We start from the raw sequence: 69,463 nt of genomic DNA on the forward strand, positions 1-69,463 counted from the left end.
CACAAATGAGTGGAAGAGCTGAAAAACAGACCTCACGGAGCTGAGGCCATATCAAAAGACAGTTTCTTCCTCGATGTTGACAAGTACAGGCGGGGGGGGGGGGTTTGATCATTTTAGCAAAATGATCAAAACGCATCCAACAAATCACCTCCTGGTTGTGCTGATTTTAAACCCTAGAATCAGCAGATATGGTGAGGTAGGGTGTTTACAACTGGGAGAGGGAAGGCGTGCGAATATCTGTGCAATTTGTAGTTAAATAACATAATATAGAAACATTAAAATCCATCTTAAAAATTAAGACGCAATCAAGTGCCATGATGTAGCAGAAACTGGTGCTTAACTAATTAACGCCGTAGAGTCTTATTAAGTGCATTTACATAACAGTAGTTCTTGGACAAATGCACTCATTACCATTTTTACTTTGCAGCATTTTTCTGTATTTTTCTTACAATGAAATATCACTAATTACTCAAAACACAGCATGTGTTCTGATGCGATACATTATGCTCCGTAGAGGGGGAAGAAATGAGTATCTCTGGCTCTTCTGAGATTATGTTTATTCACTGGGAACACACTCGGAAGAAGGCTTCGCTCTTACATTCATTTATTTACAACTCGTATCTACTTTACAGAAGATTCCCTCCTTTCTAAATACAGTTATAGCTATAAATATACACCACAAACAACATCCGACTAACAGCTGGATGTGTTTGTAACTGTGTCAAAGCATTTTAGGGATCAAGTGTTTGAGTGTTTCCCGGCGCACACGTACAAACAGTCACCATGTGCAGTGATGGTCATCTGTAAGAGAATATGACCCATTAAACAGCAATGAGATCATCCAGTATTGATTTTCCACTTTGCACGTGTCTGTGTGTGTGTGTGTCTGTGTGTGTGTGTGTACTGCTCCACACCCTGAAACTGCAGCATTACAGCCAGAGGACCATCTTCTCTAACGTCCTGTGCTCACACACACGTGTGTTTCTGTGTCCGTGTTAATGTCCCACTTGGCGGTTTCAGTGCGATTCCTTTCGGCGCACAGAGGAACCTCATGACTTAGGAATGCTACGAATGGCTCAGAGGCCTTAAGATGGGAAAGTATGCATTGATTCCCGGAGATAATTCCCATGACGTTGGCCTGCGCGCACGCCTCCGCCGTGACCCTCTCTGCTGACTCACTCATCTGACTAAAAAAGTACAATAGATCTCTATGAGGGGGGCACGTCACACAACCAGGTCACTCGCAGACACGCGTGAAAGCACACAAACAGATGTGCAGACAGAGTTTTTACAGACACCTCCTCATGTGCCGGTGTCTCCAATAAAAGCCGAATGCGTTTTCCACAGTAGACATAACTCGCTGACAATAAAAACACAGGTTTTTCCGCCCGTAATGCGTCCTCAAATTCACTCAACTGTGCTACTTGAACTACAGTTTACAGCGATCCAAAAGCTGCGCCTATTCCAACACTTTCCCACGTCCTTCTTTTTAAATCTCCAAATTAATTCAGCGTTGTGTAAATAATCGCTGTCCTCCAATAAATTAAATCAAATCCCAATTTGCAAAGCAAACACACCAAACAGCGATGTTTACAGTGTTCTGGATGCGCAGATGAGATGCATACAGTCACATGTTGGGTGTCAGTCCCTCTTATCAACGCAAATCCGCGCCGTGAAGGACAAACAAACATCATCGGGACAAAAGTTGCATAACACGGATTAATTCTGATCCGGTTTTGAAAGTGTTCACACGAGAAAAGACAGCAAAGTAGAAGACATATTTCTATTAATCCCCTTCAGGAAATTAGATTTTTTTTCTGTCTGTTGTTATTTTACACACACATGCACACACACAGGATATGGAGACATCTCAAAGCGAGAGGCTGCCACGTAGTCAGGTGTAGCAGTTAGGTGAAATGATGATTCTCCAGCTAGCAATCGCGATTCTTACTGACTGGTTCATGCTGGTCTTGAACCACTTCCCAAGCCAAGTCTCAAGCAACTGCAGTTTCAAGGAAGAAGAACAAGCAAGATAAAGAGTCTACAGCCACAAAAAATGCTTTGAGCTAAATGCTAGCACGCTCACGATGACACTGCTAACACACTGATGTTTAGCAGGTGATGTTTACCATGTTCACCATTGTAGTTTAGGGTGTTAGCATGCTAACATTTGCTCACTAACGCAAAATATGAGGTACACCTGAGGTTGATGGGGATGGGGAGAAACAAGTTGGCATTTTGCACTTCCTGTTCCCACGTCTCACAGTCAAAGTCAAAGGCCTGTCGTTACCAAAAGTTTCTACCGCATCAAATACATCAGTAAATATCCTGCATTTGATTTATAAAGTGTTTTCATGCCTTAAATACTTCATTTACTGGCCTAATGAGACCACAGAAGTTGTCTGGGACATTAACCGTCATCACGCCGAACACAGAGACTCATCTACTCACTGGTCCGTCGTTAATGGAGGACTTTAGATAGTAGACTGATTGATTTACAGTGTGTGTGTAGTCTAGTTTGGTTCGATGCTCAGTGGTGGCGACGTAGAAGTCAGTCGTTAAGGGAAACCGGGCGATGGGCTAGCCTACACTTTGCACACTATTCTAACGCAAACAAAAGTGGTGGACAAATTAACATTTTGATCTGATGGAGGTGCTGAAGGACAAATCATGGAGGCACCAAAGTTGTTACAATTCATTTTTATCAAAGTGGCGGACCACCAACATTACCATCCCCAAAGCTGCCAGCGTGTCCAATAAAACAGCAGGGACCGTCATACGAGTATATAATACCGTATACGATCAGTTTGTAGTGTGAAATTGGGACACAGCAGTTATGTGGCAAGCCTACTTCTCTTATTACAAAAGATTGCGTGGGAACCAACAAAAAAAGCTCCAGCATGCAGGCAGCTCCAGTGATTCCTTCCCACCTAAACAATTTATTATGCGAGAGAGGAAATTATGAGCAGAAAAAGAAGAACAGAAACAAACTGACATCAATATAATAACAGCATGTCACATGCAGGTGCCGTGAACAACAGACTCTTGACCACTTGTTGCAAGTGAACTTTGTACTTTTCCTCTTTTTCTATTTGATGTGTTCCTCTGTAGGATTACATAGCCTGCAGATAGGATCAGCGGCTGTTATGTCACACAACAGGACTCGGGTTTTTCTCTGATGCTGTACCTTTTTTCTCAAATATCTCCCGTCGGTTCAGAAACTGCATTTTAATACTCGTGGAGCCGACTTCCCATGAATGAATGTTTAAATTAAAGGTGCACCATGTACAGAAAGATCTTCATCGACAGATTTATCTTTTTATTTTTTTCATGCCTGAACAAACCACCTTTCTAGCTTCTCACTGTGTTCTCGGGGCCTTATTTTCCTCTGAGGACAGCTTGTTTCTTAAGTTATGGATGCAAATGTTTGTATTATTGTCTCATTAATATTGTAAATATTAAAATTCTGAGTTTGGATTCCTACTCCAAAATTACAAGATGTCGTTATCCTTGAGGAGTTCTGCTCTTGCCCTTTAAAGCCCAACAAGACCCCAGTTCATGAAGCCCTTAGATGCCACGTTTCCACCCAGAACTTTAAGCCCCAGGAACTACTTTTAAAGGAACTGGTTTTACACGCCTTGACAACAACGACGGCGCCACATTCGTCATCGGTCCATCCATCTTGTGCTTTTTTCTTTAACTCTAAATACTTAAAAATGGTAAGTTCTACACACCAACAAAGAACTTTTCGGCCCGGAACTTAATTAAACTCTTGTCACTGCGGTGAAAAGGCGATGAGTCCCTCCAAAGGTCCCTAATCCCTGGGTAAAGCTTCCTGTAGCCTAAAGTCTGCGTGGTTGGCATCCTACTCTGCCAGTCTGCAACCTCATCCCGGTCGTGAGACGCTCTGCTTGAAAGGCCTGAGGCGGTACTCCACCCGTACCTAACCCCCATCCTTTGATCTCCTAATCACCTGGCTCAGCCTGGGCTTCAGCGAGGAGAGGGTGAGGCTGCAGGGGCGGGAGGAGGGGGACAATAATAATAACCTCAGCAGTTGTTTCTCGCGGCCAGACTGAAGCCCTCGTGGTTAGAAAAGAATGCTTCGAGTGGGTTGTGCAAAGGATTTCCGACGTTTTTGCTCACAATGTTAAGTTTGTTTTGTCAAAAAAAGGTACCACGCAGACGCATCACTAGATACTGGAAATACCGGGTCAGGGGTTCAAGAATGAATGAACAGACTTGCCACCTGTTGACACAAACAAATGATGTTCCCTCGCTTGCTCACATCCTCTTTCTTCAAAAGAGGCAATGGAGCAAGTGATTTCAGGAAATGCAATGTCTGTCGACTGTCCCCAGCGTCATGTGCACAGACGTTGGGACACGAACACCACAACGAGGTCCCCGGAGGATCAATGCAGTGACTCTATCGCAGCACCAGAACAGGAGCGTGGTGATGCTTTTTTTTTTTCATCCACACAAACGTCCACGCAGAATCGGCGTGAAGACACTCTGGGACGAACTCGCCTCGTCACAGAAGCGTCCATCACACTATCGTCCAAGGAATCAACATTTTTGACAGCTGTCAGCGCCGCGGGGCTGAAAGGTACTGTCTGTTCTTTCTGTGCCCTCCGAGCACGAAGAGATACCAGCAACCCAGATAGGACAGGGGACGACTAACCCCTAGTCACATATTGATAGATGGCTGTCACAGATACAGGATTTGGCCTGCAGCCGCTCCACTTTGCTTCGCACCACACTGTCTTTGCTTTGCATCGCAGACCTTTTTTCTCAATAAGCATTTTGCAAGAAGCTCTTAAGACACAACGTCTGATCATATGGGGAGAACCCTGCTGCTGAGTATACAGTGCACACTCTCTGCTGCAGCTGGGAGGAGTGAAGCTAAGACTCATTTTCTAGTGTACTGACCTATGATGGAGATTAATTATGCCTAATTTTGCAGCATGGGATCCCCCCCAGGAATCCCCCCCTCCAGCCTCCCAGAGGATGGGGGGGCTCCCTGGTCATGAGAAGGTAGATGAGAGACTTCTTACCTCAGGAGGTTGGGCAGAGGGATGGAGCCGGAGCCTGACCCCAGGATCCCCTTCTTCCCACTCAACAATTTCTCCACCAGGGCGACGTTCCCGGTCCGGGCGGCTTCCAGCAGCTCCTGCTCCTTCCCCATCCCGGACACAAGTTTGCAACGACGGGGTGATGAAAATCCAACAAATCTCCCATAAATCCTCCTCCCCTGCGACCCCTTTCCCTCACCGCCTGGTGCTGGAGAGCATCAGAAAGGATTCCTCTCACTGCATGCTGCTGCTGCTGCTGCACGGTGATCGAGGTGTTATTGATGCTGCAGAGCAGGTTTGACGTGCGCTGCTCCCCTGGGTGCCTTCTCACCTCAAGTCCATTCACACGGTTCCGTAATCACTACTCTCCCCGGTGCAAGCCTCAGTGCAAACAAGCGCAGCAGGGGGGCGGGAGAGGAAACCTGGAGGCTCCGAGGCGAAACCCTCAGTGAGAAGTAAAGAGTAAACCTGGTTCGAACAAGAAACAAACTAACTCCGTCTCTGTCCGGACAAAGAATGCAGCTCCGGGCCGCTCCGAAGCTCCAGCTGCTAACACGCGGGATGTGAAACCCTCCACAAGAAGCTCTCCCGGTCCCGCTACACTCTCCACCTCTTTACCCCGAACCTACCGCACTGACTGGCCGGTGCCTGTCGGTGTAGCCCGAGACACACGTGTCAAGCTAACCGGAATAAAACTACGCACTTCCTGCTGCGGCTTTCAAAATAAAACCTCCACGCGCTGATACGTTACAAGCTTTTGTTTGTAACAGACGTCACCAACTGCCATAAGACGTGAAAAAAATGTCATATATCGATGAAACAAATATTTCATAGTGCATTTTGTTGCTGTTTTATATTATATATGCATATGTATATGAATATTAGAGGCTATGTATTTAAGTTCAAACAAACTGCCTCAAAACGGCCATTAGCTAACTAGCTAACAATGTAGATGATGAACAATAAAGCAAAACATAATTTTCAACCTTGTTTGAAAAGTTACTTATAAAACAAGCAAATTGACAAGATTAATGCTATTTTGACCAAAGCTGTGTTTTATACAGCTATAAATGTTTTTGGTTTTTTTTAAATGTGCAGTTGTACACTGAACTAGCAAGTTAGCTAAATATTGGGGGGTATTCTGTTATTAGCTAAATTAAGTCAGATAGCAAGCTTTCGTGCTATAACGTCTGTGTTCGTTTTTTTATATTTCCTTTATTAATTTTTTTATATTATCTCAGTGCCTTTTTATGTCCTATATGAGTTCTTATTTGCCATTCCAACAAACAACCTTACCTAAACACACCACATCAGCCAATTAGATAGTTAGCAATCTAATTAAGTAAACTGTAGCTATCATAGATAAATACATCATCAACAGACCAGTTTGATAAATTAAAACGAATAATAATATCTGCAAAAAGATAACAAAATGAAAATTGGTTTTAATAGTCTAGCAATTTTTTTCCTTCTTCTTTTTTCTTTTTTTCTTTTTTTGTTTGGGGGGGATATTCTGCAGTTTCAGTGGTTGCTATCAAGCTAACATCAGCAAGCTAGCTAAGTTTACTAGCAAGCAATTATGCTCCATAGCAAACTAGCTAACTACTAGCCAACTTGATAGATTAGCCTAATGCACACACACACTTGTTTGATTTTTCAAGTATTCTTCTCTTAGAAAGGGAACACAATTAGCTGTTGGATATTTAAGTCAAGTAAAACCAGTGAAAACAGTCAAATATGTTACTATGTTTTGAAAATTGAGTTGCCCCTTTGTGTCATTATCATGGGTGGAATAACTGTTACTATTATCTGTATTTCTGGAAATAAATATAAAGACCTACTGTGCCATAACGTTGCAAGTGTGAGTATATGTTTTAGATATTCATCACTAATTTAAGAAATTGTCCTGATCCTAGAAGCACCGTGTGCATACCTAGGTTTTATTTTGAAAGCGCAGCCGCCCCTTTCCGCTGTCACTGTGCCTGCCTTGCCTGATAGACTTACTGTACAGTCTGGGGCGTGGATGACGATGCTACACCACCAACAGGAGGCAATGCCTTTGTTAGTCGCTTCCAAAAGTCACACTCGAACCAACCAGCTGTGCCAGTTGTTGCCACTTTCAGACCACTCATTTGTTCTATCAATCCACGCACATGCGCAGTCCCCCTGCCCACTGGAGTAGTATCCCTTCACAATGGGCTCTGCTGCTGCTACTTCTGCAGCTGAATGGATCTGGAAACAGGTGAGATCCTGAAATAGCCTCCCTGTCATGTCGGAGCAGGGTCTGCATGAATGGAGACTGAAATCAGAGGACGGATTTTGTTAATGTGCTCCGATTTGTCCACTGACACACCCCCTCCTCCTCACTCTGCGGCCGGTGCATGCTGGGACCTGCCCGGTGGCTTCATTCTGCTGCTTAATTGGAATCTGGAGACGTGTTGCCTTCAAGTGCCTCACCTACAGCCTCTTCTGAGCTCGTAGAAACGAGTAGTGACTGATTTAATAGATTTTTGGCCCGCAGCGACACACATATTTCCAGTACTGATCAATCTGGTGATTATTCCCCTGAATTGTTTAAATAAAATATAAGAAAATATTTAACATATTACTGTTTTCTGGGGCCTGACTTATTTAAATGTCTTGCTTTGTCAGTCCAACAATCCAAAGAAATTCACTTTACAAAAATATAAAACATAGAAAAGTGGCAAATATTCACATTTTAGAAGATGGATCAAAATATTATTTGGCATCTGTGTGCCTTCAAAAACAGAATAAATGATTAACTAATTATCTGAAGTGAACACATGAATCAACTTATTTTTGCAGGAGAAGTTATTGTAACAACTTTGGAGCCACATCATAATAAAATGGCTTATAAATCTTGCAGCATAGTGAAGAACCGATAAGAAGGAAAGCACGCATTTAATGAACATAGTGCTGCAATTAATCGTTACTGTCATTATCGTTTAAAATGGTGATTATTTTTACAATAAGTCAAATAATCAGTTAATCTGAAAAAAAAAAGTCAAAAATGTGACAATATCTTGATAATATTTACAATCAAACTTCTTCATCTTGTTTTATGGTGAAAATCTAGGACAGAAACGTTGCCACAAACACTCGGCTGTACATTTAATTTGCAAGTACTTAATAAAAAGACCTGAGCGGAGCAGAACCATCGTTAGTGTTATTAGTAGCACCTGTGCTTTTCCTGCTATGACAAGTCAAAATGTCTGCTGTGGAAAGAAAAAAAAAAGTTCCACAGCAAGACTCTCACACCGAAGCAGCTAAATGGAACTCAGCCTTCATTAATTTCATTACAGCAGTATCACAGGGTCACTATACTTGCAGCAAGGCTCCAGTAGAGGAATAAAAAACCAGAGAACGGGGCAGTGAACCGGCAGTTGCAGCCCCGCTGGGTGTTTGGACGCAGACTCCAGACTCTGAGCCAACACACAACCTGATGCCTTTCTCTTTCATCATATTACCCATAATCCAGCTGCTTGTGATGCTGGCACACACACAGACACACTCACATGCATGCACACACTGTATATAAATGAATGTGTGCATGCTTTGCTTACATAAACGGACCGGCGCTGTGACGTAGCCATCATCACAGAAACATTAAGCTTCAGTATGTAAACAGGCTTTCAAGTCAGCAGCAGCAGCAGCAGCAGAGCTTTTCTCTCTTTCTCCCTCACACACACACACACTCAAACATTTAATGCCCTTCTATGACTCACTGCACTACTCCAGCCGTTAAATGTCATGACCATTTATGTGCACAAAGTCCAAACGCTTCTCCTGCAGTGGTTCAGTGCAGCTCATTTGAGCCCACAGAGGCTGTGCACTTCAGAGTTTAGTTTGCGGCCTCCGCTCATCACAGAACAAACGCCGGCTTTGTTTCTAATTAAGGCATCACATTAAGTTGTCCTATGAACTTTAAACAAGTCAGAAAACCCTGTGCTGCAAATCACGGAAAGTTCCAGTTGAAGCCCGTGCCGAATTCTTGAGTTTTTCGCGTCCGCTGGAACATAATTTGTGCAATTTTCCCACAGATTTGAAGCCAGACAATCACTTGAAATAGTCATAAAAGCCTTAAGCCTTTAATAATTATTCATTATCAGTGGCTTAAACTGTGACTTTCCCGTTCAAGATATGCGTCCTTCGTGCTACAGGGAGCAGATGTGGTGCCTTTCACTTAAAACGGCACATAAAAATCTGTGTCTACTCAACTGAAACTCCTCATGGGACCACTTTTGGGGAACCTGTTTATTGTTGAGTGTGTGTTTAGTATTTTCCAGGCCATGTTTTGTGGTAATGTGTGTACTTGTGCAATCTTGGAATGGTACGGTGAGGGGAAACTCCACAGGGTCTGTTTACGATTGTCCGGGATATCTACTCCATGGAAAATCTGACGTATCAACGAAGAACTGAAGGAGATTTCTTCAAGAAAACTGGGGAAAATGCAACCATCTCATGAAAAATGATGCAGACGAGCAACTCAACCGTTCAGATATGAATGGGATAACTCAGACTGAGAATATACATACATCTGGCAACTTCTTTTCTATGTTTAAATGTAGTTTTGATTGCAGATGTATGGACTCTCACGGTGTCCTGTCCACAATACAAACTAGAACAAAAACTCAGTAGAGCGCATACCTCCGCCAAGGCCCTACAGTCCCCTTTATCGGCCTGATTTTTTTCACCAAGATCCATCCATTATTCTCTGAGAAATCGACAGAATTGTGTTTAAAAAAAGTTTATTTTTTAGCTGTCTGTAAACAAACAGGGAGCTTTTCATTCAAGGAAAAGCAGCTCCATTAGCGAGACCCAAGAAGGGGATCGGACTACAGGAGTTTAAGCCCTATTTAATTCTAATTCTCCCCAATAGGACTTTGGCTGGTACCATTGTTTGATCCAAATTACCCGGTAATGTGAAGGCTTTGAAATTCTTCTATATTCTAGTTTCAAGATGTACCTGAAAGTGATATTTTTAAATGCGTATGTTTAAATATTAAAAGAAACTGGCGTGGATTTTGAGTTTTAGCGGGGAGAGACCAAAAAGAACCAATTGCCTGTCGAGAGTTCCGCAAGTTCAAGGATATAGGTAGAAACAAAAAGATGCATAGTGCCTCCATCTATTCCAAGCCGAGACCGATCCTCCATCCAAGTTTTTTGGAAATCCGTTCAGTAGTTTTTGTGTAATCCTGCTGACAAACCGACCAACAAAACGATCGGACTCCCAACTGAAGAAGGAACCTGGTCTGGGACCTCGACTGGTACCATTGTTCGGCCCAGATTATCTTGTAATGTTAAGTGTTGACAGATCAAGCCTTTTACCCTCTGAACGCTGGTTTCTAGATGTACTGATTTTTTTCACATTTGTATGTTAATATATAAAAGAAAAATAGGCATGTGTCTTGAGTTTTAGTGGGGTGAGATCAGAAAGAGCCGGTTGCTTGTCGGGAGGTCCTGCAGCTCCAAAAATTGTTACGCAGTGTCCCTTTAAAGAATGTGAGAAAAAACATCCCGGATTCGTCTCTTATTTCCAGATCGGCACCAAAAGTTAAGGGTCTATTCTTCTACATCAAAGTTTTGTGGAATTCCGACAAGTATTTTTTTTTTGTTATCCCGTTGAAAAACAGAAACAAAGGATGCAGGTGAAGACATATCCTCCATAAACCTCCGTACCTTGGTGGGGGTATTAAAGTCATGAAGAGGCGGAACTGAAATCACGGATGGAACAAGAAAAAACAAAATCTGATAAATTGCCTCAAGTGACGTCACTCGAGGTCGGACACCCTTTTATTTTTCATCAGTATTTCAGCAGCTTTGACAGACAAAATACAACTCATTATTACTTTGTGTCTTTTTCTTCCTCGACAGAGTTTCGCTCAGAGGGGAGGAGGAGGAGGTGGAGGAGGTGGAGGATGAGGAGGAGGGCTGTGGTGAATGGATGAAACAGAGAAACTCTTCGCATACAATCGTGTTAAAGTCCCAACTCTGTCTTTCGCAGAGCACCCGGTGTGTTCAACCACCGATACAGAAACCAGAACGACTTCTTTTTTTCGGAGGACACAAACTGAAATGAAACGGGCCGAGCTGAGGTTGCATAATGTGGACCGACGGATGACCTTTACGTGGGGGTTTCGAACTGTCCTTATTTTTAGTCTTCTTGTGCTGTGCCAAAGAATGTGCTGTTAGAAAAAAAAGTCTTAGTCACTTTTAACGTCTGCTCGGGGGTCTTTGCCCCCGAAGTCGTCGTCGTCGTCGTCGTTGTCGTCGTCACACGGGCATGAAGCATGGGAAAGCAGCAGATAGGCTCGACGCTTGTTCATGAAAACAAAAAAAAAACAAAAAACACTACAAATGGCAGGTTAGAAATTTACACGTAGACAAACACGTATATGTAGTCAGGCAGCTTCAATGTGCCTTTATATTCCTACGCCTCTTCTTTCCTAAATCTCTCTGCTCTCTCACAGTTCTAATTGTATTTACAGTGCCTCATTTTTTAAAAGTGCTGCACATGTTACGTAGATATTTACACATAGAAAAATAAGAGGGAGGGAAGGAGGGAGGGAGGGAGGCGATACAGATGATGCTTGTGGGGGCATTTTGCTGACAAAGCTGTGGAACTGACGGATATAAATGTTTGTCTGTAATGAAATGCTTGTTCTTGCCGAGACAAACACACACACACACATTCAACTGAAACACTGCAAAGTTCTGAAGAAAATAGTCATGTGTTCACATTCTTATACAATATACACTGTACACACTCGAGAGGACGGGCGAGAGAGTGATTTTTTCCCGTCCCCTCTGAATATGAAAGCACGAAATTACAAGTTTCAGTGCAGTGCAAAATAAGTCGTCTTTTTTTTGTTTGTTTGTTTGTATTTTTTTTTTTTTAGACATTCCTCCGAAGATGCGACATTCAGTGTTCCTTCATACCTACAGGGGACTGAATGAAGCTCATGTAAGATTAGCTGGGATTCTTTTTTGTTTTTCAACTTACACAACAAGGAATAGTGTGGGAAGGGTTTCGTGTAGGCACAACTATGGATATAGATCCTCGTCCTCGTTCTTCGCACGCACAAACAAACACACGCTAAATGTCGTTCCCTCCCCTTTTTTCCGACTCTCTCCCGGCCTCCACGGTCCGGAGTGGAGAACACAAAACAGACGACAAGCGTGTAAAAACATGTATTTTTTTCTTTTTTTGAGTCTTCACGCAGACTCTGCATTGCTTTATGAGGGAATTATTTTGAAGGTCTAAAGTCACGCGGCGGCTCACTCAACAACAAAAAAAGCGCGTAAACGGAGCCGTTTTAGTCACGAAATCCCCCTTTTTTCCTTTAATTTTGCTGCTGACCCCTCGACCCTTCAGTTCTTCTGAGCAGGGGGGGGTGGATGAGTGACTTGAAAGGCTGAGGGTGAAGAGAGAGAGAGAGCCGGGTCTAGCTGGTGTTGACTTTGAGGCTCTTCATGCGGTGCAGCAGCGAGTCCTTCTCCATCTGAGCCTCGGCCAGAGCCATCTTGGCTCGGGAGAGCTCCACCTTCAAACATTCGTTCTCCTCCAGCAGCATCTGCAAAAAGACACCGACAAGGGTCACAGGGAGGCGTCGGTGTGCTTGGATTGTTTTTGCATCATAGAGTGTTCAAATAAAATGACAGAATTATGTCACTTTCTGGAATTATTCCATGAGGAAGCTGATTAAAAGTGGACCTTTCTTTGCCCAAGCCGGCGGCTGCATCCCATCTCCTTCTGACGGTACAACACTGATTTTGTTTCATTCTAACCAAGTCGTTTCAGCTGCCTAAACCTAACTGAGCCTCAACTATAGAGGTGGCAGAAAAGCAAACATGCTCATGTTTTTTCAATTAAATGAGAAAGAACCTGTTTTGTTGTTTACATCAGAGGACACGTTGGTCTTAAAAACGGCAGCATATAACTTTTCCCTCTCAGCGTTCCATCTGAATATGTCATTCCTGTATTCTGTATAATCTAATAAATATCCCTCCCACTGTAAATGAAATGGAAGCCAAGCAGCGAACGGGAATAGCTCAAAAATCAAAATTTGGCACTCCAGAAAATGTGTCTTTTGTTCAGCAATTTAAATTTGTGGGAGGAAAACACAAGAAGGAGAGAGAGAGAGGGAAAAACGTGTTTCTACATGCAATCTTTCACTTCAAGATATAACTTTTACTCCCATGTGCCCCCAACACCGCATCCTCTCAGGTGCAGCTCACCTTTTCTTTGCTCGATGGAGGGGGGGCTTGGGTCTGCGTAGCCTTTGGTACACAGCAGACGGCGGCCACAACCTCGGGGACCGGACTCAGAGTGCTGTCAGTCAACGCGCCTTCTTTCCTCGGCTTGGCCTCCGCTGCCGTGTCCACTGTGAGGACGAGCAGAGAGAACAGGAGTTAATTTGGAGGTGTGGATTTGCCGAGTGTGGACTTAAAAGCATTTAGTAGGACACGTTATATAACCGCAGTGAATCAGCGCTGGAGTGGAGGTGGAAATATCTGGCCGATAAAAAAAATGTATGCGCGCGTCACCTCCTATAGAGAAGGAGCCGTCGTCTTTCCTGTGTATGATGAGGCTGTCCACATGCAGGGTGATCGGCGAAGGCTCGGGGTCGGAGGGATTGTCCCGGGGGCCGTCGTCCTGGAGAAAGAAGAGGACAATGTTGAAATTATCAGGAATCCTCCACATCCAAAACAGACCTGCCTTTTTATGATATTGAACTTTCCGTTTAAATCAAAATCAAAATCAGGCCACAGTTCAAAATGTTTAACTTGGTGATGGAAGCTGCTGCACCGTGTGGCAGTGAGTTATGGGGTCTATTACTGAAACAAGACTGGAAAAACTAGGACAAATATCCTGCAGGTAAACAGCAGTTCTGCAACAATCACCTCAGGGTAAAACAAAAAAATATACCTTTAAACTCTGGATTAAAAAGGAGCTGGAAACTGGAATTCTCACCTTCATGTTGATGTGTGTGTCCCTGACGCTGATCTCCATGGGCAGCACCTGCGGCGCGGTGTCGTCCTCCAGGAAGTGGGCCAGGTTACGCATCGTGGACATCAAGAAGCTGGCTCGGTATCCGTGGAGACGCAGCTGCAGGAAACCGTTGCGCTCGGCCAGCGGGGAGTGAGCCGCGGCGCAGGGCCCGCTCTCCAGGCGAGCCCGCACCTCCGGACTGTGGACGCCCTTGTGGGACGCGGAGTTGATGTCGCCACCTGAGGGGAGAGAAAAGCTGCCGTTAGCTTTGGCTTCCGCTTCACGTCTGTGGAGTGCATGTAGAGATGCTTCATCTGAAACACACTAAGACCTGACATTAAAATACACCCAGTGTGAGAGAAGATTCCTCCGTTAATGATTTACGTCGTTTGAGTCCGACAGTGAGAACTCCATCCTGTTCGATATCTAATATGTTATTTGAGTGAAACTTTTAAAGACACAGTGAGATTAAAAAGACGAGTTCCAGAAGAAGTGATGTAATTTTCGCAACTTCTTAAGACTGTTCAACTTTCTCTTATACTCGTCAAACTACCAATAGTTTGGGCGCCCCAGTAGCTCAGTTGGCAGAGCGTGCGTCCAGTGAACAGAAGCTGTGCCCTCACTGCAGCGACCGGGATTTCTGTCCGACCTGTGGCCCATGACTGCGTGAAACGGGATGAGAGAGAGGGGATCCGCTCAAAGCTGTCGAGTCTAAAAAAGGACCCCAAAACAAAGTACAATATTGTTGCAATATCGATACTGTAGACATATCTTGTACCACGATATAGCCTCAAATTATTGCAATCTCATTTTAAGTCTGTATCACACTGCACCTACATGCCAGTAATGGCCTCAAAAATCTGGTACTGGTTGGCTCGGTATTTTGGCGAATGTAAAAAAAAAAAAATCAATTTTGAGCACAATGGAGTCCAAATCCCTCTTTTATTCTATTTCATCCTCTCCTCTCAGCTCTTAAGTATTTTTGATGGCTTATAATCACTTGAGGGCGTGTGCACAAATGGATTTAATCAAATGTGATTCAGGGCGATTAGCTTCCCACCCATCATTTAAAACCACTTGAAATCAGGCAGGTTTGTAAGGCAAAACTTGTTGAGCGTGGATGGATGGTTGGATGGTTGAATGGTTGGATGGATGGACGGATATCCTTGACTAGTTATCGGAGGTGTGGGTGGAGGTCAACAGTCCTGCACACCTCTGTGTAGCCTTACAAATGTTCCCTTTCAGTTGGAAATGCCTCACATTATGGAAGCTATGGATTTTCTTTCTTTCACTGTGACTTCAAAATGTTCACTCTAGAATAAAAAAAGGGGTGGGTGCATGTTAAGGCCAGGTTTAAACAAGGGTGAAGTAAGAGGCGGGATGGATGAAAAGACAGAGGAAGCAGAATTTTGGAAAGGGGAGCTGGAGAGACAGTTGGAAACAAAAGAGGAAGAAGACTGAGAAGCGGGAGGGAATTAGGGAAAAGGTGGGCTGAAGGAGACTTCAGATTCTACACAATCCCACAGGCTCTTCGCTGCAGTAATGTTTAATTATTTCCGAGGACTAGGGATTAGAGGCTGCGGTGGAAACTCCCACCAAAGCGGTGAGGAATCAAAGTGAAATTTTAACCATTGAATCCGTTTTTTTCTCCTTCCTTTTATGAATCAGACACTCTGGGGTGCTGAAAACCGTGAAAGCGAGAGTTTTCTACCTCTGAATGACCTGAATTCAACTCAAAATTTGATGATGCGATTTCCTCAAAAAAGAGAGATAAAGGAAGCGAAAAAAAGTGAGGAACGAGAGAGAGAGAGAGAGAGAGAGAGAGAGAGAGAGAGAGAGAGAGAGAGAGGGAGAGAGAGAGAGAGAGAGACATACAAACTGATGAACGTCGAGCGGAGAATTAAAAACCCTCCTTTACACACTAATTCAGCTGGCGACCACACACAAGCACAAGTTTTTAACCAGGCGAGAGACACCACGGGTTTGAATTAAAAAAAACACTCAGCAAGGCATGGAAATGGCCACTTAAAAGGAAATCTTTTAATTATGACAGCGAGAAGAGCGCCACAACCCTTCAATAAAGCTCTATGAAGGAAAGTCAAGGGAGGGTTAATACCATGGAGCATTCACACACACACACACGCGCACGCAAATCGCTGTCAGCTTTTCTCTGATAAAAACGACATATCCTTTCTCAATCCTGGGCGGCTAAGGTCGAGGCAAATGGAGAGAGAGAGAGGGAGGGGGAAAAAAGAAGATGAGATTGGAGGCGGTGAGTAGAGAGAAAAGAGAAAAGAGAGGGAGGCAGCCAGCAGCCAAGGACTGAGTGACTGTGATAAGACGGGGACGGAAAGAGAAAAGATGGCCTAGAGAGGGAGGGAAGATGAAGGGGAAGAAAAAGGTAGAGAGAAGGGGGGGGGGGGAGTTAAATTACAGAGGATTAGTAGGAAGACGTAGTGGGAGCTGGAGGGAAGAGTAAGAGGAGGAAAGGTGGAGGAAGTAAAAGAGAGAAAGAGGAGAGGAAGGATGCTGAGGAGGAGGAGGATTTGCTCTTGTGAGATAGGAGGAGGAGGAGGAGGAGGAGGAGAGGTAGCGAGGGGTAAAGCTGGCGTTTCTCTCATTGCCTGAATCACTGGACTGAAACTGCAAAGTCTGCTGCAGTGGAGAGACGAGGGGGAGAAAGGAGATGGAGAGAGCGAGAGAAAGAGAGAGAGAGAGCGCAAATTAGGCGGAGAGGAGAGCGGGAGGACGAGGGGTTAACACCAGTCTGTACAAATTGTTGCAGTTAATTTGAATCAGTCACACACACACACACACACACACACACACACGCACGTTTAAGTATCTGGGCCTAATGTTGCAAATAATGGGAGCACTCACTCCATTACTGTCAAATTTAACCTCTCACACACACTCCGGAGGAAAGAGATCTCAATGTCACATAAACACCCACTGCCGCTGTGAAAAACGAGACACTTCATGCGTTGCAACACACAGTATCTATGTGCATCTGCAGTGCATGCTGTCGAGCAAGTCCTGGGTCTGGAAATGAGATTTGACAGAAGACAAACTGGAAGAAAAGACACACACGCACGCACGCGCGCACACACACACAGACACACACACTTGCTGAGCTGAGGCAAACATGCACATTAGGTTACAGATGGTGAATTAACACACAGCAGTTACCTTGGCTGCTTTGAGCAGGTATTGGTACTGAACACACCATACCTGTGGGGAGTTACGGCAAGGTAAATAAAGAGGAGGGGGTGGTGGCTGTGCTTGTTAGTGTGTAAATGTGTGTGTGTGTGTGTGTGTGGGCACTTGAAATGATGGACAGCCTGCTGGAGGACATCGGGGGGTTTATAAATATATGTGCTGGTTATTTTCTCCAGTAGTTTCATAACGGTTTGGTCTACTAAGATACTTATTTTTTAGATTTCAAGTTCTCTGATATTTTCTTGTGTTTAAATTAAGAGTCTCATATTTGACAGTTATTATAATTTTGTTAGAGTACCTCACTGCTGCTGACTGTAGCTGCCGTGAGCTAGTTAGCTCAGACTGAAGTGCAGCTAGCGGTCCAGACTGGTAGCTTGGAGCACCAGGGCTAGCTGGTTAGCATGCTAACTTCAGTATATATATATCTCACAGACACAATACATAGACGTCAACACGTTGGAACTGTTGTTTCTTCACATTCATTTGATAAACTTTGTCGATTTTTTAGTTTTCACTGAAAAGTCTTACATACCGCAGCTTTAAACTTTTGTCTTCTTTTATTAGTTTTCATTTTTCATTTCATTTTCTTATTTTTGTTTTCAATTCAGTTAGCTTCAGAGTGGGTTTGCTCAGTTCACTATTTAAGTATTTATTGTTATCAGAATATAAAATTGTGGATATTTGTCAGGCAATGTTTATGAAGTTCAGATTAGGTATTAGCGATGCCTCCTCATGCTTGGTGTGTTTACAAAATTTGTGTTCACAACGAAAGACATTCCCTGAATACTTTCCGAGTATACAATATTGTTTCAGTTAGGTTCTGTTGTTTTGGATCTAGCTTCTATTCTTATTTCAGTTCGCTGATGCTAGTTTTAGATTTTGTTTAGTTTTTGTTACCTATAATCTTCTTGATTTGAGAACCTGGAACCATTTTCTTTGGTGTTCCTTTTGCATGACAACTGCCTTAAATTATAGCTTGATGGTCACAACAGTCAGTTTTCTCTGCGTTACATCCACACTGTTTACAATCTTTCTCATCCTGCTGCTGCCTGTTGTGGCTGAAACAGGAATAGTTTGCTGTCTGTTTCGCTGCCTGTGTGTTAAAATGCGAACAGGCAGAACACAAGGGGGGAGGGGGGGTTGGGCAGGGTCAGTTATGGGGCATCCTGGTGGTTTAAACCTAACAGCACATTTACAAATCAGCTCTAAGACCTTCGTCACATGTGCTTCCTCTCTGTCCATGTGTTTCCTACTCTACTGTCATTTAAGGCAAAATACCAGGAAAGATCATCTTATTACAATCTACAAAAGAAACTAGAAGTTGGTTACGTGGCCGGCTTTAGGCTTAATCCAACAAAGACACACACACACACACACACACAGTGTGTAGTCATTCTCCTGCTGTTCTTCCTTGTTTTATAGCTGCCGTACTTGTTTGCTTAAATCCTGACAAATGCTCCTTCACTTTCATCTTCAGCATTAATTTGAACCTCAGAAACAGGCTGCAGCCTACTTTGACAGAAGACGATTGTGGATGGTGGATTTGGTTTATGTAATCAACCGGCTCGTAATTCAAAACAAGAGCGGCTTGTTCTTCACTTCAGTATTTTGCCAATTTGCGGTTCGCAAAGAAAAAGAGATAATGATGCATCATTACATCTTCAACAATAATCATATGGCAGGAATATCAAACACAATTACGAGTCAGTCAGTCAAGACTATTTCTGCTACTGAAAAGAAAGACAATTCTCTCCTGTATCACCAACTACATCCAAAACTGTCATTGAATTTGCCTGGCTTGTTCGCTAACCAGCAACCACAGCTGATGATAACGAGAACGACGACACGGAGCGAGACGCCGACATCCGTGGCGACCTAACGCAACTTTAAACTTCTATTAATATCAGAGTCTCACATTGTCTTACACTAAATGTATCAAACAAATGCACACTGTTGGAACTTTATCAGTAGACTGCTGTGTGTGACCATTTTCCCATCACCCTAAAACGCCTCGTTTACCAATTTTACACCTTTTTAAACATAATTTCCTTCTGAGACTTTGACAGACTTGTGGGAACCCTGTACGTCTTACACGGCTTTTAGTCTTTATTATATATCTCTAAAATATTTGTTCATATTGTTGTAGGGGATACTTGTGTGGTGCTTTATCAAAGGTTTGTGTTAGATCCTACAAATGGCAGCTGTTATGTTTGAAATGTGAGTCCAAACTAGAAATCATACAGAAAAATGCCTGTTATAACTGCAATGCATTACATCACAGCTCAGTGAAAAGCATCATATATCCCGCTGTAAAGACACGTGCTCAGACTTCTTCTTACCCAGGCTGCGGTTGCTGAGGTACTGTCTGAGGCAGACGTTGCCCAGCTGGCTGGGTGTGACCTGGCCCACCTCTAGAGCCACTGCCGTGCTCTCGCCCTCCGCCTCCATGCCCACACACACCGACTGCACCTTCAGCACCAGCACCGACACCTGGAGGGGAGGAGTGCACGAAAACAGTGAGGAAGATTATGGACGGCATCATCAATTGTGAGAATTTATGACTCTAACAATGAGCAGGATTTATTTTTTAAGCCTGCCAATTATTTCTTCTTTTCCAGATATTTCCAACTTTGTTCCAGTATTTCCAAAGTTTTTGGCAACTCACTATATCTTTTGTGGGATCATCGGTGCTCTGGGAGGTAGCGCTGACGGTGTCGGGAGACACGCCCCCCTCCTGCTCATGACCAGTCGCTGCCTCCGCGGCGCTCTCCGTGGCACTCTGTTCGCTGATGGCGTCCTTGAAGCCTGAGATGGACACGTCATCTGTACAGTAATGAAAGACACAGAAATATTGCTTACACTGAGGAGACACACACTTGACTTTGCCTTTTATACACTGCAAACATTACCCTGCAACACTGTGCAGTGCGAACATAGCGGAACAATGCTGCCACCTTCTGGTCAATGCAGTTTCCTACCACTACATGTGCAGTTATCATATTTTTAAGATTCTTCATCCCTGTAGGGGAATGATTTTTTGTTTTGATGGAATGTTAAATGTAAAAAAAAATTGCTGCACCTCTCTCCAGCAGACTGTATGTGTCTCCGTCCTCCATCAGGTAGCTGTCGATGGAGATGTTGTCCAGCGACTGCAGCGACGGGCTCTTCTTCATGTTCTTATAGGACACTGAGAAACTGGACTGGGAGCGGTCCCGCATCAAACGACCACTACAACAGACAAGACATGGAGTCACGTGGAGAAAGACTGTGTGACAGACAAATGAGTGACATCTCTACGTGTAGTTTGAAATCTGTTTTTTGTAACCCTGTCAATACATGTCATTGATTTACGACAAATTTAAAAGGACCGGAAGAGAGGAGAAAACCAGGTCCAGTGCCTTTATTTCACTAAATCTGAAAGGAATTTTTTCTTATGCTGACACTGAGCTGAGACCACTGCGAGCTGACAAGGCTTTACTCCACAAGTCATGAATTAAATATCGCTGCACTCCTTTGTGTGTGGTGCTGTTTAAGGTCATGTAAGAATCAAGTGTGCTATCCTCCAAAGCGCCAGAAACGATCTAAAGAAAAATCACAAAGGACAGAATCAAAGTGGCTCCCACAAAGACAGAGAACACAAGGCTGGAAAAAAGGAAAAAAAAAAAGAAAGGAAAGAAGGTACTGTCACAAAGAAGGAGCTTCGTTTATCATCTCTAACATCAACCACGAGTCAACATGTAGGAGAAAGAGCTAATTTAACACCCACAGACAAGGACCAGCGTGTCATGCACACATGCAAATGCATGCCCACAGGGGAGTCACATACACACATTTGCACTGATTTGTATTCATCACAACTCAGAGTACATATACACACACACACTCATTAACACAGCTAGTCACAGATCCAGTGTCTTACATGTTGGACATGGAATAAAGGGAGGTGGATCTGCTGGAGTTTGAGGAGCTCAGGAGATCAGAAACCACAGACAAACTTCCTTTCCTTGGTAGAGAGAAAACACACACACACACACACACACAAACACACACACCTCGCATGGGTCAAAGCAAAGGTCAAGAGGTCGAAAAGGAAGTGACTGAGTGAAGAAACGATAAGAAAACGATGAGCAGACAGACAGGAGATGAGGACACAGAGAGACATGGCAACTTGAGGCCGACCAACATTCACAGTGTCAGACGAGTGAACGTTTATACTGACATACACTCATGAGGGAGTCCAACACACAGCTCTTGTGTTCGGGAACAGACAGACTCAATTAGAGAGAGAAAGACTCGTTCATTTGATGCATCATCCACAGTGAAGCACAGGAGGATTCAGTCAGGAAATCTCAAAGCTGACATAATTAACGGTTACTTGCTAAGTCTGTAAAATGTCAGAAATGGTGAGAAATATCAGCCACAGTGGAGCTGAGAAGGTCAATCAATAGAAAACAAAAGTGGAAACAATTTGTTTTAATTTAGCAAAACACTTGATATTTGCCAGTCAGAGGCTGCTGAATCATTTTTCACCATTTTCTGACATTTCACTGACCGAAAAGCACATTGATTAATAGAGAAAAGAATACGGAAGTCCTGAGGGGCGTATGGGGAATTAATTTTTTTCTGGTGATCAATTGAAATATCAAAACATGGGATTTTTTTTCCTGGAGATTTTTTTAAATGTTTGAAATCAAGTGAGAAAGTTAGCAGGAGAGAAAACTATTTAGATCAGACTTAGAAGATGAAACAGCAGCAATTTCCCTTGAGATATGACTAAAATAAATTAATCGATTCTGGGAATAATTGTCAACTAATATTTTACCGATTGCTTAATCGGTTAATTAACTCATTGTTTCAGCTCTAGTTTAATGTAAACGGTGCAAAAAAACGTTTAAAAACAGAGGAAAGCAGCAATGCATTTGTGAGGATGGAGCCAGCAAATACTCATATAAATGGTTGTCGATTCATTTTCTGTCAAGAGACTGAATAATTTTTTGCCTCAAGTACAAAAAGGATCAGCCTGAAAGGTGCTGAAAGCAAAAGAACAGCCTTGTTTCATTAAAAGCCTTTCTGTGTCATAAAGTGACTACCTGGATACTGACTGAGACATCTTGGAGGCTGCAGCAGAGTCTTTGTCGCTCCAGTCTTTGCTCCCGAGTTGGTCCGACAGGGGGTCACTCGCCTGGGTTCTAGAGTCCAGCCCAGCTCCATCAACCCCGCCCAACCCGTCCACGACCGCCTCGCCTCCTTCATCTGAAGAGTTCTTAGCTGAAGTCCTCTCCTCCAGTGAGGCTTTGTGATTCGTGGTGGGGACGAGAGGTGTCGGACCGTCCGAGCCTTCACCACATAACAGCTGGTCTACAGAGCAGCCCCCTTTGGCTGCTCCTCCTTCAAACCCAGATCCAGCTCCTTCAGTCCCCTTCTCCGGCCCGTCTCCCGTTTCACTCCCAGGCTCCAGAGTTCCTCGGCTCTCTGAGGGGGAGAGCTCGGACCCCAGAGGAGATCCCGAGCCCTCGGGCTGGGCCACGGGCTTCAGGAGCATGGATACCTCCGCGCTCTTCAGCAAGAGGCCCAGGCAGACAGTGAAGGGCTGGTGGTCCGCTGGGTGCTGAGAGGGATCCTTGCGGTCTTTCTTCAAGCCCATCTTCTCCAGGTCCTGCTGTAGTGTCTGCTGCAGGGCTTTTATGCTGCGCTGGAGATGCATCAGGAACACATACTGCCGGTGGCTCACCTGGACACACAGAACAAAGTAGTTATTTTGCCATTTTAAGCCACGCTGCTGTCCAGTCTGTCGGTTCAGCCTGAAATATCTAAACAACTCTTAAAACATGTTCGGTTCGATTTATTCAAGTTTGGTTTTTGTTGTTGTGTGTCCGCAGTCACTTAGAATTTTACCAGTTAAAAAGTAAATAACAATCCAACTTTATTTAATAGCATTAAAAAATACATACCTGAGCACTTAAATGCTTCTGCACGTGCACCAGTACATGCACACCTGCATCTTTACTCGATGACGACAAAGAAGAGGAGGAGGAGGGCAGACTGTCCAATGAGAGGCGTTTATGGAGTCCGTTGCTGGGTGGAGGTGTTGCATCGTTGCTGTGAGATGACGCTGGTGCGCTATCGGTGCTGTAATACTCCTTCAGTAATCGTTTCCTCTGCAGGCGCGCAACAGCCTCTCCAGACGTGCTCCTGGTTAAACCGGATTCAGCAGCACCTCTGAGCCTCTCCTGGAGCTGGACGATCTTCGCAGGCTGACAGGCCCACATGGTGAGAGGGAAGGAGTCCACAAAGGGCTGCGGTCGCCCTTTGCCTCCACGGGTGCCTTCGTAGTCCACCCAGAACTGGGCAAAGTGCAGCGCCCAAAAGTCGGTAGCAGCTGGCATTTTGAGGGCGTCTGTGCCCATCGTCGGCACCACCAGGCCCCGGTAGATGTCGTGGAGCTTGGTGTCTTGCTCGTGAGCGTGTCGCTGGAAGACGGGATGGAGGAGGGGTAAGGAGGAGGAGGAGCGAGGGAACGAGAAGAAAGAAGGAGAGAAGAAGGGCTCCGCCTCGAAGGCCTGCAGCAGGGCTTCAAGGTGGGATCGGGTGCAGTTCGCAGGGTGTCGGGTGTTCGTGGCGACCATTTCTGAGGTCTGCACTGAGATGGAGCGAGGCAGGTCCGCCGGGCAGGAGGCATCCTGATCGGTGGGAATCACCAGCTAATGGAGAGAAGGAACAGAAAATCAGCGTTAATAACAGAAAATACATGCAATAATAGCTTTATTTACACAGCGCCTTTGAAACAGAGTTACAACATTTATTTAACAGACAAAGAAAGAGCAGGATACTCTGGGAAAAAGTCACACCAAAATTAAGCTAGACCTGAGAGGAAAAGTTAGAATAATGTTACAGCAAAATATGCGTCCATCTTCTACCTCACCTTGAGCATGAGGCCGTCAACCTTGATGTCAACGTGCTCTTCTGGTTTCTGCGAGTCGCTGAGCTTGTAGATCTCCATGAACTGCTCGAGGCTCTGCCTGAGGTCGAGGGCGAAAAGGTTGATCCACACCAGGCTGCGAGGGTCCAGGACGAGCTGCAGGGCGTTCAGCTGGGCGTACAGGTTAGGACACGGGACTAGAGGAGCGGGAGGAAGTCGGGAAGAGATGCGACGTCACGAGGTTGAACATAAATTCCTACATAAACCTCTAACTGTTCGGTTCCTAATGGAGGGAATTCGTGAGAAATCCATAACATGAATTTATTGGGTGATTCCTCATTCAGAGCACTGGGCGTAATTCAGAAAATCAATGTCCACTCAGCCACACTGCAGTCAATGTCTACCACGCAGCCGAGCGAATGGGCTGAATGGATGCAAGAGGGAGGTGAGAGATGGAAGGTCGCTGCCAAAACAGTGGGCCTGGAGTATAAGAACAGCTACTTGCGCAACATGACCTGCTAGATGAAGATTTTCTAAAATCAGATGCTACTTTATTAAGTCCAAGTCTTACTTGGGTAGTCCTTTCCATCAGGAAAGTAGTACTCGGTGAACTCCACATGAATGGCTGGCATCTCTGGGGGAAGGTACAAGGACTTCTTATTGCAGGAGATCATGGCCTTGGGGCTGGAGCGAACCTGGTCCGCCGTTGACACCTTCAACACGAAACCAACACCGAAATGATCACTCAGAGTTAGCAGAGAAGACATGCTTAGACTATGTGATTCTATATATTAAGGTGTGTGAGCCAGAGTGTTTTTGTAGTGACCTGGTAGATGCTGAAGTCAGCCATCCTGAGAACAACAGAGCTGGACATGAGCTGCGTCTTGGGGCTTTGAGTGGGTGGAGGGCTGAAGGTAATGCTGGAGGAGGTGTTAATCTTACCTGCAGATGAAGAAAGAAGAGATGGAAGGATAGAGGGAGAGGAAACAATAATGAAAACAGAATGAAAAAGAGGGGGGAAAAACTCAGTTCTGCGACAGGAAACGCTACGCTTTGCAAAAGGTGTGTATCACCGCACCTGGCTGTGCGCACACACACCTAGATACCTGGCTCTAGACACCAGCAGCACTGGGCCGGACGCTGTGAGTGTGAGCTCCACTCTAGGAGTCCTCCATCTGCCTCCCTAAGCCCTACTCCTCCTTCTCCTGATCTCTCCTGACTTCCTAGAGGCCCATACACATCGTCCCTAAGGGACACTGGAGGACAGAAAACCCAACAGGGATGATGTGCTGTGTTGTGTGTGTGCCAGGAGATACAACAAAATATACACCCTGATAGTTATAATCAGTTACACTAAACACAAGTCTAAGTGTGTGTGTTTACCATGTTGGGGGGAACTTTGTGCAGGGGCCGGGCCTTGCTGGTCTCGAACTGCATTCTTTAACATTTCCACGTTGGACTTGGACTCATCGAGCAGATTCCTTGCCCAGCCATCTCTGGTCTTGGTGGCCTCGCTGTAGTGCATCCAGTGGACACAACTGTCACCTGGAGAGGTTGGAGAGGAAGAGAATAAGTATAAGTAGCTGTATCTCAGACTGTGTGCCCGGACTGAGACAAAAAGCCTAAAAATAAGACAAAGTGTTGGGGAAATAATCTGTGCTGCAGGATTCATACCTGCTCTGTGGAAAGGGTAGTAATCCAGAGTGATGGAGCTGAAGGAAAGCTGCATTGCTCCACCCGTTATCCTCTTATTGATCACTGCACAGAGGGGAGAGAGACAGAAAAATAATCATAGCTCTTTATTATACAATGTTAAAAAAAATAAAAACTGCTTGGTGGCAAAGAAATATATAAATGAAAGACTATTAAAGTACAGTGCATGTAGATCTAGACGTGCTACCTTTGTCCTGAGCGTGGATGTCGTCACATATGTGCAGGTCCAAGTGTGTGATCTGGAGGTGGTGGGACGTCTCGCATACATCGTAGGCGCTGAACAGCTTGGCCATGGTTGCGCTCTGGTCAGCTGCGGTGGACGCCTGCTGGGTGCGCACCTGCTGGGCCGAGGGGGGCGCCGACGACACCTGGAGGATACAGACGCACATGCACAAAGATCTGGTGATTAGCACTGATGTTTTAGATGCTGGTGTGTTGTTGATACTAGTGATAGTGGTCCTTGTGTGTCATTATATTGAGCCAGGTAATACTGCTGCAAGACTCAAATCTTCCAGCAGATGGCGCTTCACACCACACTACAGAAAACACATTGGCCACTGTGTGTTCCATGGGACTTGCAGAGGTGAGAATTTGTGTGGGCGATTAACGTGCATCTTGTAAGTGTTTTGCGTTGGAGAAGCCAAAAATAGGGCAGACTGACAGACAGTGACAGAGAGGGGCGAAGATGTTGTAGGCAGATAGACGCCATACGGCATCAGGGGAGAGACACAGACAGGGGCAGACATGATTTCCGTGGACACAAGGACAAAACTATCAGACCATGACGTGGCTCATCCCCAGAGGGTGGAATTAGGGCATGGACGGGGGGAAAGGGAGGGGGAAATGTTTAAAAGGTGAAAAAGGTGAAGGGAAACAGACAGAGGGATTAAAAATAATCTCTGTGTTTGTGGATATCTGTGTGAGACAGTCGTGTGTGCGCACCTGGTCTTCCGTGGCCATGCTCTTCCTCTGCTGTGCGGACTTCTCCATGGCCTCGCTCAGCGACTTGGCATACTGCACCATGGCTTTGAGCTGGGAGTCGGTCAGCACCCAGAGCAGGTCGTCCAGGACCAGAATCAGCTTGGAGGCCACCACGTTACAGTCCTTGATCTGCGTCAGGTAGAGCCGGTTGGTATAAACATGCATTATGCAGGTGGAGGTAGCCTGAGAGCTCCGATTAGTGTAACATGACACTCGGAGGGAAATTATCTTATTGTGCGGGGTCTTCATTTAGAACTCAATGGAACTGCTCGTTACGGACTCTGAGTACAACACCTTAAGCGCAACACATTACATATTCTTTATCAGGTAAATCCCAAACAGAAGATCCCCTTTTACAATATGAACTACAACTGCACTGACAGCAGATTTGGGCTAGTTAATACATTTTAGTTTTAAGTGCTTCATATAGCAGTTCAGTAAAAGCAAATGGGGTTAATTACTTTCACAGCCTTCTTTGTGCAATTTATTCTGCATTACAATAAATCTCCATGTCTCCATAACAGAGATTAATAGTGTTTTCTGTTTGAATGCACACTGGCCGTTTGATGAAACGCTGGTGTCAGCCCTGCAGCCTGCGAGCCCTTACAGAGGGAATATTGTTCAGGGTGTTGCTCAGAGCAGTCGGCGTTAAAAGACTGGTCCATCAAATTTCTTAAAATGGATCTCTTGTGGTTGTGCTTGTGTGTGTGTGTGTGTGTGTGTGTGTGTGTGTGTGTGTGTGTGTGTGTGTGTGTGTGTGTGTGTGTGTGTGTGTGTGTTTGTGTTTGTGTTTGTGTGTTTGAGGCTGACCCGTCTCTTGAGTGTGACTCGGATCTTGGACTGGTTGGTGATGAGGCGAATTGGGGCGCTCGACATGTCGTGCTCGGCGCTCTGGATGGCGTCTGCCTCGATGCGGATCATCTGCCAGCTGATCTCCTTGAAGGTCAGGATCTGGGCCGGACGGACATGTCAGCACGACAAAGACGCGACTGGTCTTTGGTATGAAAAGAATGACTGAATACTGACCTCTCCCCTCTGAGGGTCCTGGATGCGGGTGAATCGCAGGTCACTGATGCTCCAGCTGGTGTTGACGCTGTAGACCTGCAGCTGGGAGAGCTCGAAGGAGGCGTTAAAGGCCTTGGCACTGATCCTGATGACAATGGAGTTGATCGACAGTGACATCCCTTCTACCACCTTCTCCGCAAAGCCATATTCGCTACACGGGGGACCGACAGATGGACAAGTGTTGAGAGAAAGTAAGGTAAACAAGGTGATTTTCGAGCAACTGATTTCGATCCAGGCAAGGAAAGGAGGCTGTGAATGCACATAATGGAGCTACAAGAAGCACAACAGAAACGACCGCAGTGCTCACCTTTGTCCTGACGCCGTTGCTATGGGAGATGGGCCATTAGGGGGGCGGGGCTCATCACAGGTACTCATCTCCATCTCCACTTTATCCAGGGTCTGCAAGCAAGTAATGGGCTTAACTTCACGTAGCTCTATCTTTTACATAATCTTTCACAGGAATATTGTCCCGCTGCAGCAGCCTTTTCCATAAAACATATTTACAGGATACACCAATCCATTTTCGGAGATACTTAATATAATTTGTAGTATTGCACGGTGTAGAATGACTTGTTATCTTTGTTGCGCAGTACCAAATCAGGCAGCTGGCAGTAGCCTGGCAGTAGCCACGTCTGGCAGTAGCAGTGCTGCACATTGCCAGGCAGCAGTAATATGTGGACACACCCTTGGAAGTGCATCAGCCACCTCGCACTGCAGACGCAGGATGTGCGTTCCAGCCGTTCTAGCGTGAAAGTTCAGCCTGGGACCATTTCCTTCAGCTTTCACGCCTCCTTCATAGACTAAACAAATGAAATAACTCACGGTTTGTCCTGTGTTGTTAGCTGTTACGAGCAGGAAGAGTTTTCAGTTTCCACTAAAATAATCCATAAAGATACTAGATTGTGGAATCTTGATGGGTATGTGGGTCGGTTATGTCAGTCTGTTTTCTGATGCTTGAAATGTGCCAATATCTGCACCGAAAACAGACAACAGATCAGTAGGTAATAACTCTAGTACTCACTACGTGTTTATGTCTTAATGTCCATGTACTTTGTACTTCCTTCCAGTGTTTTTTCTCGCTGTAAGATAAGTATGCCAATTGGCTAAACACACTGTTGGCATCTTTGCAAGCTCGAAACCTGCGGTACACTTCAGTTGTGCAGAATGAAGATGTGGAAGCCGCCTCCATTTTGTTCACTTTCGCAGGAGTAGTTAGTTGTCTAGTAAGGTAAAACACCTTGAAACTGAGTTATACAATCTGCTAGGCAACCAGCATTCAGTTTGGTGAATAACAACAGATTAAATAACGTGATACTCTGCTGGCTTTTAATAGAATGCCTTGCAGTGTATAATCCTGATTATAATGTCAAATGATTAACAACTAGTTTTTAGTTCCCCTTCAGTGTTTGTTGTATTAAGTAACCAGGGCAGTCTGTCAATGTTGCATAGCATTACGGGTTGTACGTATAAATAAGGACTGAGGACTACGGACCGCACTCAGTAAGCAGGTTTCGTGAAGACAAGTGTAAAATGGAGCGTGTAGTCCTCCTGCTGTTGTTGGTTTCAGGCAGCCTGTGCAATGGGAATTACAGCCACCTGGGGACTGGGACCAGCCTGGCAGTGTGTCAACCTGACACCTGCGCCCTGCTCAGCGAGGTGGCAGCCATGAGGGAGAAGATGGCAGCCACGACACAGACGCAGAGCAGGCTTGAACAAACCCTCAGCACCGTGATGCAGAAAATGGCCACGGTCGAAGCCAACATGCAGTCCTACAAGAGCCAGGTCGAGGAGCTCTCTAAGGTAAACCAGGCTCAGGAGGAGCAGCTGAAGGCACTCAAGGACATCACATCTGCAGACACGACAAAGATGGCTTTCACCGCGGCTTTAGGAAGCCCCATTGGTCCATTTCAACAAAGCACACCGGTGAAATACCCAAAAATCCTCTCCAACATCGGCAGTGGCTACAATCCAAACACTGGCATCTTCACCGCCAGGGTCCGGGGGGTGTACTACTTCAGATACACCATGTACAACAACAACTCCGGACAGCCCAACTCGGTGGTGGCACTGATGATGAACAGCCAGAGGTTGGTGCATACGTGGGACACTACGGGCTCGGACAACCACGACAGCGCGTCGAACGCAGCAGTGGTGCAACTAGAGGCTGGAGAAAGCGTGTTTGTGCAGCTCGAAGCAACCAGAGTGCTCTACGACGACACCAATAACTACAACACCTTCAGTGGTTTCCTGCTCTTCACCTTGTGATGAACCGCTTCATTTGAATGTGTAATATGAAACACTTACACATGAAATTGTCTAATAACAACAAGAGGTTTGTTTTGTGCGTTGAGATGTGTGCTGATATTATCCAAAATGTTTCCAACAATGTTTAAATCTGTAATTTTACTAAAAGTAAAGCTGTGTTTCATTCGGTCACCTGTCGCTGTAACTCCCGGGGAAACATCAGATGATACGTCAGAGAGTGAGCAGGAAGTTGTCGAGCATGACTAAACACAATGTAAATTAAACTTAAATACATTTCCTCATTTTGGAACACTTCTGCCTGACTCATGTCGGACAGATTTTGATCGACACTGGTCGTTGTTTAACAATGAAGGCAACAACTCCCATGATCCCACGCTTGTTCATCACATCAACAAACTATGTCTGTTGTCTTCATTGTTTTGATGGAGAGACAGTTTTACTTTTTTGTTCAATTATCATACAAGAAGCTTTACTTAAATGACAATAAATGAAATACTTAAAAAAATACTGATGTCCTGTTTTGATTATGTGAGCAACAGGTGTGGTCGGGTGAAACTTACCAAAGAGATCGGGTGAGTCTTCAACTTTGTCCATGGTATCTGTGAACAATAACAGAAACAGCTGCTTAGCTTTTTTAAGCCTCAGCCAATGGGAGCTGCAAAATTAAATTAAATGCAACCGAACTGCCCAGTATTAAATCAAGCCAAAATGGCGGGCGAGGTACCTCGAAAAAAAGGAAAAGAAATCAATGAGTGTAGCCTGAGTGGCAGTTTGCTCCATTCAGCACCGGAGCTCCATTAATCCTCAACACGCAGCCTCTCGATTCATGTCCGTGTCACATTTTACAGCAAAAGAGATTAAACGCTTACGTTCACACGCAGTTTTTCCCCCCACAGAGCGACTCTTTCTTTGAGACGTCATAAATCACAAAGTGTGAAAATACATAGCATTTACGGCTCTAACTGAATTAGAGACACGGGCCTCAGCCAGGAGGGGCCGGCAGGAGTTACTAGCTCAGGCCCGTCACTCTGAGTCATCAAAGAAAAAACATTTCTTGACGTTTTAAATCAGTGTGGGCATTTATGGGGAACCAATAGATCAACTTTTATTCAATTTGTGTGCGACGGTCGTTTAATGACGTAGTGAGAGTGCTGGGTTTAGCGCCTCTGTAACAGGAAGACACAAAGAAGAAATGGCGATCCACGCGAGGAAGTAAGATATAGATCTCTGTTCTCTCTTTTTTTTTTGTACTAGTTTAACAGCAGACAATGCATGCAGTACAACAGCTCCACTGTTCACTGAGAAATCTAATGCTCCACTTACGTCTGTTGTAAATGATCTGGGTATTATGGGTGCAATATTGCATTAGTCGAGTAAATGTAACAGGCGACCGGAAGACAGCAAAGGAAGTCTGGTGACAAGTAAAATGGAGACTCAAATGTGTACTCAGAAGTGCAAAGATAAGGTTGAGATATTATGTGAAAAGAACAAGGAGGAAAAGAGAGAAAAGAAAAAGCTGAGGTGGAGGAGGAACAGAGGAGGACGAAAGTGGACCTTGGTCTGAATAAAAGTCCAGTCACGAAGCAAACTACGCAGTTTCATTCACTGTTTCCAGGGTGTGTCAGAGTCTGCCCTTATAAATGCTACTTTGCTGGCGACCGTGACTGCATGAGGGGCACCAGACAGCTCCGGCAGGACAGGAGATAGGTGTTAACTGGCGACTGCTGTGTCGGGACTGGAGTGTCAGCCTGTCTGTATTCATAAACAGAGAATATCTATGCAGCTTCCCTTTAATTTAGGCCTGAAATAAAACCATGTAAATTAGTTTTGTTCATAATTTTAAATATCATTCAGTAAAATAAATGGTATTTCCGTAATCTGTACCAGGTATAGTTCAGGCTGTTTAAATAGGGTTGTTGCAAGCCCAGAACAATAACACAAATGATCAGGGAAGTGGTAGCAGCAGCAGTAACTCTGGTGTTCTGCAATGTATAATTACTGTTTTTTGGCATAAGGAGTTTGGTAGCTATGGAGAGAGTTATATTACAGCTTAGGCTCCCCGTCAGAAATGGCTATGTGACGGCATGCTAAAGCTCGGAAAATATTCTAAATATAAACGCATATAAACTGATATTGTTTTTGGTTTTTTTTAAGGTGGTTACCGCACTAAATGTAGATAAGTAGCTCATACAAACCCTTTCCAAAAAATCCAAACAAACCATTTAAATAGCTTAATAACTCATCTTAGCTTCCCTTTAAGACTTGAAACAGAGAATGACACCTAGCTGGGTTCTGTCTGACGGTAACAAAATCTGCCACCTGCATCTCAAAAGTGTAAAAACAACAAATTGTTGTTTTAAAGAATGTTTTGGCCCGACTTTTTACTTGCTCTGAGCAGTTGCCAGGCAACCAGCAAAGAAAGTTACTGTGTCTAGCCAAGAAAAAAGGCAGATAACCACATTAAAAAAAAAAAAAAAACTTGTTGTTTTGACGCTGGTACTGATTAAACAAACAGGATATCATATGTTAAAAACTGAGCTTTAGTGGGATGTGAAAAAGCTACCCGTTTCCAGACTTTATGCTAAGCTATGCAATGAAGCTGCTGGACGTAACTTAAACATGTGAGATGTACGAATCGTCTCAAGTAACGCTTCGCCAGAGAGCAATTATTTCCCATAATGTTGAACTGTTCCTTTAAAAATGTACTAATCTAACATGTGACGGTGTTCTTCACCCTGATGGCGGCCTTGTTGCAGCACACACGGTTGATGGCCAGCCAGGTGGGTAGGTCCAGCAGGCTCTGCAGAACCTCCTCGTCCAGCTCCAGGTTGGTCAGCTGGCCCTCCCCCTTCAGCGTGCTCAGGTTGATCTTGTCCGGCGACAGGTTCTTAGCAAACCTGCGAGACACAGAAGAGAAGCGCAGCTTTGAGCGCGGGGAATATTTATAGAGACGAGTTCTTGGCAAAGTGACAGGCCGACCAGACAAAACCCCAACTGTTAGGCTTTGTGTGAACAGAGGGGTGCCTTTCCAAAGCAACAAACACTTCACTCCTTCAAGAACATGTTATTAATAGTTTGTCATGACAATCAGCCAATATTGTTAACTGGGAGCCATTTTTGAACATGCAGAAAAAGCATTTATTTTAGAATGAATCATATTTCAGAACAAAACACATGTCCTCTTAATAGCACACTGCGTCTGTGCACAGGAAGGACAAAGTGTACTCAATCCTCACGATAACAACCAACGCTCAACTTTACTTCACAGGAATGGCTGGCAGCACGATTCATTTAAATATTATCATAGCAGGTGTTATATCCAAATCGCAAAATGTGTGACAAGACAGTATCATAATGAAGTACTGTGGTGCTGCAGAGCGCTCCTGACCTACAAATCTTGTACTCCAGATGTAAGAAAACATGTTTTCTTATTATAGATCCCAACAAATGTCACATCATGATGATTGCAAAAGTGTTTTCAGTGAAAGTGAAAATAATGATGCAAAAATGATTTTTTTGATTCATCATAAATGATATCACAATAATGTATTTTTTTAACCGTATCGCGCCGTCGTCTTGAGTCAATATTGTTATAACCTCACTGTCATGCAGGAAATGTGTACATGGGGTCTTTGTATGTTGCACTGATTCTGTGTTCAGTCTATTTGCGCTTCAGCTTAAGTAAATAGACTTGAACACACAAACTCAATGTCCATGACCCAAGTGTTTTCTGCCCTTACAGTTTGATTATTGGTTAATAGTTAGCGGAGTTGCCAGGTCCTAAATGGTTTATTGACCTGTGCACCAGTCTAATAGAACCTCTTAGAAGAGGGAAAGTATTGATTTCACATTCTCGAGCTGTCAGGAGCAACTCAGCCACCATCCTGTGGCATGTAGGGGCGCAAAACACCGGATGCCCTCCTGGTTTTTAATCTATAATCATGTTTAAATCCCCCAAAACTTGTGGTTTGTGGTTGCTGAACAATGCAGTGAGACAAAAAACAGCTCTCGAGTAGCATCAGATCCAGGCTAGGAAACAGTATTTAATAAACAGAATCACTTCATTTTTAAAACACACATATACAGTACAGTGAGGCTTACCTACTGTACCTAATCTGAAAGTAGGCCAGTTCAAAGCTCAGTTTCACAACCAACACACATTCCCGACAGGGAGACATGATAATCATGGCCATAACCAAAGATTTATTATTTTATTGCCTGACTAATTTAGATATACACTGTAAGGAAGGCGTGCGCTCGTAAAACCTATACTTTGAACTTATTCCACATCAGTGGCAGTGTAAGACCTGATTTATGGCAACGATATAACAATTCTTATATTTGAGATACAGGAATCGTAACGCCAATATAAAGCCCAAACTAGGGCAGGCTCCGTAAAGACGAAATCTGGGGCACATGGGTATAGTAAAAGCTTTTAATAAGGGCGAAAGTTTATTTTTGGTTCCTTCCTTACTTACTTGTAGGATGATCCATTATATCTGTCTCTGGATACACTTGGCATTTTGGGGGGGATATTTTGCCATTGTTTTACAGAGTTGGTAGAGACGCGACTATCAATGGGGTGACTCAGTTTGGGAAAGATATGCAACAAATACAGCTGGTAATATTGGTTTCATTTTTAACATGATTTCAAGGATCAGGACCAGAACCCCTCCTATCACCGTCTATCAAAAAGACGTGGGTTATGATAATGGAGCCACTCAGTAGCTGGACATTTGTACAGAGACAAAGGTTTTTATTCTGATGGTCTGAGTCTTCACTGATGGAGAACCTAATCTAAATCTAAAAGGTGCAAAGAGACTTAGCAAAGTGAGCAATGCTTTGTGATTCAGCGGCCCACATTTTAAATGATTCACTCCATCAAATTCCTGGCTCTTTCCGCTCAACACCTTGTCCCAGCGGCGTTAGATCCTTCTCTAATTCAACATCCCTGTAAATTATTCAGCGGTAGGTGGCAATAGACATAAACAGAGACTCGACACGGTGGAACAGGAAACACGAGAAAAAACAACCACTGTCTCACAAACAAAAACGCAAATAATATCATGTGCACATGCCCTCGCATGGGCATATACACACACTCGAGAGAGACAGAAACTCTTGAGAGATGGATGTTGTTGCTGCTGGAGCGTCTCAGCCATGTGACCAGTGAAATATTCATCCCTGCTGCTGATCAAGTATCAAGCAGCTAGCCAGCTAACTTCACATGCTGTTTCTCTCTCTCACTCCTTATCTGGCTCCTCTGTGTCTCTTGGGCTACCTCTCGCTTCCTCTCCCCTTCTTACAAAGTCATGAATAAACCAGTACCGTAGTCAAATAATATGCTGTTGATCAGCTGTCTAACAGCAAGTCTGCCAACACTAAATAAACTAAAACACACACACACACACACACACACACACACACACACACACACACACACACACACACACACACCCTACTCAATACTGAGAATATCAGCAAGGAGCAGAGGGTGTTAACTTCACGTACACGTCATCTTTCCCTTTCATCTCGCCAGCCATTATTCCAGTCAGAAGGGGCCGAGCTGACCGGACCAAATGCAGGACCATAAAGAGATTAGGACTAGCTACTGATTGCCGATAAAAACTTAATTACCCACGAAGCAGTAAATAAATTCCCACATTCCTGTTTGCAGAAGTTAGTTTTAACACGTTACTCATGTAAGAAATCATAAAATGTGGTTGGGTTTTTCCAAGTTGGTTAAGTTAGAAAAAGGTGCAAAATGTCAATCAATGCTTCCCAAAGCCCAAGATGACCTCCTCAAGTGTCGCGATTTTCTCATAACCCAAAGATATTAAATTAACTCTTACAGAGGAGTAAACAAACTAGAAAATATTCACAAATAAGAAGCTGGAATCGGTAGTAACCTAAGTTTTTTTTGTGTGTAATTCTGCCAAAATCAGCTTCAAGAAGTCTCCAACAGCAGACTTCCCTTAACCACAAAACACTGAGGGCAGACTTCAGTCCGCCACTCTTTCTGCTGATGTCTGTGGATCCTGCGAAATGGAAACAGGGAGACTCCCAGCGTTTTCCTTCTCCGACTGACGGTGCGTTCGTGGCGCAGCCTGATGACATCAGTGCCAGAAAGAGAGGAGCCTGAGCAAAGACGGACAGTGTGACTCAAGCAGACGACCAGCTTGTTTTTTAGCAACCGAGACCGTGGCAACGTAACAAGAAGAAGAAATAAAGGCAAAGAGAGAAAGAGCATAGTATCCTGGTACCCTCAGGGAACTCCTCTAGGATTCAGGAATGTGGTTTTTTCCAGAAAAAGGATCTGGGATGTTACCACAATCTTTCCTGCCAATTCTCATTTGACCAGGCAGCCGGCCGCTTGGCTCGCCAACAAAAAACAAAGAATGCGACATTTAAATAGGCCTCTAAATATTTCACTTGCCCATTCAGCGTCGAGAGAAGAGTGTAATGAGTCTGTTACATAAAAAGTCTGATAACTCTTCTCAGTAAGGTCAGTGTCCCAGAATGGATATCAAGGTTCTTTACAGACTAGTTGACAAAAAGAAACAGCCACTGAAGATGCTCGTGGAAACTGTGGCACAAAAACACAACACATTTTAAAACAACACACAAGCCTCTCTAATATTTCATATGAAGCCACTTTAACTTAATTTACTTTTGTTGTTTTCAAAATATATTTGGATTGTCTTGTCAGAGATCATGTCTTATTATACATCCAACGTTACTGCACTCCTGGTAGAGGACAGCAGCACTGCAGTACTTTGGAGGCAGACTGCCTGCAGTGTGGGTGTGTTAGTAAACCAAACAGAAACCTTAAAACAACCCCGACCTAAAAATAACACCCACACACGAACGAACCCTTTCCTGTTCCTTCTAACAAGTTGGCGTTGTCTCGCTTCTTTACCAGATATTCACATTCGATAACATCACGCTGAGGAATCTCCCTTTGACGGAAGACAACATGAACATGAGCCGACCGTCCCTCTCATTTTGTTTCTCAGCGTTTAACACGGTCCTTTAAAGGCATATCTTACACCTCTGTTATTTTAAGATGTCTGTGTCGCTATAAAAAGAGTGATCTGACCGAGGGCTGAATAACAGCGTGTTTTGGTTTCACACGTGGTAAAGGTGACAAAATAAAGATTAAAGGTGTTTCAACCATAAGGGTCAAAGCTACAACATATGAATTTTACATTTTGATGCCATTGGTGATGGTCCTTTTCATAATGATGACAATTCAAAAATATGTATATAATGCACTTAAACCTACTTCTATAGACTTTACACAGTATAATCAACAATGCTGTGTCTTACAAGGACAAAACTAACATCGATTAGTAATCAAGTTATCAAAGATATTTGGAACTGAAATACATTTGCAGTAAAAATAGCCATGTGTCAAAAATGTTAATAACCACTGTTTGAATGTGACTAATTTTCATTAACTGTTACTCTAAACTTCCACTCCACTACATTTATTTGATAACTTTAGCTACAAGTTATTTTCACTAGTTGCAGATTCAGATTCAGCGTTGATTTGCGATTACTTGTGACGTGTAATCAATTGGACCAATCAAGCGAATGTTTCATTGGAGTCAAAGTACCACATTTTTTGGTTAAATTAATGATAATCGGACAGGCCAATAATCGGTTTATCCCGCGAAATAGCACCCTAATCCACCCCTAACATCTTGATATATCAAATTAGCTTTGAAAAGCCACTTAAGATAAGTAAAATAAAGTTTTAGATATAAACTTGAGGACTTTGGCAGCTCTGTATGATTTGGCAACTCCTTAGCAAATCACATGTTTTGAGACGTAATAAAACAAATAGATGTTTTAAATGGTATAACATTATAAATTAAGTGACTTAAGTTGAAAGAAAGTTGTTTTCTTATATAACATACTGTCATAAGAGCACGTATCGTGCTTAGAAAAGGCATAAAGATCTCGATAAAACAGCTCTTTTAGCCTTTATTGTCTCATCTTTTCTGCTTTATGACACCAACTGAAACACATTACGTAGCACTAACACTTATTAAAAAGACTGAGTCATCTCTTAAGTTATCATCAAGAGGGATTACTTGAATTACTATCCTACATACCAGCACAGGTGCAAAACACGCACACACATCTACAGCTGTACACATAACACACGCCTACAAAACACCTCCACACATGCACACACATGCCAATAGGGACAACAATTCACCAACGCGCAGGCAGGCAACCTGTCCAAGTGATGGGAGTTTGTATTGGCAGCGAAGGCCCCAGAGTCCTGGAATATTCATGACCCCGTGGAGACGAAGAGAAGGTTAGCGTGAAGGAGAAAACAATCCAAAACCCACCACAGCGGAGGACGCCCAGGCCCAGAGGGACCCTGGTCAAATGTCGCCGTTGCACACAAACACGAAAACACACACATACACACACACACACGTTTCACAGCTACACAGTGATGAGACACCCACAGCAAGGCAATCAGTCATGACTCATGCCGTAATAGCCTTCCCACCAGCAGTGAGCAATTACACTGGGAATAGTGGAGTTCATCATCATCATCGCACTGCTACTGCAGGATGGGGAGAGTCGGGCCTGAAGAGGCTCATGATGACAAACACAACAGCAGAGATGGATCCATCTCTCTCACCCCAAATGGCCACTAAACCTCCACTGATGGAAAAGTGATTTCTGCACACAATGGAGAGCACGTTCACAATACTGGTGTTACAATCGACCTTAGCTGAGTCAGAGTTGGAAATTGTTCCCTAAAACTAACCAGGCTCCACTTCACTGATTGAAAATGTAATGGAGGAAACTCTGGTGGGAACAGTTGGCGGTCCCAAGATTTCTGATAACGAATAAAACATCGTTATTACATGAAATAACAGGCTCAAAGCACCACTGACGAGATGAAAACTGAGTATTGTCATTTAACACTACGTGTTTAACATAATCCCTCTGTGGTACACATTATGATGCCAGTTGGTATAAAAAAAGGTTTTATAACTTTATTTTGTGAACCAGTAAACACAAGCCTTTCATACAGCCTGTTCCAGGCAAAGTATTGCGACTTGATTCCGCCACGGCATTCTGCAAGTAAGGTAATGAAAATGTCAAGTGTAACAGTGTCGAATTGTGTAAAAAAGATTGAGCCAGCAGGATGTGACATGGGTGTAACATGTTGATTGCGTTCAATGTGTGGGACCCACAACAGGAGGTTTAAACAGCAGCTCGCAGCAAACGCAAAAAAGAAGAAAGACAACCAAAAAACGTTGATAATTAAGACGAAGCCATTTTCTTATGTTGTAAAAACTGAAAAACTAATTGATGAATCAAGACATAATTGACAGATTCACTGACAATGAAAATCATAATTAGTTGCAGTCCTATTTTCTTTCCTGACAAATGTTGCCACCATTTGTTACGTTGCTGCCATCGCCACGACTTAACCCCAAAACAGACCTCACATTCCAGCCTGACCATAAGCATAATCTCCGAGGTCATGAACGCTGTCCATTAGCAGGTAGAGATAATCCTTTCATTCTCAGAGACCTGTGACACTCAAACCTACTACATTCCCCTGTGGCCGAGGATGTGATTCATGCCGTTGACCGCCTGCAGGACTGTTGAGCTGTGGTCTTGTGACATTAATAAGCAGCCATTCACTCTGTAATTAGGAAGGTATGGAATGCATAGATAGGGGTCAGTTCAAAGCAAAAATACACTTTGAGGACCCCAAAGTGAGTGTGCGGCATTTTTCCGATTCCCTCAGAGCAAAAATAAACTCTTGCAGCATCACTTTAGAAGGCTTTTAGTAGGGAGAAGTTTCCAGACAGATCACTGCGGATGACCTGCGTTATGGGTTGTTTCCATCGAGCTTGGTACTTTTTCACTGTACCACTGGTAGCAAACCCTGTAATTCTGAGTGTATGTCTCTTTCTCTTGTACTTTTACTGTGTGTGGCAGTAGTTTGGTCTATAAAATATCGGAAAATGGCTCAAAAATATGTTCATGAGTGTTTCCCAAAGCCGGAGGGGATGTCCTCAAATGTCATAACTAAAAGAATTTCAGTTTAACATCATAGAGGAGTAGAGAAACCAGAAAATATTCACATTTCAGAAGCTGGAATCAGAGAATGTAGAATGAATCAAAAGTAAGTCCAGCTTCTGAATTATTAACATTTGCTGCTTTTCTTTGCTTTAAATCTTTGTAAATTGAATATCTTTGAAATATAAACTCTTTGATAGACAAAACAAGACATTTAGAGACGTCACCTTGAGCTGTCTTACCTTTTTTCAGACATTTAAAAATGGTCGACAGTTAGGTGCAGCCCTTAACTTGTGTATTTAATGTCAAGATAAGGAAACAGAAAGTGAAAGCAACACATTTTTAGCAGTTAATAAACAAGATAGGAAAAGTAGAGGACAGCGAGTGGGGAAAAATGGAATAGGGAAATAAGTGAGGAAGAAATTGGGTAAAGTAAGGAAGAGGGAAGAAAGTAAGACATTCCAAGTCTCCAAGTAAGACCCTCCAGCGCTCCATTTGGGAATGTATTCTCTCCGTCATTCATACCAAGTTTGACTCTCATTCCTCATCTGGAACACCTGGATTTAAACTCCTGTATTAGAATATCAATCAGCTCCATGTTCCTGCGCTCCAACTGAGTCTTACATTTCACTTCTCTGTGAAAGCAGGAGAATCTCTCTCTTTGGGGTAACAAAGTCGTGAAAACGTGACCAAGTATGTCTAACTGTGTTTGGCCATTTAACCATGCATCTATTTGTAAACTGTATGTGTGTGTGAGCGAGTGAGTGTGAAACATGACCTGTCTGGCTGAGGGCCAGGACTCCTGTCAATAATCTAAACCGGCCTGTAATGCAGACAAACACACACCTTGACATCTAGTCACCCCTAGGGGCTACCTGAGTTCGACCCTCTGTCAAGCACTTCATCGATACGCTCTCACGTCACAAAAAACACGGAGTGACTGGAGCTGCGACTATTAGTTTATCAAAAGACAGTTAGTTGCCAACTATTTCGATAATTAACTCATCGCTTCAGTCGTTTTTCAAGCATAAATGTCAAACATTTGCTGGAGATTTTCCTGCTTTTCCTTGTCATTTATGACAGTGAATGATGAGTCTTTGGGTTTTGGACTGTTCGTTGGGGAAAAGAAGCGATTCAAAGAAGTTATTTGGAGCTCTGGAGAATTCTGACTCACATTTTTTTTTTCCTTACATTTTGTAGACTGAGCAATTAATCGTGAAAATAATCAGAAGTTGAAGCCCTGCCGACAACTCCAAAATATCCCTCACTGTTAACGAACTAATCCTGGCACATGAAAAGTCACACATAATGCCTCTTCCAAGAGCTCCCATTGTACAAAAAGGCCCTCTCAACTAGTTTAATATGTCTCACATGCTTCAGTGCACTTGTCTTGGCCAGAGGAGGAACAGCCATTGCAGACTTCTGAGTCAATGAACTGTAAAGATGTGGTGCAGCCTCTCCTGGTCACAGACAGTATTCTACAGCAATGTACCCTCTGCAGCTGTTCAGCATGGGGGCTGAGCTGAAATGTTGACACCCACAACATAACCTGTAGGTGTGCTCACACACCTACAGAGTGGATGAATAAGCCTGCGAGTGGTGCAAGCTATTCTTGGCCGGTGCTGATAAAGCAGCACGAAACAGCAACCGTGCACATAAAGTCTAAACCATCCTCGAGATGAACCACTCACGCACGCATGATGATAATCTATTGTATTTGCAGCCACATAAATGGCGATTTGGCATTCTGACACCAGCGCTCTCACTGTGACATCACAACACCAAACTGAGCAGGATTGGCGAATGGACGGCTCAGCTCCCGCCGCTCGATGCCCCGACCAATCAGGGCAGGACAAAGAAGATCAGATGGCAAGCCCGAAGACAGATGACATCACGACTCTTCAAGTCACTTCCTGTCAATGGTGATGCTAATGCTGCTGAGGGCATGCACAGTCATCTGCAGAAACACTTTTGCCTCAACACACACACACACACACACACACGTTAGAGTACGAGGACAATGAAGGGCATGCCACTCACAACGCTTATCTTGGCTGCAGCAGTGTGTACAATTATGAAGGACAAAGCAGTCCTAAACATCATTAACCAGTGGGTGACTAATTGATCACACATCGGTCACCACAGAGACGGTCTTTCATTGTGCTTTACGCCGGGACAAAGCTGTCCACCTGCATACTGATGAGTTGTCTAAAAACTGAATCACCAGTGAGCTGCATTAGAAATATGACAGCTGTCATTTCTTACACCCAGTCCCAGTGTCAAGTCCATCTTTCAGTTTTTATCACAGCCTATTATCATTCCACACAATCCATTGCTCGAAGGTGTGGATGTGCTGCTTGAGGTCATTAGCAGTTTAGTTCATGGGAGCAAAACGGTGCTGCATGTTTCAGGATCTCTCCCTGGGACAAAACAAGGAAGTAGTTCATTGAAAGTCCCTCGAGGGACAGTGGAAAATGCTATATAATAGATGTAAAATGGGTCGCACTGAATGCTGCACATAAGAGCAAGACATTAGAAAAATAAATGGGGCCTTACACAGCAAGTGGTAGCGCCATTAAGCAGATCCTGAACCAATATTAGAGTCATTTATCTCCTGGCACCCGAGAGGCTGACACGAAATGCTGTCAAATAGGTTTAATAAAAGGTGACTATGGGAGATGTCGCTCTCTAGATCATCTTGTGTTGTGTGCCGAGTGTCTATAGAGGTGTAAAGAGCAGATAAGCAGGGTTTAAACCCGTGAAAACAAACCGGCCCAAGCACTTATTATAACACTCATCATGTCAAATTAAACTCTACTTATCTCCCAGTTAGGATTTATGTTCCTGTTTTTGTTAGTTACACAAGACTGGAGGATAGTTTGCCCTCAGAGGACGACTGAGATTGACTCAAACAATCTGACTCAACCACCAGACTGGTTCAACCTGCTAAGACAAGTGTTTAGGGATTAGCTCCTCACCAGCTAGCTAACACCCGAGTTAGCAAGTTAGCTGACTAGCCACGTCTCGGGTCAGTGAGGGTTACGTCAACTGAAAACGCAACTGACAGTCTGACAGACAACAGGGATGTGCGCTAACTCACTAGACCAAACGACTAAACATGTTCAACCATGTTTAACAAGGAGTACAATTCGTTTTGGTTTCGTTTGAAACCTTAAACTAACATTTTTATGGCTAGCTAACGTCTGTCTGACAGCTGAGTCCCTCCGTCGCCCCTTTTTTCTCCGCTCCCTGTCTGGTAACGTCAACCACCGTTCAGGACTGACCTGGAGAGATGCTTCAGGATCTGCTTCTTGATGAGCCCAGCCATGGCCGCACGAATCCGATATCCGAGCTGCCGCCGCCGCCGCCGCCGGGTGTCTGAGCTGTCTGGCTAGCCTGCTAGCGTAACCGCTAGCTTATCCCACTCGAGGTATAAACACACAGCTCAAATTCTCATCCCCGTGTCAGTCTTCATTTTAACGGTGTTCCCGCGTCATTCTCTGAGAGATGAGGGAGCAGGGGCGGAAAGACGGCATTCCACACGTCCGAGGGAGAGCTGGGCTCGGAGACAAAGCATATCACGTTAGGCCATTGCATGCAGATTCACTGATAAAGCTCCAAAACGGTCCAGATCTCTGCAATATCATACACCGAACACCTGGACAGTCAGCGCGTCGGAGGAGCAGCGTCTGTTGTCACGGCGTCTGGGCGGGGCGTCATGACTCATTCACGGTCTGCTCGGAAACCCCGCAATTTAGAGATGAGGATGGGATCGGCGTCTGATACTGGAATCATTTACACTCGAGGAAAAGCATGTTATTATCCGGAAAAGTGTTGGTCTTCAACTAAGAGGCTTTAAGATATTGCTTTTATATCTCATTAATTCAGTTAATGTTGATCCTTTCTGTCACATGATAGCTGAACTGGAATTTACCTATTTTGGGACTGCACCTTGAGTCAAACCTTCTGGTATGACCTTGCCTCAATGGGTTTTTAAAATAACAAAATAAATCCTCAGGTTTGTATTGCTATATGTTATTTGTTCTGATGTAACAAAATGTCTGTAAATAAAAAGTTGATGAAAAAGATACATTAAAACACTGCACAACAACAAAGCTGGAAAAAAAAACAGATCCTTGTGTGAAACTGTCAACCTGTTTTGACAATAAAGTTGTTTTAAAAATGGCAACGCCTTCACATTTTTCTCTTCTTGGCACTTTGTTGAATTCAAATAAAGTTTAAGAGAGAACACAAAGGCCCTTTACACTGTTAACGCTGCATTTAACCCAGTAATGATCCATAATGATTAATTGAATATAGAATTGCATTTATTTATTGTTTATGAATAATAGTTCCGCATTATATCTATGTGTACATAGCTTAATGCATTGTGGATGTGGCTTCAGACTTCCATCTACTTTGTAAATGTTTGCCTTCACAATAAAATGTTCCTTTAGTGCCATCTAGTGTTTAAACCGAGGATATAAACATGCGTTGCTCTTTCAAAAAGCGCATTAATAGATTGATTCTGTCATCATAAGTTCAGAAGGCAATTTTAGTAAGTTACTTCTATTGATGGTATGCACTTTGATAAAAACAAGAATAACCATTCTATATTAAAATACACCCCAGAGAAGCACTGGACATGATTTTCCTTCAGAAACATGATATTATTATAAAAACACAATTGTAAAATGTATTTATTTATTCTATTTTCTTTCATTTTATTCTTATTTTGTCACCTGTAGTATATACACACTCCTTACATAGCCCTCATATTATTCATATTTATACTGTTTCAATACCTGTTGTATTTATTATTATATGTTTTTATTATTCTATCATATGAACCAGCTGATCAGTCTGTATGCATATCCTCACATACAATACAAAGACATGCCCCTTATATTTACATTCATACAGTGAAATTATCCTATAGTATCATATTTACACTGTGCAACTTTAATTTGCACATTTCCTGCCAATCCTAGTCCCTGTGCAGTTATATTTACATAATTGTATTCTCAGAAATGTGTGAATGACAACTGCGTACAATTCTCAGTCACGTCTGTGTATGCTTCTTTCTATCATATTGTCTTTATTTTGAATCTATGATCACTTGTTTTTAACTTCTTCGGTGTGGGATCAGTAAAGTCTGATCTCATCTTACCTCTCCTTGCAAACGATTTTAAGGGGCACAAAACATGATTAAATCGCGTTTGAATGGAGGAAACTGCTTTTTCTTGTCTGCTGTCTCACTGTGAGGGGATGTGACCAGGGGATCCAACAGCAGCCTGCAGCACCGAGACTTCAGCTGCCACGTATGAAGAGGAGGAGCGAGCTGGAGGGAAGGAGCAGCCCCTCCCTGCTGCTGCTCAGCTGGGACGCTTGCAGAAAGTTTGCATCAGTTTTTTTTTTTTAAGAACTGAATCAGCATTTATTGTTTAGTGTTACACCCACGAAATTCGTACAACAGACTGATGTAAGTCAGTAACACACAGATTCATTAAGTTTAGAACCCTCCTGTCGTTCTATTCTATCAAATCAAGTGACTTAAAAGTTAAAGGAGCCTAATTTCATGTTGAAAGTTTTAGGGAAAAACTCAGTAAAGGTGTTTTTTGGGGATTTTTTTTGGCACCACAGAGATGCTTCTGCAGAAACGTCCCTCTTGTTTTTTGGGGTGGAAAATGAAATTAAAGTGGTGGATCAGAATTCTGATGTAAAAATGGAACACCCAATCCCCGATCGCGTAAGAGCAGTAGAAGTAATTCATTGTTTCGTTCTGTTTTTTAAGTCGTCAAATTTGGACCCTCGCAGAGGCTGTGGAGAACATGGGACAGCCCCCATCCGCATACCTCGACGCACAGAGCCCCGCTGAAAGACACGACGCGCTCCCTGATACGCTGCTGCTCCGGCTTGTGGGCCTGGACTGGAAACATCCTCCATCCACGACTGCAAAAAAAAAAAAAAAAAAAAAAGCCCAACACTCACTCACTCACACTACCACAAGCACATCACACACAATCTCTGCGAGCTCCCCTACACACACTGAAGATGACTGCGAAAAACCGACACAAGAGCAGCTCCGGCGAGAAGAGCCCCGCATCCAGCCAGGATGATGCCAAGAAAAGCCCGAAGATCAGCAGCAGCAGCAGCGGCAGCAGCAGTAACGGGGTGAGTGGCCCCGCTCCTCAGGGGCCGCCACGGTCGGGGAGCTGCCTCGCTCTTGTAGCCTCCACTTTGTTTTACATCGCGTTGATAGGCGCTGTGGGCTTCGCTGCCTTCTATCTGCAGCAGGTCGTGGAGGAAATGCGCACGACGAGCGCCGGGCAGGAGGAGAGCGCACGGCTGAGCGCGGAGCTGGGCAGTAAAATGGACAGTGTGGTTCAACAGGTAGGTGGAAAAAAGTGACATGATTCAGTGGGAGTGAGACGAGAAGTTGTGTGAGTGACAGAAGTGACTTTACACCACTTGTAGTTCGTGCATTAATTGTTGTTTTTTGGTCAGAGGTGGTGACTTTTGTGTGCCATTACATAACCGTCCATATGATGTACTGTATGTTCTGGTGGGGGGTGGGGTAGGATAGGTGAGCCTCAGTGATGGATTTCTAACTTTCCACTTAAACGTTTTAATTGAGAACGAGTCCACAAAAGTAGAATTAAAAGTGTCAGACTTCTCCATTTCTACATTATTCTCTGTTTTCTTTTGTTTGAGAAGAACGGATGCGCAGGAAAGATGAGGACGAGAGCACGCTTTGTTCCATGGAGTACATACACTGGAACAAAATAAGCAATTATGTCTGATTATCGGTCTCTTTTCTCACTAATAAAATTTGAAAACGTTTCTCATTGGTTGTACATAAATGCCCACGCAAACTAAAGCACATAGTTGAAAGTTCTGTCCTGTTTCATTCATTCTTTCCTCGTTTCCCTGTCGATGCTCTTCAAGGTAAAAGACCGTGTATAACCAGTCTGATCTACACTCAGGATCTAGTCGCCTGCAGCTATGTACCATCGCTGACTCGAGCTATATGATGACTCATCTCTATCCAAGCAAACGTTCAGGTGTAACTGAAGTCACAGAGACGCCATTCACCCCATGACATGACACTGTACCATCGACATGAGTTTGAAGCTGTTATATTAAGGTCAAAAAGTTACATGATGTCGCTTTAAATTTTTTTTTAGTTGTAATGTTTTGCTACAAGTTATTTTGCAAGGCAGCAGCACAGACCATCTTCAATAGGTTGGTTAGATAGGTCTCACTGCAGACTGACATCCGTATAAATTCTCAAAACCAATCACACCTGGACCAATAAAGTCACATCAATCAATCAGTCGACCAAAAGGAAACGTGTTGCCAACCATTTGGTCATTTGTGAATCGTTTTAGTCATTTTTTTATGCAAAAATGTCAAAACATTTTCAGGTTCTGGCTTCATAAATGTGAGGATTTGCCCCTTTTCTTTGTCTTCAACCATAGCAAATGAATAGTCTTTGTGTTTTGGGCTGTTGGCAGGACAAAAGATGTCACTTTGCACTGTTTTCAGAGTCTTTTTTAACATTTATAGAAGAAATAATAAATCGATTAATCGATAATGATAATAATCATTAGTTGCGGCCTTCCTTCACAGGAATTCATCACAGTATTGCCGTTTTTTCCAATCATATTGTGTTAAAGTGGATTCTGTATGTTTCCCTCGTTACACAGGTGGAGTCTCTAGCGAGTGTCGTGGACGGGCTGGAGTCATCACTGAAGATCACACGGGTGGAGCTGGAGGGCTCCATCAGCCGCATGAAGAGGGGCGAGGTGGAGACCAGGAGGGTGGAGGAGGCCCTCCAGAGGCTCCAGAACGATCTACTCAGGGACCTCTCAGAGGGCATCAGCGAGGTGAAGGAGGCCCGGGAGAGGGACTTCTCCTCTCTGGAGAAGACTGTGGAGGAGCGTCTGGCCGAGGCGAGTCAGTCCATCAAGGCCAGCGTGGCGGAGTTCACCGAAGCTCAGGGCGAGGCGCAGAGCCAGCTGGCTGACCTCAAGGCGCGCCTGGGCGACATGGAGGACCCTGCCCTCATCAAGCAGGAGCTCACTGCCATCGTTGATGCTGTAGCTGAAATCAAAACGGCCAAAGAGGCTTCTGACAGCTCGGCCGACTCACTCAGGGAGCAGATCGGTGCTGTGAGGGCGGAGCTCCAGACCCGTAACCAAGAGGTAGCCTCGCTTTCTCAGGAAGTTGAAACAGTGAGGTCAATGGTGCAGGAGACCATCGGGAGTCTGAGGCAGTCGCTGACTGAAGCTGAGGCCAGCGTCCAGGGTCTGAAGGTCAGAAGCGACACACTGGAGAGCAGCGTGGAGGATGCGGTGGAAGCTGCCCGTAATGCGGAGAGGAATGCGAACGAAGCAGCCGCTCAGGTCAAGAAGCAATCAGATGACCTGGAGGTCAGAGTCAAAGCATCAGAGGAGAACGGAGACTCACTGTCTGCATCAGTATCAGACATCAGCAGCAAAGTAGAGACACTGCTCACCACTGTGGCTGATCAGGAGCAGGCTGTGGAGAGAGTCAAAGCGGGCCTGCAGGGGGAGATGGAGGCCCTAAAGGGCAGCTTGGTGGAGATCCAGTCCAACATGGCTGCAGCAGAGGGCTTGGAGAAGAGGCTCAGCACTCTGGAGGGCAGCAGCAGCAGCGTGAAGCCAGAGCAGCTGCAGAGCTTAAAAAGCATGGTGGACGGCCTCGAAAAGAAAGCAGCCAAGCTAGAAGGCCACGATCAGGCGATCGCTTCCCTGCAGAAGGCCCTGCAGCAGACCACACGGACACTGGCCGACATATCCAAAGCTAAGACGAAGAAGTAGGTGGTTTTACATGAGCAGAGCGACATCAGATTACCTAAACAGACAATAACGCTTCCTAAAGGGTGAACATAACCCAACCTTTCCTGTTTTCATGAAGAATTGGTTCTTAAACTTGATGGCTGATGTCACAATGTTGCACATTTTGGTAGAAAAAGTAGCCAGTGTGAGGAGAAAAGCCGGACTGCTGATCTGTGAATTCAAACCCAAACTCATCTGCACTGTATTTTTTATTTTTTTTCTAATGTTGTCTTTTGTTACAGTTTTACCTGCAAATGCTGTTTTGTTTTTATTTTTGTTTTAAACCAACTGAATGCAAAAATAATGAGCTCCTTTTGAGCACTCCTTTGTTTACTCACCGCCTTTTTTTTTTTTTTTCTAGAAGAATAAAAACTCTTGTTGACTCAAAGCTGTGAAGAGTTATTTCTCGCCTTCAACTGTTAAATCATTGGGTGACACTTTGATTGAGTGGGTGGGTGTGAGTGTTAATTTACAACTATGTAGGCGTGATATCTCTCCAAAGGGAGGCTTCAATCTCGTTAAAACCCCCCCAAAAAAGGAATTCCATCTCAATTGCATGATCTATATTCTCCTACGAGGTCGACTGAACTGAACGCCGTGTGCTGGGCTCACACACCGACGGGTAACGTGTCATTTTCCTCCCCCAGGTGTTCTGCAGGAAATGTGCATCCTTGCTCAACAACTTGTACAGGGGCTTCAAAGTGATCTATTTAGCTGGAAGGCACCTGGGTTCAGACAAATTAGAGAGTTTCTGGCCGAGATGAAACACAGGTTTACAGGAAACAATAGGTTCGGGCCGGGATGAGATAACCCTCTGAGGAGAGGAAAGACTTTGAAATTATCAGCACCCAGGGAGGAAGACGTCTCTGGGAGACCCATCTCACAAGTCTGTCTGAGTAGATACGCATCGGCTCGATACACACAAGTGTTTCAAGGCAAACTGCAAATTAGATTCTGGGCTTCCTGGATGAAACAGATTGATAGATGCACCTCGGTGTTATTCGATTAGCTGTTGTAATGATGAGAGCGGCTTAGCTCGTGGAGCGAGTTAGGTTCCTGCGATGGTTAAGGCGCGACACCCCACAGGGCTCATCTCGCAAACTCTCACTCTGTAACAAAAGATTTAATCACGAAGATCTGTTAATCAGTGTGAAACGGTTTGTCTCAGCTCAGTCAAACTCTATCACCGTGAGTGTGTTTGCTCCCTGCACACCAGTTTAATTGATGAAGATCAGCTCTGGCGTTGAAAAATGGCCCAAACCTTTTTTGCAGATGTCACAGTGAAGTTAACCTTTGACCTTTAGAAAAATTAGTTGTCATCGCTTCACCAGTTTATGCTATTAGATATATAATGTTGAACTGTCATATTAATTGTTGAGAAATGACCAAAAATGTGACCACCAGTCGAAATCAGTTCATCAAAAATTGTTTCATTCATATGAAACCTTCTATGCTGCTGTCTTGGCCCTAGTAAAAGAGATTCTGAATCTCAAAGGGAATCTCCCTTGTAAGATAAAGGTAAAATAAAAACAATGTCACATAAAAACTTACATGTTCACGCAAAACTCAAAAGAAGAACCAAGGACATTACATTCATCGTATGGGGAAACAGATCATAATGTGGCATCAGAACCTGTTTACAATATCAAAACAATTCCCCCCCCCCCCCCCCCCCCCCCCGTGAATCTCAGCCAGGTTAATCTAACATAGCTGGACGGGAGCCAGAGGGGAAACAATCTCATTCACAAACTTCAAAACAATGTTCCACCTTTTAGAAATGCTGACAAACCAGCTGCCAGGTTGTTCACTCTCATACTCTTAAATGGGTTAGTGTAACCAGCGCTGTGCTTTAAGGCTGTCCACACAATCAGAGTTTGGTAGACAAAGGTTCACATTTATTTCATTTTTCTTAAAAGGTTCACTTCAAACAATAAACAGTAGCGTGACAGTTGTAACGGCCTTAATTTGTCTCCACTCGTCTGAGGTCGCTCATGCCGGCCGGTGCGTCTCTCCTAAATCAGATAAATCTGCTATTTCACTAACCTGTTTCGTGGTAACACTTAAGTCTCCCTCTACTGCAGTGAGGTTAGCTAATGTCTGTCTGAGCTCAGCGATCTCCTGCTCTCTATTAGTCAGATCCTCCGCCAGTCTTCCTATCCGCAGGGTCAGATCTGACAGCTGAGGCTCAAACCCCCCAAAGTCTCTCTTGATGGCAGCGACTTTTGGCTTCAGGTCGCTGGCGAAGGTGACCGTTCTTATCAGGCGGGCTCTGCTGCTCTCCAGCTCCCTCAAACGCTCGGAGATCTGCTTGTCGGTGGCGGTGAGCTCCGGGAGACGTTTGCGGAGCTGCTCTATGGCCCGGGTGTTGCTTTCGGATGAAGAGCGGAGGTTTGTGATCCGGTCAATGCTGCTGGCCAGCACATCTCCGATACGTTTGACCATGCTGTGCTCCACCTGGGTGGTCTTGTCCTCCAGCTCCCCCAGATGTGTCAGCAGGGTCTCCAGCTCAGACTGCAGGCCGTCCATCCTGCGCACATCTGTCCTCACTGACGCGACCTACAGGGGTAGTATGCAGTCTGTTTTATTTACGTTTTACAGCATCTAAACTATTTTATAGGCATCTGGAATCACATTCGGTGTGATAATAAATGCCCTGACAACAGAACAATCTGACAGACCTTATTGGTGAAGTCCTTCGCGATGGCCGAGGTGCGCTCTTCGATCTGTCCCACGGCGTCCTTCAGAGCGCTCAGGCTGGTCTGAAGATGAGCTCGTTTCTCCGTCAGCCCTGAAGCCCACTCCTTCAGCCGGCCCACGTCCTGCTCGAAACCCTCCAGCTGGGTCTGCAGAGCCCCGCGCCGACCCCCGAGACTCTCCAGCATCGGCTGCACGATTTCACACTGAAACAGGGCACAGAGGGAATGGATTGATAGATGCAAATACGACATGTTTGGTATTTAGGAGGTAAATCAGACATTATAAGACTTTTTTTCAGGGTTACGTCTTCATGAAAAACACAGAAAGTCGTGCGTCAAAACAAATTTATACAAATGAGACCTTTTTCAATAAAAAAAATGTGACTTTATTAAATATGAACTATGATTGTCATGATTTCAACATGTCATCAAAAACATGAAGCTTTATAATAGACCTACAAAAGCTACTCCCGTAACAAATCGGAGGTGACACTGACACCAGGTAGTTTAGAGCTGCAACAACCAGCTATTTTCATTATCATCATCAATCATCTTCATATCTTCATAACAGACGCAAACAGCAGTCCATCACTTTAAAGTCTTACGTTTAGTATTAAATAAGAAAGAAAAACAGCCAATCTGCAAAGTTCAGAGTCTAGAACTAGAGAGTTGGAAACTTCATATGGATCAATCGCTTGTTTGTTTCAGCTCTCAGGTTGTTACTTTTGGATAGGCAGACTGCTTGCTGCTCTGATTTAATAAAAAAGTTTGTTTTTTTTCAATCAGATTATATTCTTACGGTGGTGGTGTTTTCCTTATACTGAGTTTCCCTTAAATTAAATATAAAAAAATTGTAATATATTGAACTGTGACCCATGCGTTGTGATACATAACGTATTGCCAGCCCTTGTAATGCGGCATTTATACAGTTAATAAAGAAACCTTTAAGTGTCACTCCACATGAAACAAACATACAAATACATTCTTGATTGTGCTTGTGTAATACAGTGCTCGTTTACAAGAGTTTATATTGAAATCAGGGAACTTTTACGCCTTGAAACTGAGGTACACACTTTGACAAACATTTTTACTGAACTTTGACAGCAAATATATACAGAGGGCCACTCCCTTTCCCCCAGTGACTCGAACAATGACATCATTCAGTGAGGTCACCATAAAGAAGTTGAGCTGTCTCGTCAACTTTTCCCTCCCACTCTTCCTCCTCCTCCTCCTCCATCCATCCTTCTTCCTCCAGAGTGTCAGAGTCTTTTTCCACCCTATTTTCCTTCAGCACCATGGTGAGCTCACGGACCGCCTCTTTAACCACAGACAGCTCATTCTTCATTTTCAGGATGCTGTTTTGAGCCTGCAGGGTGTCCAGCTCCTGTCTCATCTCCAGGATTTCACTGAGCGCTTTCAGCATGCTGTCCTCAGTCCCAAACACCTGTAACGTCACCTCCTCCAGACGTTTCTCCGCCCCGCTCAGATCCACACCCAGCCTCAGGATGGAGCGCACTGCCTCCTCCACCTGCGGCAGGAGCTGTTCACACTCCTGCGCCCGGGGAATGTGCTCCTGGAGCTGAGAGCTGAGCTCAGCCTCCATCTTGCTCAGGCTGCTGATCTGCCCCTCCAGGTGGTGGATCTGCTTGGTGTTCCAGTCCAGCTGACCCTGCGCTCGCTTAATGTCTTCTTCTTCAGTGCGCTCCATAGCTCGGGCATTCCTCCTCGTGCTGTCCTCGAGCTCTTCCAGCTTCTCTGCCAGCAACCGGGCCTTCCGCTCAGCCTCGTTCACCCGCTCGGTGGCTCCAGCGTGAGACTCCCTGGATTCGGCCTTGAGGGCGACCAGGTCAGTGGTGATGGCAGCCAGGCGCTCCTGCCACGTCTCCGTCACGTTGAGGAAGTGGGCGTTGACGGCCTGCAGGTCACGGGAGGCGGAGTTCTCGTCGGCTTGCATCGACGCAACAGCGGTGTGGAGGGTGGAGATGTCCTGCTGGAGTCGTGTTGCCAAGGAGACGGTGGAGAGCGCCTCCTGTAGGTCGTCCTCAGAGGCGGCAAGCTGCAGCCGCAACACAAAACAGGAGGGCTGTTTCTGTGGGAGCTCTACGGTCCTCAGCATTCATATATAATAGATACAGTGCAGCATGCATACAGGAAGATCATGTATACAATAGAAGTGAACTGAATTGAAGATCACAGAAATGTGGATACTAGAGATGTAAGGAAGATGCAAGAAGTAGTTTTTCTTATACTTTCAGAGAGCAAAGAAAATGTAGCATGCAGAGGGTTTATATGATGTGTTCATATTCATTTTAGTTGTGACCATTGACAATAAAGCAAAGTCTGCAGGCTGCCATGAGTTGCACATGTTTATGAGCTATTAAGTGTTTTTTTTTCCCTTTGTTTGTCCCATTTGAATATTTTTTAAGGGAGTGAATAGGTAAAATGATGCAGAATTTCACAAGAACACCAAGGATACAAGAAAAGTTATAGCAAAAAACTGTTCTGAGGTTTGCAACCAATCATTTACCCTTATTCATTACCAACCTAATTAAAACTATCAAATGACAAATGCTTGTCTTTTATTTTTTTTTACTTTAAAAGATAAATTAAATTCTTACATTTTTTACACATTAAAGTGTGCTAACAGGTCTTGGGGAGTATTACTGTGTAAGTAGTATAAAACCTTTTATGGCTCCAGAGGAAGCTGCATGTAATCTGAAAAAATGATATGATGCATTGTGGGTAATGTAGGCACAGTCTGAACAGTCAGCTTCAGTCATTTCTAAAGCGAAGATGTGATTTGCTTATTCGAGCTTCTAAATTCTAACATTTCTTTGACATTTTATAGACAGTTGATCAAATTATTGTGAAAATGATCTGCAAATTAAAGGATGAATTCATACAAAAATTATAATTCAGTCGTCTACTCAGCTTCATGCTGATGGAATGTCAGGAGACGTTTTGCAGTATACAAAACATTTCTGGAGCTTGGTGAACTTTTCCTTTAATCCATAACTAGTTGCTGTCCTAAAGGGTTGATTGATAATGTCTTGGGTTTTTTTTTAAGTTTGGTGAAATGACCCTTTAGAGCTCCATCCATCCAGGCAGCTCCTCCACTTTGACCCAAACGTACCTTTTTGGAAACCTTCAGGACTTCTTCCTCCATGTCGAACAGGTTTGAAGTCTTTCCGTGTAATAAACTGTACTTTTCTTCAATTCTGGAAAACCTCTCATTCTGCTGCAGCACCACCCTGAAGCCAAGAGACATCAGAACTTTAGCAGAGGACAAAAAACCTCAAGAAAATTGCAGATATTAGGATTGTTGCCTTACCAGCTCAGACCTCCGCACACTGCCAGCGACAAAACGCAGATAACACTTCTGATATCCAAACTCGAGGATGGTTTACTTCCAGCTTCCGTCTTCACTTTCTGAGCTTCGTCTTGTCCGTTTCTAGTCGAGGATTCAGACACTTCATCACTTTGTTTCTGTGACTTCTTCCTCTGCTTTACTTCAGCAGGCATTTTAGCACACTGGCACCTTTACTTTGAAGGAATTCAACGGGCCTAACTGTAAATTAAAAGTCAAAACAACTATTCTTTAAGTTGCAGAGTAAAACAAAACACTTCTTTCACAGGTAAATACATAATGTAGGATACTAAAATGGTATAAAAGTCTTAGCTAACTGCTACGTTTGGAGTATTTCACCGCTGTAACATCCCTTTAGCTTAAACCCGTTCCTTGGAAAAATGCCGCTTTCAAGTGCTCGTCGTAAGCTTGTAAATACTAACACTAATAACGAGATTTCTTCATAAAAAACACAAAAACACTAACCCCTAGATGAGTATTTGGTGACACAACTGTTTTAAAATAGAAATAGCAATTTTCAGTCGCGTTTGCCAGTTAGTTCAACCGTTAATCGCCAAACTCTCATAAATCCGACTACGTAAGAGGGTACCTAAAGGCCTCAGCCAGCCACGTAGGCGGCTGCCAGTTTTTGTTCCTGAAGGAGGCCATGCTGGATTAATGCTAATGGGTGCTCATAATGAGGTCTTTAAAGTACATTTATATTAATTCATCAATCGACTAATTGATTATTTAAACAGGCAGCGTTAATCGTTCAAGTAATTCATTAAGAAAAAAATACCCAACATCTCCTGATTTGAGCACTAAGTGAAAATTTGCTGATTTTCTGTTTTATCGATGTAAACAGTGTTGAAAAAAACTACCCAAAAGTAATACTTTAGTGGAAGTAAAGATAAGTAAAGATTTATTCTGGTAAAAGTGATCCATACATAGTAATTAAATACTTGAGTAGTCTTAGAGGTATAAGACATCTGAAGATGTCCACTCTGACTTTTTTCAATTGTCTTCTAAACCAAACAAATCAATAAATCACACAAAGAGAAACACACATTCATGTGTAGTGTAGGCAAGAAATTGACCAGGCAAAAACAGGTTAAGCACAAGCCATTTATTTGGCAGGTTTCGAAAAACTCTTACTTAGATTTTGAATGTCAAAATAAATCTAAACTTGATTATCAGTAGCTTTTTATAAATGGTAATTGAAGGCCACATACAATATTGTATGTAGCACTTCTCAGCCTACTGTACAGTTATCTCTTATTCCTTTATCATCAAATTAGTGTATGGGTTCCAGCTGTCTTGTATTCAGGATGTGTAAGCAATTAACTACAAGGGCCATGCAAACTACACCAGCTACTATTCTTTCATGTTACAATATTCAACAGCAGAAGACACCAACAGTCTTACAAAGATCAACAAAATACAAAAATGGACACAACGTCAAAGTAGAGGCAACCGCAATACAGTACATTCAAAAAGCAAAAGCTGCCATGTGCAACTTCTAAAAAATTATGTGCAAAATAGGGTAACTAGAGGACTCCACGGTATTGCAAAATGAGGGCGCGTGTATTAGAAATCTTTGGACTAAGGCAAAGAGTGATGGAGTAAACAAACTTTCACTTCGCCCTCTTCTTTTAGCGTATTCAACACCACAAACTCCTGAGAAGCAAGAATAACAAGTACAGAAATTGCTCAGTAATATAATCATCCTGTTCCCGATCAGGGCTGTAAAACCTCTAGTTTCTAAAAGTCTGCACAACTACATATCTGAGGATACATTTTTCTTTTAGCATTATGGCTAACTTTATCTAAATGCTAAAGCACAAGCCATATCTACTCCATACCAAATCCATGATTGGATATCAAGCTGCTAACTCACACTTTAGCACCACCTGTAGTGCTACTTGTTACGCATCAACAGCTCAGTTACATTTGACAGAATTAATGACCTTGGCAGTATGTTACAGCAACAAAAACAAACTGAACTGAATGAAAATGAAGGTTTGAAATGGATTGTTGCATTCATATCAAGTGGACATGTGTTGCTGTATAGTGGGGCCTGAAAGCTACAAAGTGGTCCCACTGCATCAGCGAATTCTTGAGTTCAAGAGAAGTATAGTGTGTGCCTTTAAATTAAATACAAACCAAAGTATGTAAACCCAAACTCTAACAGAAAACAGCTCAAATTCAACCCCCCAAAATCCATAAAAAAGGCACTGTCTAAATTAATTTAAGATAAGCTAACAAGCTGCTGGCTATAGCTTTATGTTGAACGGACAGATATGAGAGTGGTATCAATCTTCTCATCTAAAACTGGCCAAGAAAGCAAATCGTTATTTTTCCCACAATGTCAAACCTTTCCTTCAAACTTTTAGGTTACATGCCATCTTGTCTTTTTGTGACTACAGACGAATGCCCTATGAAAACAAAGAAAAACATATGCAAGATAATGAGGCTTATGAGCTAAATTTACAGAACGGATATTATACGCATTAAAGAAATGCATATATGTGGTCCCCCAAGGCCTCTTTATCAGATTTTGGTCCTGTGTTTGAAAAAAGGAAACATAAGTGCACTTTGGGGACGGAAAGGACACTTTCAAATCTCCAGGAATGTGCAAAAAAAAAAAAGAAAAAGAAAAGAGCACAAAACGACACCGCAAAGACGAGCGAGAGTATTTATACTAATTAGAGGTTTTTTCTGGCCTCATTAACTATTGGAATGAAAACGCAAACCCCATCTTCATAACACCATAAACCTTCTCAGACTGCTACATTAAGCATTTCTAGATATTTGAACCCCCCCCCAGACCTTTCAAGCAATAAAGTAATAGACAGCAAACTAAACATCCTTCATAACTAAACTTTAGACATAAATCTCCCTTCAAGATGCCTTATAGGAAACATAATTCCTTCGAAAACGTTGTGCTTCGGCCATCTTGGTTCTAACAGCGGCTGTATGTACATTATGTCATAATAAAAAACTAGATATAGATGTATACAGGGTAATTTTTGGGTGCATTCTGATGGCGTCATAGAGCAGATTTGCCCACAGCACTGACTGATCTTTGTCCTTCTTTCGCTCCTCAGATGGGCGACCGTCGCACACTGGGAGGGCGACTTTAAGAGCACGGATCCAGGAGAAGACGCACCATGACTCAGGAGCTATAGTGATCCTGGAAAAATAACAAAAAAACATTATTAAAAATTAAATTTATGCTACAAGACATTTGCTTAATTCAAGCAACATACTTCTTGACCGACCTGAATTGTGCTAACGACACCACTGGCCATGACAGAGAGTCTCCCCGCGACGGAGCGCACTCCCAGTTTGAGCTGCGACATGTCAGGAGCGCTGGGCAGCACGCTGGTCAGACGGTACGAACTCGCTGTGTGCAGGGGACAAACACAGCGAGAGTCAATTGTGGCACATATTAGTGATAATATGTGGTCCTGACCTGTCTTATGAGTCTTGTTTAGATTTTCTGCCTCTAACACTTAAGAATTTGTACAATGAATGAATTCAGAGTTTAAATCTATTGACAAATAAAGGTTTTGGGAACTTATAGACTGCAGTAGCAGTTGTCAGGAGAGTTCTGGTTCAGGGTCTTTAAGCAGGTCGTGTCAGGAGGAAGCTCCTCAGCTGCACCGACAGTGTAACATGAGATTCTTTACAGGCTAATTTAATTCTCTTGCCTCATCTAATTCATGAAATAGTCCTTATTGTGCAATTTCCCGTTAAATCATCCGCTCATTATTTCAGTTATAGAGCAAACAGAATTGCTCTAATGACACATTGTTGGTGTTCTTATCACTGTTGTGCAAAATGGAGCATTAAATAGCAATGTAGGGATTATGCTAATGATCAAATCTTCATGAAAAGTGGCATTCAAATGTTCCTGCATGAGGCTCCAAGTGTCTTTTGGTGATTACAGAGGCATGTGTTCATATTTATCAATAACGCTAATTAAAAATGGTAAGTAAATCACTCATTGAATTGTTTTTTAAAAGGCAGGGATGGTGCAGCAGTCTCTTACCGGCCTGTTTCTTTGGATCATCAAAGAGGTCTGCTGAACTGATAGAAGAGCTCCCAGCAAATCTTTCCAGTTGTGTTTTGGCCTCGTACTGAAGAACAGAATTACAAAAGCTATGACTACACCATAAAAAATGATCACTGCAGTACAGTACATGTTATTCAAGTGCAATCATTTTTTAAATTGGATTCTCAGGCATTGAATTGGTTAAAGAATGATCAGCTCTCGTTTGTCTCCATTTGGCCACAGATTGTTTTATCATTGGTGTTTTAAATTATTTCTGTGAATTAGTCTCTGAAGCATGTAAACAAATTGTTTTTGGAATTAAAAAACTTATTCTAAAAAACTTTACATTTATTATCAGGACATGTTGTCATTGTGTACCTCAGAGTTATCTTGTTTTCCAAAGTACATGTCAGATGAGATGGCTTTCACGTCTCCAAACTTCATCCGAGCTTCTCCCGTATCTACGACTGGTTCTGGTTTTCTTCTGGATGTGGGCCTGAAAACGGTGATCACGCATGAAAACATTTATGATTTGATGATTTACAGGTTGCACATACAATTTCAAAGAGACAATATCTCACCTTTCGTCCACTGACGTTATAGCAGAGGTCATGAAGAAATCCGGCTCTGGCTTCCTGCTCTCCTTCATCCAGCCTCCTCCCTCGCTTCGATCATCCCATCGCAAGGAGAATTTATCTGACGTTTCTGTCTGATCCTCAAACCGGGACAAACCCCTAAAGAAAGGAGACATTCATAATAATGTCAGGTAAAAAAAAAATATGCTAACTGGGATATTAATGCAGCAGGAGTCCCCTTGCTCAAGAAAAAATGACTTGGGACCTGATTGAAACTTGAGTCAAATGTCTCAGATACAACATTGTCAAAGCAGAGTATAAATACTGACATTAGCTCACAATATCATCAGAACCGATCAGAATCTGTTAAATAAGAAAATTATACATGTATGTGATACTTACCAATGTATAATATTAAATAACATATTTCTAAATTGTAACTGCAACTCCAGATTTACTTGTTTTTCCCTTTAAAATCATTGGCAAACATTTGCAGTTGGAAAAATAACTATTCCATTTTCGTCTTCTCAGCATATCAATATCAATATTAATAATGAACATGGATAAATAAAAATGAAAGCTGTATATAAAGATATGTTTTATTATAATGTTCATTATCTGACCTTGAGCTGAATGACCCTTCATCCTCATCATCCTCAGTAAACCGTTGCACTTTAGTGGTCTTGTTTCCCCGCGGATCCTCCTGCTGGATCATGTGCATGTCTGATGTCACAGAGTGAGACACTCCACTGCAGGACAATGACGAGCGCAAAAAACAAACAAACAGATATATTAATACCAATTCTCAAACTGGCTACAGGATGAAGTATTTGTCTCTTCAACGTCATACCTCCTCATGCCGAGACCCATGCCCAGTCTCTCAGCTTGCTCTTTCTTCTTCCCTTCCAACCCCTTCAACTTCTGCTCCTCCTTTTTCCTCTGCTGCTCAAGATCTTTGTAGGTCAGTCGCAGGGATGGAGCGCTGAGGAGGAGGAGTATTAGAAAATGACAAAAACAGAAACACTGAAAAATACTGAATACAACAAGAAGTGGAAAAACATCAAATAACAAGTAAAAGGAAGATATAAAATAGGTAAAAACCCTCACATGGATTCCTCAGATTGAATGTTTTTCTTGGTGGCACCAGTGCTCTCTTCTCTCTCTCTGAGCTTGTCGGCAGCTTGAGCCTGCTTCTCCAGCTCGGAGAAACTCTTGCTGCTCACCTTCTGAGCACCTAGTCCACCCTTCTTAGAGGCTAACTAGGAGCAGACAGTTTATAAAACACACCATGAATGCAAAAGTCTCGAAAGACTAATTCCTACGATAATACGTTCAGTCCAACAAGAAATTTAATAGAATGAATACATACGGTTTTCTTGGCAGCAGCTGGTTTCTTCTTGAGAAAAGAGGAAGTCTCTGCAGAAATCAAAGGAGAGTAAAGTCACATCTTACAGTTCCAAGTGTTTAAGGAAATGGAAAAATCCTAAATACGGAGATAAAGAAGCAACCTGGATTTGCTTTTGGAGAAACACTCAGCATGTCCACGCTGGGACCCTCCTCTAGATTACCTGTAATGGTTCACATAAATAAACACAACTTATGCGTGTTTTCATTTCATTGGTTTTCTATGTTGTTAAGGAGAAACAGTGAATACCATTATTGTCTTCCTCTTCTTTCGTGGTTACTGTCGTCTCTGATGTGGAGGAGCTCAGACTCATTTTGGCCATGTTCAGGTTTTCAGGAACAGTCTGGAACAACATTAAAAAGACACACATGGTGGAATTATTAATCTCCTGTCGTGGTGTTATATCCAACAAACAGATTTGTGTATAAAATCACACCTAGGCAAAAGCAAGCACACTCCTGTACCTGTGAATGCAGACTGAAGAAATCCACCTGCTTGTCGTCCGGCGATGTTGGGGAAAGAGGAGCCTGACAGTCGAGCCACAACTGTACAGAAGAATAGCAGTTAAACTGATACAGCCGTCTGCGCAGTTAGAGATAAAGCTTCTGCAAACACAGGAAGCCAACGCTGGGGGAGTTGTTTTAAGACAATAAAGAAACATGTCCGGATTACCTCAGTGCCATGGCGTCTGGTGGCTTGCGAGGCTAAAGTCTTTATCTTCTCTCTGTACAGCTGGGCAGCTCGGCTGTTGTACTTGGCATTGGCAGCGCTGGTTGTGCACCCATGTTGACTGAAAAATGACATCTGCCATAAGATCAGAAGAGATACAGGAAGCCAGTCAGGGAGAATTGCATTAAATAAAGTGTGCTTCACTCAATGATAACATTTCAATTTGGTTGATAGTGTGTTTTTATTCTGCCTTCAGGTACTGACCGCGCTGGCATTGCCTCCCACTTGCATACATCTTAGCTGAAACCAGGACCAATTAAAATCCAGCTCAGTGGACCTGGGTGACACAACAAGCAGGAGACACAGTTAGTCAGCCAACATATTTCCATCATTTTAGTGAGTTTACTGATTTTTATAAAGCAATGTCTTTAGTCTGGAAATTGGATGTATATGATATAGTAAAAACATTTTAGAGGCGGTTTACAGAAATCTTGTTGAAAGTGTTTTAATATATATGCATGGCATGGGCATGTTGAACAAGAACAGACGGGTGTGAATAACAAACATGGCCGGTAAAGTTATAGGGAAAGAGCAGCGACAATTGGAATGTATTTTCAAAATGCAGGTAAAATTGAGTGCTCAGAAAATTGTGTCCGATCAGGTTCATCCACATTTTAAAGAAGTCGTGAGACCCTAAAAAGCCACTACCAAGAACATTTACAAGAAAGTCTTTCACATCAAATGCAGTAACTCTGCTGAATTCGTAAGCATCTTTCACATTGGATCTATGTTTATTTTTATTGCCTGCACTGTGCCTGACCTGTTTACTAAAATGTGTTTTTTAACCAACCTATGAAGCCGAATGATGTCAGTGTTTGAACAAAAGTAAATGGTTTGACTGGTACAAACTGCATCTCAGGTTCCATAATAAATCTCTCCCTACCATTTGACGAAGCACAGGGATCACATTACTCCAGTGTTGGCCTCTACTAGATGTACCCAAAGTTTAACCTAAAATATAAAGACTACGCAACTCGCTGTCTCTTCCCCTAAACTTTAAAATAGTTAACCTCACTCTTACTATTAGTCGATTTAATTTAACTGATATTGATTAGTTCCAACTGAATATACGTTTTGTTACATTTGGATTTAGCTGCTAAATGCTTTTATTTTGAAGTACTTTGTAACTTGTGCTATATAGATAAGTCCTGACTCACCTGATAAAGGACAGGTGCACGCCGAGAGACCTGTGTGTGCCAGAGCAGTCTATACATAGAAATACACCATAGGTGATGCTGGCCCAGCTGGGGTTTTTGACTGAGCAGTCAAAGCAAACCTGGGATGGAAAGAGAGCAGAGGAGACGCATAGAAATAATGCATTAATTCCAAATATACACAGATATATTAATGAAGCAGTAAAGGCTTGAGTTGATATGTTCCATCTTTCTCATCTTAAAATCAATAAAACAGACGTGGAAGCAAGCAAAGTGAAGGGTGATTGTTAGATTAAAACAACAGTTGTGCAACCATGAAGGTCTGAAGTGCAGGTTTCGGTGACATTAGCTGATTTACTCAAACAGCTGTTAGTGAAGTGGGTCGGATTTCCCAGTGAAAATAGCTGAAAATAGGCACACTTCTTTTACGCCTATCATTCAGGATGTACGCACTACCGCCTTACGTTTTCTCACGTGGACCAAAGGCCTTGACGAAGCTTTAAGCAAACGAAAACTGAACCTAAACAAATAAGGCTAGCTACAAGTCAACTGTCAGAATATACAGCTAGCTAGGCTGTCACCGGTTTGGCTAACGTCGCGTCTGGTTACGGTTCACAAGTTTTCTGACAGATTACTCTCCTGGAAATGTCACCAGGGCTGCTCAAGATTTCTTTAACAACTATATCGCCACGTTTTTATCATGAAACGTATGCGTTAATTGTTGGTAAGTTTAAGCTAGCTTTGGCGTGTGTCAAAGTGCGACGTGTCAGATATTTAGTTCAGCTAACTTCCTTGTTAAAACCGTCTGCCGTTGAAAAAAACGCTCACCTTATTCGTCGGAACGGAGCGAAGCCGCTTAAAAATAGTTGAAATTTCCTGCTTGCTGGGCTCTGACATCGTTCCGCCTGTTGATAATACCTGTCTGGTCAAAGAAGTGTCATGAAACACAGCCCTGTGTTTTTTCCCCTCAATAATAACCGAGTACGACACGTAAGTAAGAGAACATCATGGGCAGGCTCTGATTGGATAACAAGTCCCCGTGGTTATGTTGTTGTAGCGAGGGCTTCTGGGTAATGTAGTTTACATTAGAAGAACGTGCTGTTTGTACGGGGGACTGAAACTGCCAAGATCAGAAAAACATAAATAGCTATTTAATTTGCCTTTGTATGTATTTACATTTGTACTAAACCATTTGATGTATTCATTTAATATGTATTTTTTTGTTCACATATTTAGATGACTTCTGTATTTTTGTTCCAATTGCAAATATATTGCAATTGTATTTTCAGGTTCACCCCGAATTCAGAACTTTTCCCAGTTCATGTCATGGATTCTCTTAAATGTCACATCACTACGCACGTATCAACACAGTTATTTTTTCACTGGCTTGGGCTGAAATTTATCCTGAGCATCCAGGAAACACTGAGGATGTTTTACAGTAACTGAATTCATAATAAGAAACATTTTTTTCTGCCCAACGTCTTATTCAATCATGGTCAAAAGTAAATATCTTTACTAGTTTTCACTTACTTGCAACCACAATTTGATTCCGTTTAGTATCAGTGTAATTGCTGTCTGACTTTTTTTTTTTTTACAGTTAAGTGTTAATTCTAATTACATACATCTATATATAAAGTTCAAACATACTATAGTACTCTATCATCTAGTATTTTTTAAAAGATAGCTTATTTTACTTGCTTTTCACTGGTTGTAATATTACATTCAGTGATTTAATTACATACATAGATATCTGTACTGTGTCTACTTCAAGGCATTCTATCTTTGTGAAAGAACTATTGAGCCTGTCTTTTATTGGGTTCAAGAAATTCGCAAGCTTCAGCTTTTAGTGATCTATTTCATTAATATAATATCTATCCATCATACAGCTCAGCTCGCTTGGAACTAGTGCAGAACCAAGATAACTAGGTTTAGACTGAGGTGTTAACCTATACAGCACGACACGAAAGAGAGAAAGAGAAAAGTTCATAAGAATTATCAGTATTCAAGACAATGACAAACTTCTTTCGATAAATTCATTTATTATGTTGTGGGACAACATTTACAAACCTTACTGTGCAAGTACAGCTGTTGCTGCGTTCTGACGACAGCATGCCCTGAAAACATGGCAAAACATCTCCCGTCTCCCTATTATTAAAGACGACACAATTCATCTTCCTCTGGTGCTGCAGTTGAAGGCATCAAATAGCATTTTTTGTAGAGTTCATCGATACGTTGGGCAATTCATGAATTTGGGGCTCGCACAAGTGATAAGCTCTGCAGAAATGCGAGCCGAAAACAATACATTTGTATTAATCTCGTGAAATTATGTATCCATTCATATCATAGCTCCGAAGAGAAAATTAACATTTATTCACATGGCGTTTGTTGATTTAGTCAATGAGTATGGCCCTCTGTGACAGGAAGAAATAATCATATTTACAAATATAACAAAATAACAGATTCGAGGGATATTTGCCATAAAATATTCAATTACTATACAAACTGATTCTCAGTCACAGCATTTTAACAAGAGTAGAACAAAAGCACTTGTGGCATCATAAATTAACAATCACCCATTTCCAACTACATATCATCTGACCTCAATGCTTCATTTGTTCCATATGTTTTATCCAGGCTATTTACATGCATGTATGCAACGCAATACCAGGCTGTGGTTTTATCGCTATGACTTATTTAGAATACAAAAAACAATCACTAAAAACACCCTCCGCTAAGTCAGTGAGAGAATTAAAACATGGAGCTTCAAGTGAGAGAAACTCATGTGACAAACTTTCAGTGTTGCATGAAAAATAACCCTTAAAAAGTATTACAATCTACTGTATGAGTAAAACGCTTGAGAACAGTTGTTCGGGGGGGCTAATGGGTCAGTGGTTGCGAAAAAAAATCAGCAAAAGTGAACAATCAATAAGTGTGAAAATACAATCAGTGAATATACATTCAATTGCAGTGACTAGAGAAATCTACCCACTGTGAGCTAAATGAAGACTACATGAGGTTGAGGCTCAACTGGTCTTTTATCATTCCTCACAAAATGACCAGAACAGTAAATGAACTGAATGGAAAAACAAACCCCTGAAAAAGGAATGACAGAACAATGTAGCACTAGTTTAAAATCAAGTTAATCTCAAGATAAGGGCATACTCTGCCGAAAAAATAAATCAAACGAGGAACATTTATGGACTGGATTCTAACAGGCAGAAACGGTTTTAAACCTAAAACATATCATTATGGTTATAAAGAGGGTCATCTCCCTTGATGAATCCATAGTGGCTTGCATATTAAGGCTGCATGTAACATTGCAAGACGATTTGTCAGACTGCCATCCCAGTGTTTCATTTAAACAATATATAAATTCACTCATACATTTCATTGATCTCATCTAATATATACTTGAAAAAGCTATTATTTTTGTAACAGCATAAATGGGATTCTAAGTAACATATTTTACACCGACAGCAATTTTCCTCTGTGATCTTCCTCGTCTGGAATCATCTGGAAACCTGCGGTTAATTTCCATCTTTGCACAAGTTTCTGTGAGGGTCAATCTGTGACCAGCATCGATATCTCAAGTGGTCCTTTAATAATCTGCAACTTCTCTCTTCTCTGTCTCCATCCGTCTCCCGCACCAGTCCAGCCCTCACCAACAGGGAGAAAAGGGTTGAAAATAAAGCAGAGCCTTCTGGTTTCCAGCCGCACTGTCACCTTCTCTTTTCTTCACATTTGTTCACCTGTGATGAATCATTACTGGATGTCTTCGACATAGTTAGCAGGATACAGGCCCGTCTGTCCGTCCTTGAGCCGGCCTTTGCACCAACCCTGATCATCTTCTTCGCCAATTTTGGTGAACTCGTCCCCTGGAGAAAAATGAAGACAAGCATTTATGTTGGATGGGTCTCAGCCCAGAATAGACCCCATTAACTTTTGGTGCTGATCCGGATAAAGGGATGGATACAGGATTTTCGTTCACTCTCTTTAACATTGCAACAAAGGGTGTTTTTAACATTTTCAATGAATTTTTCAGGAAAAATCTTAGCTACTATGCACCTGCTTTGAAACTCAGCTCATCCTGCTCCTGTCCTTCATAGTCATAGAGTGCTTTGACGGGCACAGATACGACTGGAGAAGCCGGCTCATCTTCAAAAGGATTCCCTTCCCCGTTGGTGGAGAAAGGGTTGTTACCACCTGTGTCTTCATCCGACCAGTCTGGAGTCTTCTCCATACTGCTCGCACTAGGTCAACAGACAAAAAGAGCAACTTCGTAAATGTATTCCAATTTTTCTCTCAGGGCCTAGAGCACTGACGGGAGATGGCAGGGACAAAAGTTCAGAGTTAGAAAGGGGAGAAAAATAACTATAAAACACACAAAAAGCAAAAAATGGTGACTACAAATCCGGGGACAGCTTTGTGATTCGTCCTGAAAACATTCTTTTCAGTTCTAAATACATGGAAAACGTGCTTACATGGCATCAGCGCTACAAAGCAAGCATTCAGTTCAGGCAGCATGACAAGTGATTCAAAAACTGCTTCGATGACACTTTAAGATCAAGTGAGAGTGCGCACGATGCTGAGACAATGCAACAAAACAACATGACCACGTATCGAAAAGGCACATGAAAAATACAGCAACATGAGACCAAGCAAGACAAATCATTGTTGTGTGAATGCATGATTGGATTTTAACCTGAGCGGCCAATAGAGGGAGCCACCTAAACACCAGAGAGAACTCTCTCTGACAAGAGTTAGAAGTTGAAGACAGTAAACGCTCACACCGGCACACACATAAAGGATTTACAGTCAGATCTGCTCAGTGTCTTTTATTGCAAATTTCACTGTTGACTTTGCTTTTTTCTTCTGCAATTAAACAATTGAGATGCAGTCTGATTGTTTGCTCAAAGACTGACACAAATTTGAATCCAAATTGTTCTTTTTTGTATTCTGTATTTTATTATTATGCACCCAAACAACCAATCTATGAACATGTGTCTAATAGTTAGATCTGACTGTAAGACAGAGACATATTGGGATTTCCCGCAGCAGAGACATGCGCCTCCATGCGCATGACTTTTAATGTTCTGCAAAACATGGCACTGTTAGGAGCGAAAGACAGACACACACTGGCTTTGTGTGCAATGCAATTCCACTGACCATGCAGAGCAACACAACAACCTGCCACCTGAGGGAGGAGAGAGGGTTTCAATGAAAGAGGAAGGGAGTAAAGTGAGTAACCAAGAACAAGAAATGGCAAGAACGGCGATCCGCGAAACAAAGATAGAAACAGAAAAGGGAGGTTGTGGGTGGGGCGGAGGTGTTTTTTTCTCCTGTTCACCAACGTTTTTATTTCCTCTTTTTTCACACTGTTGTGGTTGACTGTAGTCTGCTGCTCCACGGCCATCTCCTCTTCTTCCTCCTCCTCCTCATCTTCGTCATCTTCAAAGGGGTTTGAGCCCACTGGTGCTGTTTTAGTGGGCACAGTCAGGCTGACAACATGGGGCACAGTGAGAGACGGGTTGTTGACATGCACACACACATAAAAACACACCTTTGACATACATGACCTGTGGACAAGTTCAAAGAGGGGCAAAGCCAGGCGGAGCTGATGCTAATGGCCAACGTGTGTTTTTAACAGCCAATGCTTTTTCATATTCTGGACCTATTACAAAGGAGATAGAGTGTAACCCAGAAGATAAACACCATCTGTTCAATTGTCCAATCACAGGCAAGCTTCATATTTCTTCACATGTTAAAGTTGTGTGGAGGGGGACCGATACTCGTTTTCTAAACCCGATGTATCTCTTTACAGGCCATTAAGTATCTAACGGTGTATGAAAAGGATGCTAAAAATGTGTTTATCTGCTTAAATGTATGTTGTAAAGGTTATCATAATCAGCTAACAAATTAAAAAATTGCCATAGTAGGCATGAAATCCAAGTTTCATTAGCCAGCTAGCTATAATGGCATTTTTACATAAATAAATCTCTATATAATATTTCCTCACTGAGAGCTGGATGCCTGATTTAATTAATTTTAATTGCAGAGCTCCCATTTCAATAATACTTATCAGCTGGTGAGGATGCTGACTTTATGCTGGGTAATATTCAGCTTCAGCCACAGATTTCTAGCATTTTACAGTATGGAGCCATGCGGTGATATTTAAGATCCCCTTAAAGGGATCTTGTTTTAAAGCAAATCAGCTGAAAACATTATGAAGTCAGCCAAAGTTTGCTTGCCAACTTATTTCTAATAAAATATGTCAGCAACTAGAAATATGAACCCTGCTTTTATAATATCAGTCTGAAATCAAGGACAT

The 69,463-nt window shown here is 43.1% G+C and overlaps 7 protein-coding genes across 19 annotated transcripts in view; 2 read left to right on the top strand and 5 right to left on the bottom strand.

Moving 5' to 3' along the window:
• The window catches only part of anks1b (ankyrin repeat and sterile alpha motif domain containing 1B), a 242,117-nt gene extending 236,369 nt beyond the window's left edge, over positions 1-5,748 (bottom strand). For 2 of the 4 annotated variants that reach the window (XM_030439329.1, XM_030439332.1), the window contains exon 1: positions 5,052-5,748. In XM_030439329.1, coding sequence (XP_030295189.1) covers positions 5,052-5,182 — 131 coding nt within the window. In that variant the 5' untranslated portion in view covers positions 5,183-5,748. The remainder of the gene's footprint in view (positions 1-5,051) is intronic. The other 2 variants (XM_030439330.1, XM_030439327.1) reach the window with 2 other exon arrangements.
• A 5,091-nt stretch (positions 5,749-10,839) lies between these two features.
• On the bottom strand, positions 10,840-44,072 carry bltp3b (bridge-like lipid transfer protein family member 3B). Of its 4 annotated transcripts, XM_030439702.1 has the most exons (25): positions 43,594-44,072; positions 32,979-33,141; positions 30,805-30,843; positions 28,287-28,378; positions 27,941-28,130; positions 27,725-27,865; positions 26,876-27,043; positions 26,121-26,301; positions 25,895-25,978; positions 25,604-25,765; positions 25,327-25,476; positions 25,047-25,162; positions 24,792-24,933; positions 24,224-24,417; positions 23,253-24,002; positions 22,392-23,032; positions 21,221-21,304; positions 20,381-20,529; positions 19,967-20,124; positions 19,641-19,791; positions 17,272-17,313; positions 14,065-14,321; positions 13,638-13,746; positions 13,329-13,474; positions 10,840-12,664 (listed from the first exon to the last, which is right to left on the bottom strand). In XM_030439702.1, exons 1-25 carry the CDS (start codon positions 43,635-43,637, stop codon positions 12,536-12,538), a joined length of 4,482 nt encoding a protein of 1,493 aa, XP_030295562.1. In that variant the 5' UTR covers positions 43,638-44,072; the 3' UTR covers positions 10,840-12,535. The 4 variants fall into 4 exon arrangements, with proteins under 4 accessions (XP_030295562.1, XP_030295563.1, XP_030295564.1 ...); XM_030439703.1 differs by lacking the exon at positions 17,272-17,313 and having other exon boundaries at positions 43,594-44,069; XM_030439704.1 differs by lacking the exon at positions 25,327-25,476 and having other exon boundaries at positions 43,594-44,062.
• LOC115595344 (complement C1q-like protein 2) lies at positions 29,219-30,749 on the top strand. The gene has a single exon (XM_030439706.1). It carries the CDS (start codon positions 29,510-29,512, stop codon positions 30,242-30,244), a length of 735 nt encoding a protein of 244 aa, XP_030295566.1. The 5' UTR covers positions 29,219-29,509; the 3' UTR covers positions 30,245-30,749.
• Positions 44,073-46,271: 2,199 nt separating the features above from the next.
• Positions 46,272-49,458, top strand: ckap4 (cytoskeleton associated protein 4). Its single transcript, XM_030439239.1, has 2 exons — positions 46,272-46,702; positions 48,019-49,458. Exons 1-2 carry the CDS (start codon positions 46,364-46,366, stop codon positions 49,153-49,155), a joined length of 1,476 nt encoding a protein of 491 aa, XP_030295099.1. The 5' UTR covers positions 46,272-46,363; the 3' UTR covers positions 49,156-49,458.
• A 1,588-nt stretch (positions 49,459-51,046) lies between these two features.
• ikbip (IKBKB interacting protein) lies at positions 51,047-55,803 on the bottom strand. 2 transcript variants are annotated; one of them, XM_030439235.1, is made up of 4 exons: positions 55,201-55,788; positions 55,003-55,120; positions 51,852-52,073; positions 51,047-51,729 (listed from the first exon to the last, which is right to left on the bottom strand). In XM_030439235.1, the coding sequence occupies exons 1-4, from the start codon at positions 55,389-55,391 to the stop codon at positions 51,163-51,165; spliced, it is 1,098 nt and encodes a 365-aa protein (XP_030295095.1). In that variant the 5' UTR covers positions 55,392-55,788; the 3' UTR covers positions 51,047-51,162. The 2 variants fall into 2 exon arrangements, with proteins under 2 accessions (XP_030295095.1, XP_030295094.1); XM_030439234.1 differs by lacking the exons at positions 51,047-51,729; positions 51,852-52,073 and adding an exon at positions 52,232-53,925 and having other exon boundaries at positions 55,201-55,803.
• Positions 55,804-56,326: 523 nt separating this feature from the next.
• arfgap3 (ADP-ribosylation factor GTPase activating protein 3) lies at positions 56,327-64,139 on the bottom strand. 2 transcript variants are annotated; one of them, XM_030440467.1, is made up of 16 exons: positions 63,964-64,139; positions 63,139-63,257; positions 62,186-62,258; positions 61,925-62,056; positions 61,717-61,797; positions 61,502-61,595; positions 61,356-61,415; positions 61,217-61,263; positions 60,955-61,106; positions 60,698-60,829; positions 60,471-60,596; positions 59,854-60,006; positions 59,651-59,768; positions 59,270-59,357; positions 58,497-58,621; positions 56,327-58,408 (listed from the first exon to the last, which is right to left on the bottom strand). In XM_030440467.1, the coding sequence occupies exons 1-16, from the start codon at positions 64,030-64,032 to the stop codon at positions 58,391-58,393; spliced, it is 1,587 nt and encodes a 528-aa protein (XP_030296327.1). In that variant the 5' UTR covers positions 64,033-64,139; the 3' UTR covers positions 56,327-58,390. The 2 variants fall into 2 exon arrangements, with proteins under 2 accessions (XP_030296327.1, XP_030296328.1); XM_030440468.1 differs by lacking the exon at positions 61,356-61,415.
• Positions 64,140-65,151: 1,012 nt separating this feature from the next.
• pacsin2 (protein kinase C and casein kinase substrate in neurons 2) overlaps positions 65,152-69,463 on the bottom strand; it is a 21,246-nt gene continuing 16,934 nt past the window's right edge. For 3 of the 5 annotated variants that reach the window (XM_030439990.1, XM_030439988.1, XM_030439989.1), the window contains 3 exons: positions 68,487-68,633; positions 67,201-67,385; positions 65,152-67,010 (listed from right to left, as the gene is read on the bottom strand). In XM_030439990.1, coding sequence (XP_030295850.1) covers positions 66,898-67,010; positions 67,201-67,385; positions 68,487-68,633 — 445 coding nt within the window. In that variant the 3' untranslated portion in view covers positions 65,152-66,897. The remainder of the gene's footprint in view (positions 67,011-67,200; positions 67,386-68,486; positions 68,634-69,463) is intronic. The other 2 variants (XM_030439993.1, XM_030439992.1) reach the window with 1 other exon arrangement.

This window comes from Sparus aurata, chromosome 14, assembly GCF_900880675.1.
Source record: "Sparus aurata chromosome 14, fSpaAur1.1, whole genome shotgun sequence".
NCBI classification, from domain to species: domain Eukaryota; kingdom Metazoa; phylum Chordata; class Actinopteri; order Spariformes; family Sparidae; genus Sparus; species Sparus aurata.

Excerpts from the sequence above, each read along its gene's own strand:
- ikbip (XM_030439234.1), bottom strand. The coding sequence starts at position 55,391 with ATGCCTGCTGAAGTAAAGCAGAGGAAGAAGTCACAGAAACAAAGTGAT. Across the intron at positions 55,121-55,200 it reads GTGTGCGGAGGTCTGAGCTG|GGTGGTGCTGCAGCAGAATG; the intron begins GTAAGGCAACAA and ends TCTTGGCTTCAG. Across the intron at positions 53,926-55,002 it reads TCCTGAAGGTTTCCAAAAAG|CTTGCCGCCTCTGAGGACGA; the intron begins GTACGTTTGGGT and ends TTGCGGCTGCAG.
- ckap4 (XM_030439239.1), top strand. The coding sequence starts at position 46,364 with ATGACTGCGAAAAACCGACACAAGAGCAGCTCCGGCGAGAAGAGCCCC. Across the intron at positions 46,703-48,018 it reads TGGACAGTGTGGTTCAACAG|GTGGAGTCTCTAGCGAGTGT; the intron begins GTAGGTGGAAAA and ends CTCGTTACACAG.
- bltp3b (XM_030439702.1), bottom strand. The coding sequence starts at position 43,637 with ATGGCTGGGCTCATCAAGAAGCAGATCCTGAAGCATCTCTCCAG. Across the intron at positions 27,044-27,724 it reads GAGTCACACTCAAGAGACGG|ATCAAGGACTGTAACGTGGT; the intron begins GTCAGCCTCAAA and ends TACCTGACGCAG. Across the intron at positions 26,302-26,875 it reads GCATGGCCACGGAAGACCAG|GTGTCGTCGGCGCCCCCCTC; the intron begins GTGCGCACACAC and ends TGTATCCTCCAG.
- LOC115595344 (XM_030439706.1), top strand. The coding sequence starts at position 29,510 with ATGGAGCGTGTAGTCCTCCTGCTGTTGTTGGTTTCAGGCAGCCTGTGC.
- arfgap3 (XM_030440467.1), bottom strand. The coding sequence starts at position 64,032 with ATGTCAGAGCCCAGCAAGCAGGAAATTTCAACTATTTTTAAGCGGCTT. Across the intron at positions 61,798-61,924 it reads CCAGACGCCATGGCACTGAG|TTGTGGCTCGACTGTCAGGC; the intron begins GTAATCCGGACA and ends TCTTCTGTACAG. Across the intron at positions 59,769-59,853 it reads ATAACGTCAGTGGACGAAAG|GCCCACATCCAGAAGAAAAC; the intron begins GTGAGATATTGT and ends CACCGTTTTCAG.